Raw genomic sequence first — 72,089 nt, 5'->3', positions numbered from 1 at the left:
ACGAGACAGATCCCAGAGATACCTTTCATGCTCTGTTGAAATAGGCTGACAATGAATGAATGATATGGATACAAGCTGTCAAGAGAGGGGGCAAACAGACAGCGTTCTCATTAAATAAATTGTGATACTGATAGCAGCGTGCAGAGAGCCACCATGTAGATAAATGACCAGATATGGGGGGTGACAGATGGTGAATGATGCCCATATAATTGAAAAATACATTTGAAGCTTGCTGAGATTGTTCCAGCAGCACTCTAATGGTTTCCTTCAGTTTAGAGAAACAATGAATGACTGTTGTTTATTTTTCATAAATTTAATATTTGCTTTTGCATTTTTTCACATAAATATTATAGATGCCACTGTGTTAAATTCAGTTGCTCTTTCTTTCTAAAATAATTTTCTCATTATGTAAAAGGGAATTATATAAAATTTTTAGGAAATTTTATCAGTACATTTCATCAAACTATAAAACTTTACAGGGATCATAGTTCTAAATGTAACTAAAAGAAATTTAAACAAATTTAAATTAATGCTGCTATTCTCAAAAGACTGTCTGTTTCCCCAAAACATTCTGTCAACCATTTAAAAAATAAAGCCAGCAGAGCCAAAGCATTTACTAATCAACAAGAGAAATTATACTATCCATTTTGCTCAGGGCAGTTGAACAAATCAATATCACTTTATCAAAGATGCTTAGATTTAACTGCTTCCTAGATTAAATGTGTTATGAATATTAAAATGCTTGCTTAAATAAACTCTTAAAATTATACTTCAGTTTTTCCCTAACAAATTATTTATGCAGTTACAGTATGCAAGGAAAATGCATATTATAGAATCAGAAGAGATTTCATATGAACAAAGAAAATTACTCGAAATTTGAGTATTGGAGGACTGATGGAGGACTTTTTGTTTTGTTTTTGTTTTGTTTTGTTTTAAAGAAACAATGCATTTCAAATACATAAGTGGAGGACAGAAAGTGAACTCATCACTCGGCTTGTAATGGAGCCTCTGTACAAGAGTAACACCATCAGCAGTGCAGAACAACTTATTAAGAGTTTTGTTGTTTTGTTTTTTGTTTTTTGTTTTTTTACTTTGGTGATTTGGATTTTTTTGGAACAATTATGGCTCATTTATTCCTTAATCCCGAATCTATGTAGACCTGATCTATCTGTCAAGGGTCTTACCAGTCTGTACATAAATTTTAGAACTACTGTGTTTATCCTTCTTTCATTCAGTAGGAAAAGTTTCCCTGAAATGGCTGAGAACTGGCATTCTTTTCCCAGTCCATCCTGAAATCCTATGAGCAGCTTTTCTAAGACTGATTTATAAAACATCTGACTTTAACATGTAAGCTTGATAATTTTCATACATTGTTTTTAATGTTGCCTGTATCAATCCATCTTTGTTTAACAAGAAATGGATTTTACTGTCTCTGAGACTCACTTGCTGTTATAGTTTAACCTGGCAGCAGCTCAAAACTGTATAACCATTCCCGCCCTCCCCTTATAAGTGGGATATAGAACTGGAAACAAAATAGACTGTGGGTTGAGATAAAAAATACTTTCTAAGACAGAAGAAGAAAATGAAAACAAAACCGACACTCTGCTACCAATGGAAGATCACACTGCCCACTGACCAGCACCGCACCAGTCCCTGAGAGGTATTTAGGCCCCCTTGCCAACTCTCCACAGTTTGATGGCCTTCCACGGGTCACACAGTATGGACCACCCCCTGTCAAATTCCAACCAGCTGTCTTGGCTCTACCTCCCAAAGTGCTGCCCCATCACAATGGCAGGGCTCTAATCCAGCAGCTCATCCTGAACCCAACTGGGTTTCTATTGCTTAGCAACAACCAAAACATTGTTGTGTTATTAATGCTTTCTTAGCTGAAATCAGAACATTCACTCAACATAATGCTGTCTTGTGGATTTCAGGATAACACCACATAAATTTTAAAAGTCAAATTTCACAAAGGGTGGAATGACTTCAGTGTAAGAAACGCCACTCTAAATTGCATGTTTCCAAAACTACAAAGTTGATAGCATAGTCAACTGAAGGTCACACCTTTCTTCAGTATGAGAAAAAGAGAAAAAAGAATAATAAAGAAAAAACAAGCAAAAAACCCCACAACAATACCATACAACAAAAACACGGTTTAAGCAGAATAATACAGTAGGAAAGCAGTACAAAAATATGTTTAAAAATTGCTTGTGGATTTATAATGTTGTTTTGATCAGATGGTGGAGCACAGTGGTAAAAGAATTCTATGTCTTGTCAAGCGGTAAAATACAGTTTCATGGAATTACGTAGTAGGAAACCAAGTATAAAATGATTGATGACATAACGTGTGAGCAGGTATACTGTAAAATAAATAAATGTAAATGTGTAACCATTTGGAGATCATTCACGTGTTTCTGTCTATTCATATGAACAGCAGTGTATTTAAATAAAATGCATGGGGAAGCAGACTTAGTAAAGACAGAATCCCATTCCTCATCAGATAAGCAACTGCACTGAAGAAGATACCTAAAGTGGACTTACTGAGATTTTAGATGTTTGTTTATATGCCTCAGCCACATCATGCTGAGCACTTCTCTGTAACGGCACAATAACCATTATAACCTAACAGAAAAGAAGCAATTAAAGAATAACAAATGCAGAAGAAGACAATGCAATATCTACAGGTTTCTGGTGAGCAGTGATTTATGGTTGACAATTCATGAACATAAAGTAATTAATGATTTTTGATATGCCAGTATCTGTCCCAATTGTCAAAAACTCACAAACAGAATTGTTTCTTTTTTTGAAAGTAGGAAAAGACAGACAGTGATCTGGAGAGTCTGTGGATTTTTTTACTACTCTATGTGCTGTACTTAGGAAGAGCAGCAAACAGAAAAGCAGAGCAGTACAGTGATCTAATAAATGGACCTGGCTGATGGATAGATTAAAAAATGCAGATAAATGTAGACTAATGAGTTTGGATTAAAAAGAGAAGAGACTGTACAGCTGCTAAGTAGGAAAAAAAAAAAAAAAAAAAAAGAAAGAAGAAAGAAAGAAAGAAAGAAAAAAAAAGAGAAGAAAGAAGAAAGAAAGAAGAAAGAAAGAAAGAAAGAAAAGAAAAAGAAAGAAAAGAAAGAAAGAAAGAAAGAAAGAAAGAAAGAAAGAAAGAAAGAAAGAAAGAAAGAAAGAAAGAAAGAAAGAAAGAAAGAAAGATCATGGTATTGACCTAAAAAGAGATTTGGGAGTGATTATAGACAAATTCTTGAAATTTGTAGCCCATTATGTGGCTAAACTGAGAAATACAAATGAGATGCTTGGATAAAGCTAAAAGCACAAAATATAAATCAAAGTATAAACTCAATTTAGCTAATGAAACCTCATTCACATCACATATTAGTTAAACCTCAGAGACAGGATCCCAAATCAACCCCTAAGTGTGATGATCTTAAAAGACGGATGACAGCAATTTGATCTAAATACAGACTAAGAAACTCAAGGGGAAGAGATTTAATTTTAAGAAGGATACACACATGGCAGCTTTCATTCAAATAAGCTCAGATGCCTACTTCTCTAATTGGTAAAAACAAAGCACAGAAAAAAACTACATTTCTCAGTATTTTCAGATAGAGATACAGATTTCATGGTGAAGCAGTTCAGTGCAAATTTGGAGTAATCAACAAGCCAACACTTGAACTAGATAGCTAGAGATGTCTAGCAGATTTAGAGATTACTTGGGCCAAGAAAACAGAAAACTACCCTGGTATTACGGTCATTACCAGCCATGCTGCTTTGCTTTTTTTGCATATCAACTCAAACTGATCTTAAAAATAACTGGCCATTGGTGTTCTATACTGGTGGTTTTATTTATGTTTTATGTGTGTATATATGTGTGTGCATGTTTGTACACACTGTGCACATTATATGTTGTAAAAATTACATATGCATTCTGTACTGTATTAAAAACTGGTAAATTTAGGATAATGGTTTTGCTGAAAGCTGCTCCTTTTTCCATGCATATATTCACCATTGTCAGCAAAACATTTGCATAAGATAGTTGTTTGTGAGCTGTAGCCTAAGTACTTTTCACGTGTAACTGGCTTTTGTTTTATTTTTATTTTAAGGTTTTAGTGTTTTAACATTTCCTTAAAGTCAATAACAAGAGAGAAAAATACTAAAATATAGCTAGTGAATGTTATTTCTTTTATACATCAGTTAATAGAGTCTTAATGTTACAAACCTGTCTGAATTTTCTTAAAATATTAGTAGATAACAGTAACCATAAGTCTTACCAAACTAAATTTGTCCAAGATCAGTCTGAAGTGGAGATTTCCCAGTTAAACCAATCCCTGCTCTCTGAGTTGCTCTTTTCCAAAGCAACTCACTCCAAAATGCCCAACTCCCAACAGATATTTTATCTTCTCTCCTCTGCAGGATTCTCTTCAAAGACAATGGATTACCTTTGTTGAGCTGCCTGAGGCTCTCACTTCTGATATCTACTTTCTGCTACCACCAATCATCACATTTGCTCTGTTTGGATCTCTTATGAAAAGATAAAATCACTTTGCCATTAGGCCAGGTATGTGGAATCATTTGGTTGGGGATGATCTACAGCTTTCTCAAACAAATACTTCTGAGCTTACTGAAATTCTTGGTTGATTAAAATAATTATTTGATGAAAATTATGCTCTATTCTCCAAGATACTCCATTTTCATACAGTACTCAGATCCCACATCTATCACTTTATATAGCCATGATAGAAATGTTAATTTCTTAGACAAGAGAAAGTTATTCGCCTTCCAAGTTGCAAGTCCTTTCAGTGTTCAATGGCACCATTTAAGGATAAAACTAGAGGTGGGTAAGGAAAGTAGATGCCGTTCAGAAGGCTATTAGGAGTGAGTATGGACCAGTGTAATGTCTAGATCAAAATTACCATGTTAAAAGCAAAGATATATATATATATATTTAAATTGTATAGTCCTAAAGGTTTAACAAATTGATAAAATTCCTTTTATATCTGCATATAGTCACTGTGAAAGTTATATATTTATGCTTATCATAAATTACCGGGTAATATCCTCCAACATAAAATCTGCTTCAGTACCCATCCATCTATAAATGTCACAGCATATTAATCACTGAGACTGCAAACAGCTATCTTATCCCTGATGGGACATCTGGCACAACAGTCAGGCATACTTACATTCAGTCACTGAGGCCTCAGCAAATTACATCTGAAGCCCTGGATTTTGAAAGTACTTCTCTTTAAATGCAGCCCTCTTTGGTAATGATTATATGGCAAAGCATAATAAAGGAGTTTTTATAGTTCCAATATGGATGTGAAGTACACTATGTGGAAATATTAAAAGTATTCATCTCTAAATGTCACTCAACTACAAAGCTCGATGATTGCACAAACTCGCTCAAACAGCAACATAGGGAACAATACAAAATCCTCATTTTGGACTTACTTTGACAGGCAGTTGGGGAATACAAAAACACATTGCAGCCATTGTCTGACTCTCACTATGTAGTAACCGGAGAGTTCTGTGTACAGTAATACAATATAAAAGAGTGCAATTGTTCAAGTAGAGATGGGAACATAAAAGGGTAGATGGTAAACTGCTCCTCCAAAAACATACACATCCTTCCAAACCCACTGACATTAGAAGAAAAAATAAAGCTTTAGAAGGAGTTATTCAGAAACTGTAGATAACTATTCTGCGTGCTGCAACTGTGATCAAGCAAAACTCTTTAAACACATACTTTGCTTTCCACTTGAATAAACCACTGATTGACTTTATTGACTTCACTTACATAATTAAAGAAAAAAATCCATAGATGTGCTTTGCTGGATTGTTTATTAAATTCCTCTTCCTTGCCATAAACTTCTGTACGTAACTGCCAAATTTTTTAATTGGATTAAAAACAGATAACTAATATAGCTAAAAAACAGCCTCAGAAATACTGCCATTGTTGTCAATGGAGAAATGAATTCTCCTTTCTTTTCATACAAACATCTCCTTGAGTGGCATTATTGCATGATCAAGCACTGTTGAGATTTAATGTGAGTTCTGATATTGATTTCAAGAGGGGAATACCCATGGTGAGAAAAGAAAAGAAAACAATACGGAGTAGAGTGCTCCGTAGATTCTGGACCAAATTTTACGCTGAAATCAATGAGGCTTTATGTGGTATAAAGCCAAAACAGAATTCAGACTGTATAATTTTGAGTAATTAGAAGTACCCAGACTTGTGTGGTACCAGTCTCCTATTGATTTTTTCATTACCTTGCAATGCGTGTTTTAATGGCAATTATATTTTCTGGCAAGCTTTTTTTTCTCTCTCTCAGCATCTGAATTGTTGCTTCTTGATTAGTCAACACAAAAAATCAATACTCCATACATTGCACTTCCAAACCTTAATTCAATTACCATCTGTGAACTAATCAAACATTGATCTACCTATGTCAGTAAGTAGAAAGCAAGTTTTTTATACTGTGATCTTTCCTTGTCATTAAAGGTTATATTTTAAATCATTCACTACAAGTCTAAAATATTTACTGTAGCTGAAAGGAACCTCTGCTTTTCAACTTCAATTTCATTTAATTAGAAATGTATAAGACCTTTCATGTCCTTTTGTCTATTTTCTGCCATTCATGCCCTGTGAATGCATAACTATTTCCTACCCAATACCTCAAATTGCTTTAAACAGTGTGATTTTAATAGACTGAAACAACAAGGAACAACTCATTTTTCCTCCTTGTCAGAAGTTACTTTCTATTACCTTCCTTCCAATCTTACTGGCACAGGCTTCCTCTTTATTTAATGGCTATTCTGTCCACTCAACTAAGGTAAAGTCTAAGGAACATGAGAAGTTGCCTTGAAAGAGGCAAATATAATTGAACAGAAACTGTCCTGAATCTAACTGCACTGTCCCTTCCTTTTCACTGAACGTTAGCTCATGCCTCTGCTCTGAGCATGTAATCACTGCAGAATTTGATATTTTACTAGGAATAATTTCTTTATTACGTTGCAACCTCAATAATTTGTACCAGCTTTATCTACATGTTTTAAAAGTAGTTTTATGGAATGACTTAAACTTTTTTCTAAAATTTCTTCAGTTACCCCTTAAAAAAAAAAAGCTCTGTTTTTTTTTTTTTTTTTTTTTTTTTTCATTTACTCATTATTAATTTTGGACAATATTTACATTCTATTTGACTTGAATAATAAGTAAGTGCTTATTTTTGTTATTTTTCAAGAAATCTAAAAGTTTTGATCCTTCTACAAAGCCTTTAAACATACCATAAATGTTAGAAGCCTCTGGAAAAAAATGCTCTGTACTTACTGGTTTGGAAGGAGTTTCTTTAAGCACTGCCAGGTAATTACTTACTCCACTTGACTGTAACATGGTGGGATTGCTCCCATTACTAAAGTGATGCAATGGATGGTTATAAGATCTTCAGAAGGCATAGGAAAGAAAGGAGGGGTTTTGTCATGGTTCTCTATGTTAGAGAGTGTTTTGATGACTGGGAATTATAGGGTTAAACCTATAGTGAGGGATCAGGCAGGGTAAAAAAGGCTGACATCCTGGTGGGGTTCTGTTATAGACTGCCTAACCAGGATGAAGAGATGGACAAGGTGTTCTATGAGCAGCTGGCAGAAGTTGTGCAATTGCCAGCCCTTGTTCTCATGGGGGACTTCAGCTTCCTTCATATATACTAGAAATACAATACAGCAGAGAAGAAACAGTCTAGGTTTCTAGGGTATGTGGAGGATAACTTCCTGATGCACCTGGTCAATGAGTCTACCACGGGAGGTGCCTTGCTGGACCTGCTGTTCACAAGCAGAGAAGGACTGGTAGGATATGTGGAAACTGGGAGCTGTCTTGGGCAGAGTGACCATGAAATAGTAGAGTTCTTGATTCATAGAGAAGTCAGGAGGCGGAACAGAAAAACTGCTACCTTGGAATTCTGAAGGATGGACTGTGAACTTTTCAGGACACTGGTATGGAGAGTCCCTTAAAAGACTGTCCTGAAGTCTAGGATGTGGGGTGAAAACAAAGAATTTGCTAGGATATGCAGTGAGAAAATTAGAAAGGCAAAAGTCAAGCTTGAACTCAATCTGGCCACTGCAGAAAGACATTAAAAAGCCTTTTTTTATAAACAACAGCAAGAGAATCCTTTTCTGGATGCAGTGGGGAAAAGAATATGTCCACTGAGAATAAGGAAGGGGCTGAGGTTCTCAGTGGCTTCTGTACACCTGTCTTTAAAAAACAGACCAATTATCCTTCAGGTACACTATCTCCTGATCTAGAAGTCTGGGATGGGGAGCAGGATAAAATCCTCAGTGATTCAGGCAGAGACAGTTAGAGACCTACTATTCCACGTGGACTGTCACAAGTCCATGAAGCCAGATGGGATCTACCTGAGGGTGCTAAAGGAGCTCATGGAGGTGATTATCAAGCTGCTTTCCACCATCTATCAGCGTTCCTGGTAAACTGGAGAGGTTCCAGAGGATTTCTTCTCCGAGAGAGTAGTTAGGCACTGGAACAGGCTGCCCAGGGAGATAGTGAAATCACCATCCCTGGAGGTGTTCCAAGATATATTTAGATGTTGTACTACGAGATATGGTTTAGCGAGGAAATACTGGTGGTAGATGAACCGCTGGACTAGGTGATCTTGGAGGTATTTCCCAACCTTAATGATTCTATGATAACATTTTTACACTAAAAGTATGTTGTATTATCAAATGATCTCTATATATTTTTCATAAATCTTGAAATTATTCATCTAGAATTATATTAAGAAATTATTACATGAAGGTTATATGAAGATATACAACTTTTACAACACATCTTAAAAGCCTCTTGTCATCTTAGCCATAAAGAAACACCAAGACTTATTGTACTGAGAGGAAAAATGAGTCAAATAAAAGTGGTTTTACTGTGCTCTTTTAAGGAAAATATTATTCTACAAATCAGAAGTCTTTACTTGTGAAAGGAAGAGAAACAAGTTCTTTTTGTAGCAGCATTCACAATTCTAATCAGAATTTCAATACTATTATGTTTGTCCTTGTTTCTCAGCTGGGTATCCATAGGTAATTCTGCACTAAGAATATTTTAAAATGAAATATCAGCAACTTTTCTTCAACTATAAGTAATTCCAGTATTCCAGTTCTCCCAAACAGTCTGGTTTCTGAGGAAACATTCTATTAGAATGGCGTTTTGTGTACTTAAAACTTATATTTTGAAGGAAAAAAAAGCAATCAGTAATACTTATTCCTCAATAGTACATAAAATAAATTGAGAATTAAAGTGGCATGTAAATTAAAGAAATCTGCATTTCAAAAGAAAATGAATAAGGTGGATCAGATTTAGCCTTTCCCCACTTCCATTGCTGACTTGTTTTCAACATGTTAATTCTACATTTTACAGCTTTATTCCCAAAAACAGTTGGCTGAACACAGCTTTGAGCAACCTGGTCAAAAGTATCTCTGCCCATGGCAGAACTGTTGGAACTAGTTGGTCTTTAAGGCTCCTTCCAACACAAACCATTCAACGATTCTATGAAATAGTTTTTTGGACAAAGGGACCAGAAATGGGCACTTACACAGGTGGAGTCACTAAATTTAAATTTAAAATATAATAAATATAGATTTAGTGCACACTTAAAGGCTGTTCTGAATGGAGCTAGACTTAAATACTCTTCTACATCTCTTCCTGATCACAGGACTCCAAGCATTGGCAAGGCAAGTTCAATTAAATAACTGATATCTGGTTCAAAGGAATGGGTCATATTTACAGACATTATACTAACATATACATATATTTTAGGTAGGTGATATAATTCAACACTAGGTTCCTGCTTTTGTGGTTGTTGGATTAGCTGTGACAAATGAAGTTGAGGGGTGCTGCCATTAATCAGAAATGAATCCAACTTCCGGAGCTTTGGAAAATACCATTAAAGTCAGTGGTACAGAATGAAGCCCAGCAAGACCATTTCAACTACAGAATTTTTTATATGTATACTGGTCTTCTCATTCATTTTACATTTCTGTGGAATCCACATAAGTTTTCCAAATCCATATTATGTATTTTTTATCTTATTTTTTAGCTAGCATGATCTTGCCCCTGTAAACTCACTTTGTAGCAATGTCCTCAGGTCTTAGGATTTAAAATGCAGTATCTAACAATGACCTCTGTGCTTAGTCCATTCTTTCACAAAACACATCTTGTAGGATAAAATCAATCTTCTTTTCATCCCAAGTACAAATAATGAGACTGTTTCATTTGAAATTTCTGTAATAATGCAGCATACCCACTAGACAGCTTAAACAAATTACTACAAACATAATGGTAAATGTTTTTTTAACACGTGTTTTGGACTCCAGCATAGAACTACATTACATATTTTATTAGACCATTTACCACCTACTATGTTCTATTATTAGCTAATTCATTGAACATATGTGATAAGTAGGTTTGGCTACCACTTTAAAGTAACTCTTATCTCAATCTGCTTTGCATTTTTGTGAATAATTGTGAATTTGTCAGTTTTACTGTGGATTTATAAATAAAAATAAGCCTCAGAAATGTAAGAAAGCATAAAATTAAAAGACAGGCTCTACTTGTCCTTGTCAAAATACTGTATTATACTAGTGATTGATTTCCTTATTGTCATTGTTCAATAGCTTTGATTCACATCCCATTATGGTTAATGAAAGCAAAGGACCCATGAGTGAAACCTGAACTTCACTTAAAGGCATTGTTAGCACTAACACTGACTCTGGGAACTGGGATTTCAGTACACGTCAGTAAAAGTGACAGAATCTAAATCAGAGAAATCCCTTTAGACTTGAAATTTGGTGGGACTCATCACATAAAATTCCCAAGTTCTGCTGAATATTCTCATTATAAAAGAAATTTAACCTAGATTCTAATAGTCTAGTACTGCCAAGCATTAATTGTAAAGCACATGGGTGTCCATTTGTCCATGGCCACATTTAGTAAACAGAAATTATCTTGGACCACATATATGTAGGTTGCTCCAAAAGTAATGAATCATATTTATTTCCAAGGAAATAAATAGATACAAAGAATACAATAACACTATTTGATAGAGCAAATTCTCAGCTACAAAACACTATTTCTCAGCATAGTCGCCACCATTAGCTATGCATTTTTGCCAGCGATGAACAAGAGCCTGTACACTACACTTGTAACAATCCGCACCAGTGGATACATGTTTCATTTTGAAAATTTGCAGGTCACAAATTTATATCAACTGGAAATGGTCTTGCAAAGGTAAACCGATATTTTTTTGGCAGTCTTGAAACCCCAAGCTGTGTGGTGCAGATGACACTCCCGATGGATGGGTTGCCATCTAGAGAAACCTAGACTGACTGAGCAGCAGGCCCAGGAGAACCTCACAAGGTTGAACAAAACCAAATGTGCAGCCTGGAGAAGACTTTGAGATAACCTGAATGAGGCCTTTCAGTATCTGAAAAGCAGCTGTAAGAAGAAAGGGGATTCTTTAGCAGAGTCTGTGTTGACAGGACAAGGGAAAATGGTCTCAAACTTCAAGAGAGGAAATTTAGGTTGGCTATAAGGAAAAAAATCTTTTACAGTGAGGATGGTGAGGCATTCGCACAGGTTGCCCAGAGAGGTGGTGGATGCCATGTCCCTGGAGACATTCATGGTCAGAATGGAGGGGGACTCTGCCATCCGATCGAGTTGCAGATGTCCTTGTTCATTGCAGGAGGGTTGGACTAGATGACCTTTAACAGTCATTCCAACTGACGTGATTCTGTGTTTCTATTTTCAAATTCTTTTATCAAAATGGAAAGCACAGCTGTGTATTCTTTGCTGTTCAGAGCCCTGTGTTTAGTCAGTGTATCAAAATGCATGCAGTTATGAGCCATTACTTGAGTCAGCACTGCATGCACTGCCCTCCTCATGCCCTACTTTCTGTCAACACAGCATTAATAGCACACTGTTGGTGGGCTGCACTGCCAGCTGTGCTGGGCTGCAAGTGGGCTATAGGCTGTGGGTTGGACATGCTAGTTAAAGCCTTATGTTCAGTTCAGGTTAAGAGCAATAACCAAATCTTGCACACCACTGTTTGATATATGGATATTTTAGGGACTGTCATCCCCAATAGATGGTTCTGCCTTAATAAAGCCTGAACTTGCACTATTAAAGAGCATAACTTGAAGGGAATTTGTAGTTTATTCTTGCTGCTATTATCTTAGAGAAAGTAAGTTTTTAATAATACATTGCTTTTTAATAAAACATGGCTTTTCTCACAGTAGCTGGCAAACATGTTTATAATAAAAGCTCTGGACTCTGAAGGGCAGCACTGTGATCCATAAATACATTTGACACTTCCATGGTACTAAAGAGACTTAAGAAATTCACTGGGGAGCTTAATGTTATTAAGAATGAGCAGCAAGGGAATGTGCTACAGCCACAGTAGAACTGGTCTGAGAATGGAAAATGAGGACTATTATTTACAGTAGGAACCAAAAATGAATGATGAAGAGGAAAGATGTAATAGCAACCATCAAGCAGAAAAGATCTTCAGGTTTAGGTTAAGAAATGATGATGCAGTGTTGTGGTTTTATGCTTCATTGTTCCATTTCCGTTTTCAGAGGGAAAGATAAAACTGACTGGGAGTCATCACTACTTTTTTCTTTTTTTCCCCCAACCATCTCTGCGGTGTGTGCTCCCTAGCCATCTCACCTACAGCATTAGAGTAAGGCGTTCAGTTTGAACACACTCTCATTTATTTGATTGGTTAGGTTCAATTCCAATTATATTGTATTATATTGTGTTATCTCACATTCTGCTATCATATTTAGTAAATTAGTTTTCTCCCTTAGCTCATTGCTGCTGCTTCCCTCCTCTGGGTCCAACTCTGTCTTTTCTGCCTTTTCCAGGGCATGAGACCCTCCACCCCATTAGTCACAGAATAAGGCTGAACTGAGCTGTAATCATTTACATATAGCCATGAACTAAGAGAGTGTCGGCTTAAGGAATGACATGAGATCAAAGAATGAACATATATGAAGTCTAAACTGAAGCAGTGGCAATGTAACAATAAAAAAGAGACTGTGCCTTTGAATGCATTAAGAGCTTTTTACTTTAGAATTAACAAGATTGGGAATCACATTTTGATCAGGTTTGGAAGTGAAGAATTGTCTGAAAAGACAATCAAATCTAGTAGGAAACATTAGAATAGAATGAAAAGAAAAGGAAATAGGGACCATCGGTACTCCCCCTGTGATTTAGAGAAAAAGTCCCTTTATGGCCTGTGTGATTATGGTGCCAGTGGGGTGATATCCTGACTCACATCTTAAAATAAATGTAGCCTCTATAATTGCCCACCATCACAGCATGTTGCACATTAGGATATTTCAAACTGAGAATTACAGTGTGAGACACATAAGATTCTTATCTGCTGGCCAGAATCTTAACTCATATTTTTCACCGAGGTGAACTTATCTGTAACTACTGGAGTACCAGATCATTATGAAAGCATATTCACAACACATCAGCTGAAATGCTGTTATATAGAAAAAGATGCATAAGTGGAAGAAAAAGCCATATTGGTAAATCTGTGAAAATATAATACCTGGCTTGCTTTCCCAGACTTTTATGTTTCTGCTTGCAGAAGGACCTCTGAACTTTGAAGCAGATTTTTCTCTTGGTAAGAAGTAATGGTTCATGACTTTTTATTTTATTTTATTTATTTATTTTGCTTTTGTTATTGTTGTTTTTGTTTGTTTGCTTTCTTTCAGAGACACAACACAATATATATTATTACATATGCATATATATACACACATATAAAACTAAATCTCCTTTTACCCCCTCCTTCTTGCAAATGAGGCCTGTGAGGTATCAGACTATTCAACGCCAAAGCCTATTCTGATCTCTGACAATCACCTGTCTAATTAAGAAATCCCAAAGGACATCTGTACCATGCTTCTAGCAGTCTCCCAGCCTCATCAGCTCCTGGCTATGACTTTCTCTCCTGCTCCAGCTGCAGAACTTCCTTTACAAGTGTCCCCAGCAGCTGACCTAATCATCCCTCTTTTGAAATAACGAGGCACAGAAACCAAAACTGAGAAGACTAAGTAAATCCTGTCTATAATTCTGTCTCTCACTAGCACATCTGTGCAGATCCCATCTGGAGGACTGAAACCAAGTCTAGAAACTTCAGATAAATTCCTGTGTGACAACAGAATCCTTTTCTCTTTATTAGTATTTTCACTCCTCTCATGAGTTTAACAAAGGGTTGGTAGAAAGTGGAGATCTCATCGAGGTGAATTTTCTCTTTCTAGTAACAATCTGATGCAACATTAAAGTAAACAGGCAAGCAGCATTCAAGTAGATGACAGCCCTAGAACATACCCACTTATATTCAAAGAGTGGACAATTAAGTCAATGGAATTATATCTGCTTCCTGAGTTGTACTGCAATATGACTAGAAGCCTTCAGCTTCCCAGGGCACTGCTGCTAGCACAATTTTTCTGTACATCAGGATTTTGCTAATACTCATAATACGGATAGAATCACACAAGACTTATCTGCAAGCCTGACTTTTAACACTTTTATTTCCAGTTTTGTCCCATTAATCTGAAAGCTTCCCAGCTCCATCGCTCCAAAATTCTCAGTGGTGAGCTTCTGCAGCATCCAGCAAAGGCTGTGGCTTTCTGTGGAGAAAAACTAAATTATCCAAGGTGGATATTCACTAGAAGAACTTCAGACTATGAAAAAGAGTTTAATTTCTTTTAGTTAGCATAGTTAAAGTTATGTTAATTTGGTGGTTACTCTGGTGGTTTTTGTTCAACTAACACTGTTCTTCACTTCACTCTCATTTTTTTTCCTCACCAAAACGGCTCAAGGGTAGAGATCAATGCTGTTTAACCACGTACTTTCAAGATTACAAACAAACAAAAAGAACAAAAAGACCTTCTGTTTTACCACTGTATTCCTGTTTGCTTTGTGGGGTGTCATAGAGCATGTTAGCATGACCAATTATTCTATTATTCTATCAGTGCCAAGAAAGCTTTACTTTTTTTATTTGGCCTATCTTAGGCATGAAATCAGTGCCAGTTGCCTTTTTGCCTCTTAGCCTTTTCTACAAAGAGGGATGAAAGTGAAGCCTTACTGACACGCACAGGATGGCAGTGTGGTCACCAAAATAGCCTGAATCTATTGGTACGGACATGATTAAGCTTTTCTCCAGTCATTTCCCTTAATGCGTGCCAATTTGGCCTTGTCAGTCATTCTATCAAGTCTGACAGGAGCTTTCATCCAAATAACATCTCCAGAAACAATCTAAAAGCACTATTCCAAACAGGGTTTGAAATATTTCTCATGTACTGATTTCTTTTGTTTAATTTAAAAAAAATAACAACAAACTAAGCATTCTCTACTACTGTATTGTGAAATTTTAGAATTTGAATATGCACAGTACAGTTTAAAAAAATAAAAAAGCAGTATCGGGATTAGTTGTCTTTAAAAGGAACAACTATTTCTCTTGATTCACAACATTAGATAGAAAAGCATTTGGTCTTTTGTCCAAGAAACTGACCTGAAATATCTACTGTTCCTCCTACAGCAGCTTCTTTAGTTACTCCCTGACCATTTTATTTTCAGTCAGCACAACACATCTCCCAAGGATTTTTGCCATCTGGTTAACAGTGCATTCCGCTAGCTGTTTCCTTATTAAAAATATAATTTATTTGCTGTACTGTCAGGGAAAGCATCTTCAAGTTTGTACCTTCAGTCTTCTTCATCAAAGCTTTTTATTTGCAAAAGAAATGAAAAGTAAAGAAGGCTAATACTTAAGACTGAACAAGATGATTTTTTCTTTCAGCTTTCCTAATCCTTATAAATTTCATAGGCAATTCTGCAGTATTGCAGTGTGGGGCTGCTTGTGACTTGCAGAAGCCAAGTCCAATTGTCTGGTCCGCTTCACTGCTTCATGATACTAAGAATCCATTCTGGGTCTAAGAATTTAGAGAAAAAAGAACAACCCCAGATGACTCCTTCAGAGAATAAACCACAGTAGATGGTAGATGTTTTCTGCTCCTGCTTTAATTTTCCAAGATGAACCCTAACTCTAGTCTTTCCAACGAAAGTCTGAAACTTTGAATGAAATACAGAGGACAATGAATGGGTAGCTGAATTAATCATAGCTGAGTCCACTATGGAAAGGGCAAGAAGGAGTTAAAGAAAAGTGAGTGTTTCCTTACAGGCTGCGAAACATTTACACATTACATTTACAAGCATACATTTACTTGATTCTCTAATCCCTGTGACATCCTTGTGAATAAATAAGGCTGAAAATGCTGACAGCATGCCCTCCCTTTTGTGTTTGCAGATAAGCAGACATATTACGCCTACCATACTTGAAAAGGAAATGAAAGGCAGAAAAGCACAGGAGCAAGTCCAGTAATTTTTAACTTAGACAGGAAAAAAAATATATAACAAGCTTAATTTGGAAAGGAGCCTGAAGTTTTGACTCTTTTGTTCAATGTAATATACATGGTTCTTGGTAAGAAGATAACTTTGAATGTCTGAACCTTTCCAGTTACAACTACAACAAAATATACTGCACGAGCCTGTTGATGTTGTTGTTTCTGTAAACAGACAACTAAGTTCACCAGCCCTGAGCAAATACTGATGTGCCTTCCAAAACAGAGTGGAAGACATTATATTTAACCTTGTCTGCAGTTCTTCAGTTTACTTTGCCAGCTGAATGTTCTAGTAGCAGAACCTGAACAATACATTTTTGTCTGGTCCCATCTGTCAGCAATGTATCTAATTGTGCTACTGGGCCCTTCCTGGGCTAAGTGTTCTAGCAGATTTTGCAGTTCTCCCATTCCCTTATCAAGCCTGAACTAGACAAAAATATATTTGACCAGATTTAAGGTTTTGTGACCCTTCTTTCCAAAAGCATGTAGCCAGCCACAAGGTAAAACAAAGTATTATGTATGCTTAGATAAAAACAAAACGCTTACGGGAAAGACTGTAAAACAAGCAACAGAAATACCTGTCTTGCCATTCCCAGTGGTTAGCTAACCAAGACTAGATAAGGATTTTCTCTGTCCATGTTGAAAGGCCTGTCTTCAGAGTAGATGATTTAAGCACAATGCTACTGCTGGGAAGTAAGATAAGAAAGCATCTGTGCTGGCTTGACAGTGATCCAGCTGAGACCCACAGGATTACAGTTGTACACAAACAGCAAAACGGATACATTGGTAAAGTCCACCCAGCCACATCAATACACTGGAGGCTACTGCATACAGCCAAAATTAAGCCACTCTCTCCCCCAAAGCTGCCACATCCATGAGGCATGGTGCAGCAGCACAGACGCACCTTGCAAGTACCTGCACAGCACTTTGGAGAGTGCCCTCCCTTCTAATGTCACTGTAGTTCCTTGATGCCTACAGGGAATTTGTTCACATTTTTGACATTGCCACTTAATCTTAAGCAGCTGTGAGAGATTTTTCATGAGAATATCTAAACCATGCCAAAATCCAAAATGCACATACAGCAAACAACAATCTTACCAGTAGCTAGCCTTACACTGCTGCACAGCAACTCCAGGTCTCACCATCTACTACATCAGCTTTCCTATATTGGTGAAAGATAATCTCAAATGACTCCCAATCTTTTTAGTATCTCAGAACATGAGCTGTCTGCCTATAGGGTCACATGCCATAAAGAGCATCCTTTGAGATTTTCTGGTCTCTGGGACCTCACACATGCTCAAGTTCAATAGAGCAAATTTTTTTTTTCCCCATCAAGACCATATTACTAATGGAGGAAACTGTAAGTCTTCTTACAGTTTCTGTATCTAAAGGAATATCAACAGTCAGTTGAACGGATTAGAAGCTACTTCACTGAAGCAATTTCACATGTTCTAAAATATACTATGACTGAAAGAAATATGCATATCTATTTGTTCTGGATATACACACCGCACCTGTGTGGTGTATTGAAGTAGTGAATTGAGCAAACTATGGGCATTATAAGTAAATAGAAATTACACTGAAATTCCAGGAAGAGAAGGTTTTTGGAGAGGATGAGAGGAAAAAAAAAAAAAAAAAAAAAAGTTCTTTGGATTTGGTCAGATTTGCTAAGTTTTGGTTCTGCAATGGATACACATTAAAGCAGAAACTGTGCAGCATGAATTCAAGAAAGATTAATGACCACATTAACCTTTTGAAATCTCTAAACCAGATTTATCCCTTTGCAATTGGGTGATAATGTTATATACATTAATTTCTTTTTTCAAAGTGAAATAAAACAGAATCCAAGTCAATTTTCTTCGTTCAATGGCTGGACCATCAAATAAACTCAAACAAAAAAGATTTACACCAGTATGTGTGTGAAGAACTGCATATAAATAAACCTTACTTGACATTTCATCCTAGAAATGAAGTAGCACAATTAAAGACATGATAATAAGACATTTTTATGTGTTTGAAAATTGTTCCAGAACAAACTTCAGAATCATAAAGAACTGTTACTATTTCCTTTAAGAAAATTCAAATGCACAGACATAACCAAATCAATCTCTTAGAAGGTACTAAATTGAGGAACATTTCCCACATCTTTGGTACTACTCACATAAAACACAAATATGTTGTAACGTGAAATGAAGAAATAGAAAAAACATGGAATTTTTTCTTACAAGAACTGTCCTACAAGTTAATGCTTAGATGTGGTGGTGATTTCGTAGTCTTTATTTATTTACTTATTTTAAGCAAGTGTCATGATTTCTGCTCATTTTGCCTGCTTGAAAATATCGATTTTCCCTAAAAGCCTTGATGAAAAATGAAATCTGTTAAATATTGTACATAAGACAAAACTCCTTGAAAAATTCATCCACCACAATATTTGTAACAATTATATCAACTAGGTGATTTTATCTATGTCAAAAATAAATACTCAGAAGAGAACAAATTCTTGGTAAAGGCAAAATCAAGGGAAAAAATAATCAAAATCTGCATTTCAATAAAGTTGCCTGTGCATTGCTACCTATCATAAATAATATCTCTCTGAGACAGGTTCTTAAATAAGTAATCCAAGAGACTGGCTGTGTGGGTTATGCACCTATACGTGCTTTATCTACACTCCTTGCTCCAGTTCATCTACACTGGACTGAATGCTTGCAAGAAGAGGGAACCCAGACTTTTAAACATATCTCTCACTAGCCCAAGTTCTTTAGCACCACAAAGACCAGCTTTGGAATCAGTAGTCTGAATAGTCGCAAGATCACAAGTATCTGAGGAGCCTGACCTTTAACTGACCTTTAGATGACTTCAGAGTCAAATGTTCAGCTCAGGCTGGACTGTTCTTCTACGGCAGATGAAGGACATAAGCAACTAGAAAAGGTGATTTTCCACTTTATAAGTATTTCTTCACACTTTAACATCAAGATCTATCCTACCAGGAATGAACATGAAAGAAGAATCGCTAATTACCTTTGAAGGTAAATCAACAAGAATTGTAAAAGTAATATGTAGTCTTACTGCCAATATTTGTATTATATTTGCCCACAGGTGATAACTAAATTAAATAATATGGAGTTCAATAAAGCAACAATGGTGTTTCATATGCAATACTTACTTTAATCAATATATTAACAATTTTGCTAGTTACATTATTAATACCATACATTATATGGCAACCAATTGGCTCTCTTAAGTCAGGACAGCAAAGTAGAAAACAAATGCCATTTCATCTAAATAATGATTTTGCTTGAAAAGATACTTGAGATAGGTTTAGACTAAAGCCTCCATTTTAACAAATGTTAGCTAATAAATATTAATTTTCAATTTAAATGAAATGTATAACAGCTTTACTGATACAAACACCAACATGACTGTGCAGTAAATACAGTTTCCAGTTCTGCTTTTAAACCATTTGGGCAGTTAGACATTATTTTAATTAGTTCTCTTTGTAATAAACTGAGGAAGAGAGATGCAAGTATCAATGAGGCACAAGTTTTTTTAGACTGCAAATACAACATTTGAGGTTACTTAGATTCACAGTTATCTTTGCACCTTAGTACCTTACCTCAGCAGAAGTGTTAAGTGTGTGATCACACACCAGTCTATGAGAATCTTCTCCTGTCAGGATGTAAGATGAATGTTGTCCAGGTCTATAGAGATGCATCAGTCCATAACACCACTGTAGCAATAACGGCCAGCTGACACCTTTCAAATGTGAGGACGGCTGGATGCTGAGCTGTAAAAGTGGATTCTCTACTGGTTTCTTCTATATGGCAATCCAGTAATTTCAAAGTGTGTTCTTGACAGGCAGCCAGGATTTGTGGAGATCTTACTTGATCTTTGAAGGTCTGAGCTGTTAAAACACAGGGTTCACAGTTGCAGCCAAAACCACCGGGAGATGTAGTTTCCTTCTCCCTTTGCAAGGTACAAATCAAGATCCTCGCACAGAGAATTTTAACAACAAATTGCCCAAACCGTGCTTGTGCTATACTACTGAGAAACCTGAAAAGGTTATGAAGAAGTTAATATTCTGTTTTTAGAGCATGATATAGATGATTTGTAAGTCAAAACCCAAAACCACACAGTTCATGAAAAAAATTAAAGGCTTTCTCCTTTTCATTTAGAGTCCTGTTCAATCGATACTCTGAGGAAAGCAGATTCTGGAAGAAAAATGAAAATATGAAGTTATTTATATAACTTTAAAGGATATATTACACAACACAATTAAGATGTGGTAATTATGACACAGGCAAATTTCACTGATAATAAGAAGTCATGATATTTAGACAATCTTAAAACAATCATGCTGCCAACTTATTTTTAAGTTAAAATCCATCAGTTTTTGCTTAATTGTCTTGGAGGAAAACAGGATAACTGTTGTCACTAGGGATATTATAGCCTTGTATGCAAGATATATTTTTAAGAACTTTTACAAATGTATGAGGTAGGGCAAAAAGTTACCTGCAATTCAAAAAACACCTAATCTTTAGAGCTCTGACTTTTTAGGTGAACGCTTTTTACCCACTATGACATTAACAAAGAACAACGAAATATATAGATAAAATGTTCAACATTAGCAATTAAGCAGAAAAAGAAATTTCTCACTAGCTTAATGAGGAGGTGGTAGTGGCAGCTCAATTTTTGTCGCTTTACCAAAGATTTATTTTGTGCAGTATTTATTTTATTTACATATATTTATATATATGTATTTTATGCAGTAGAATAAGTATTAGAATACATGACAGAATAATCTGCCCTTTACTGGGTGCATTTTACAACAGCAGTGGGGAGGAGGAAGAGATATCAAAAACAAGTGTTGACCACTGCATTTTACAGGAAACTTACTTCTGACTAGGTCTGATGAGCACATAGGTGTATTTATTTCCTGATTGTCAAGAAACTTCAGTAGACAAAATTTTCTTAAGACCAGTTGGGCCTGAACATGAGTTGGACATAAGGCCATAGATCACTGTCAAAGTTTTTCCTAGAGTTTGAAATTAGAGTCCTTTCACAGTTTAGATTCCTTAGGGACCAGGCAATAGCTCAGCAGGGTTTCCAATGTTCTGGAAGATTCTTCCAAGAACATTGGAAACCCTGTTTTGGATTTAACTGCCTGAGTGCTGATGAGTAATTCTGGTGCCTGCAATCCTTTCTGCAGCCCAGCACAAGAAATCTCTGCCATTCAAATGCTGCACAGATCCAATAAAATTATAAAAGCCACCAAAATTTACATGTGAGACATAGTAAGGCAGGTAGTAATACAGAAAGAACAGGACAGAGCTCTGGGTAACATAAAAGTCAAAATTTTAGACAGTCTTCAAAATCATTTCACTTTATGTAAAATCTCTATCAATAGTAATAAAATTAGTAGTATGAATAAGAGGAATACTGGTGCTAAGATTCTTCTCTGCTTCTTTCACATGAATGTGGATTTGAAGGCTGGACTATTTAGTGGTTAAATAATAGGTTGCAGCCAGAGGGTTGTGGTTATCCAGTATGCGTTTAGATGAAGGCCACTCATGAGTAGTGTTCCTCACTCTTTTGGAACCAGTGTTTTTCAACATCTTTATCAGTTACACAGATGATAAGATTGAGTGCACACTCAATAAGTTTCTGCTGACACCAAGCTGTGTGGTGCAGTTGACAGAATGGAAGGTATGCCATCCAAAGAGACTTGGACAGGTTTGAGCAGTGGTCTTAAAAAAAAAAACTAATCAAGTTCAACAAGGCCAAGATCAAGGTGCTGCATTTGCATCAGTGCTATCCCAGATGTGTATACAAACTGGGAGAAGAACTCATTGAGTGCAGACCTTCAGAGAAGAGCTTGGGGGACAAAAAGATGAACAAAAAGCCACAGGTTGCCCAGAGAAGTTGTAGATACCCCATTTCTGGAGGCATTCAGGGCCATGTTGGATGAAGTCCTGCACAGCCTGATCTAGATGGTAGGAATCCTGCTATGGCAATGGGATTAAAACTAGATAACCTTTAAGGTCTTCTCCAACCCAAACCATTCTGTGATATGATTCTATCGCATATTTGTGATGTGCTACAGCACATGTAGTGATTTTCAGCTTAGTGACTCACACATATGACTTCTGCCAAAGCTCATTAATCCTAATTCTTTAGGAACTGTGTCAAAAACACACTATGCAGCTATAGTATAGATTTGAGATGCATAAAAGCAGTTGTATTAAAACATTTAATCACTTAATGAATTCATAAATGTTTTTTAAGTGTCTCTTTATAACACCAGCTTATGAAGTGCACACCTGTAGTTTGTTGACAATGTAAATTTATAAAGGGACAGATAAAGAAAACACTCATAGGTGTACAAAAAAAGAGGCAATAACACATTTTTTACCGTCTGATTTTCAGAATCTGCATAAAAACTCAGAGATGCTCCTGTTAAACTTAACTTTCAGCAGTGAAATTCCCTGTAGGCCAGTGAACACAATGCAGATTTTTCAGTGAATTGGAGACAATTCATTCTAGGCATATTTTTTCCAATTACACTCGTTGTGAAAATACTAGTAATGGAAGCTCAGCAACTAGGATCCACATTTAGTATGCAATAGTTTTCCACTGCACACAGAAGTATGGCAGTGCTACTTATACACAGCAAAACTTCAATATTTGAATACTTTCAGATAACACGTATTAGCTTCTACTAAGATGCTCCTCAAATAAATGTTTTGAATATAAATCTAAAACCTAACAGCACTTAAACAATCAGCTGCAAACAGGTTACACCCCAGATCAAATACTGATAATGATTCTAAACGCCCTAAGTTCCCTCCAGCATTTTCAGCAATAACATTTATCAAGGAGGAAGCTCACATAAGACAGAGTTGTGTGACTGAAGCATTTCTCTGTGACAGGTATACAGTGCATCACTTCAATGGTAAAGTTTCTGGGGGTTGTCTTTTTTATCAAGAGAAAATGCCAAGAGGGCAAAGAGATCTATCAACCAGCAGGATACCTATATATATACCTAAAGGTTGTCTCAGTCCTTAGCTTTGTCAGCTTTGGCACCACGCATTTGTTGGAATGAAATAGATACAAAGTAAATTGGATGAGGTCACAGTCACAACTGCTGAAGTGTACCATCCACTGCTTCATTGCATTCCAATCCACTGTTTGGTCTCTGTAATTTTGCACTTCCATTCATATGCACTTCCATGTTAGACACCATTTTGTCAGACTGCCTCTCTGCTGCCTTCTGTGTGCAGTAACGGGATATTGGTGGAGAGGTTTGACCTCTACTGCTGTAACACCAACAATTGCTTCTGATGCCATGGGCCAACAGAATAAAATCAGAGGCATTACTTTCAGAGCAGCCTTTGCACTTCACTAAGCACCCTTTCTGCGGGGCACAAACCAAGGCAGAAGATAGAATGGACTTCAGTATATTAGATCAGTTACAATAGAATAACAGCTTTGTTATTTTCTTATTAAGGAATATCATTTGATTCTAGTTCACTCATATATTTATGCTTGTGATTCACTCAGCACTGATGGAACATTCTGTTGCTGAATTTCCTGAGGAAGCATCTGCCCACAGTTAAACTTAATAATAACTTCCTTGGCTGAAATTCAGAGAAAGTGCTTCACCAGAAGGATGTGATCTTTAACCTACCTGCCCTTCCCCAACACAGCTCTTTTTTCATATACTCAGTCCCATCTGCATTAAATGCTATACACTGATCTTCTCCATAGCCGACAAAAGTTCAGAGTTTTATGTTCCTGGATACTGGGGATCCAGCCAGAAAAAACTGAAGAATTTACACAATCTAGATTCCCTCTCAGAGAGATAATTACAGATTTTCAAATGCTAAGTCCATTCACATTTATCATCAATTTCACTTTGGACAAGAAAAGGAAAGGACAGTAAATTAGCAGCTTTGGAAATCAACACAGTCAACAGTAATAATATTATGAATCATCTCTGATAGAACTTCTGTGACAGTCACTCTCCTGCCACTTTCAGCAGCTGTCAGGGTGGTCAGACATCTTTCTAATGGTTATCATAACTAATGACAACCACTGTAATTGTTATCTAATGGCAATCATAGCTCAGCATGTGGGCTTGAAGGTGTCCACATGTTGGACATTTCAAGAGAGCTTTTCCAGCACTAATGATGATAGCTCTGTTGCCAGCTAAGTTTTCCCCTGCCAGCAAGTAAGAACTGCTTAAACTCAATAGCCTCAGCCAAACAACCTGTGATTCTCCATCATGATTTGGCCACTAACCTCTTACAGTAAGCCCTCAGAGGAAACAGTAGCAGGCAAGATCCCAAATCTGTAAGTTATTAAGGACTTTCTCCCCTTCCAGTGCCTCATATTGAGGCTCTGTGACATTATCTTTCTACAGGGAGGCACTACTAAGAATAAACATTACGATAAGGATGGCAGGTAACAACCTCAACACAATTGCTAGCAAATACTGGCTTAGCTCTACTTCAGATCTCTTCAAACCACATAAAAACATATTTGCAAATAAGAGTTTTTTGGGTTTTTTTTTCCTTCTGCTTTCCTATAAATACCATCAAGAGTTTCCCATAAAAAAAAAACTCCTTACTCCTTTGTAAATATGCTTATTTTATTCCTTTATTATCTCAGTAATGTGGATACATTTATGCCCAAGTGTCAAAAAGATAAAAGCACAAACTTTGCTAAACATAAATATATTAAAAAGTTGACTTCATTCTTTAAGACCTACTTTTAAACACAATACCTCTATTCTTTTTTTAAATCTATATTCCTTCATCTGTATTCATAAAAGATATTTTGTTTCCAGAGATAGTTATTCAGACTATTTATCAGTTAGACACACTTCAAAACAACAAAAACTTCTTCCTTTATGGAATCTCACAATAGAAAAAAAATCTATGAAAGCCTTTCTATCATCCCATTCAATCATTCTTATCCAATAAATTCCGTAATGGCTCAAATTAGGAAAATACAGAAATTAAAAGAAAAATAGTAAATAGGTCACCCTTTTCTCCTTTCATTTATATGAAATAAATAAACACTGAGAAATAAAACAACCAAACAAAAAACAATCAGTAGAATCAGAAGTCAGAAAACAATCTAAGTAGGACACAAATGTTTGCAATTTGCCAGAGTAATTTTTAAACTAGATACATATTCACTATTAGTTTAAACTGATATTAAAAAAACAACAACAAAAAAAAAGGTAGGAGTAAATAATAATTAGTATTGTAACATTTCAAACAGCAAATTTTTAGTGATTAGGAACAGGAAAAAGCTCAATACTTCTTGTGTTGAGCAAAGCTTACAGTCCTTGACAGGACCAAATGTCATTCAGTATTTGAATATTTGTTACAGCTATTTCTAGAACACAACTTTTGAAATAACCTTCTCTATACATTGGCAGGCACTCAGTACAGTAGTACTTTTCTTCATGATCTCTCACACTCGGTGAGTTTTACTGTACTTTTACAGAGTGGAGAAGACCCAATAGAAGAAAAGGGCAAAAAGTCTTGGCAGATTATATACCATAAATCACTTGCAAGGTGACAGTTTTGAGGTCTGAATTTAAAGAATTGTTCTGAATTGAGTAGACTGTATTGACAGAATACTGAATGGGATCTTTGGTATACCAAACCTCCAGAGCTTTTGGACAAAAGACTTCTGTCCATACAGGAAATTATTAGTTTTAAAAGGGAAGACTGGAGGTGGAACTGTCCATTGCAGACAAGTAGCAAGTTGAATCTGTAATGTAAGGCTGAATTTTACAAATAGATTTGTATGCTGAGCATTAGTTTGAAACTCCTGACTTGCTTGGATTAAAAACAGACATCAGAGAACTGGTGACACTCATTATTAAAGGGAAAAAAAAGCACAATAACACTGATATCAAAAAAGCCTGCACAGTATCCTGGACACATTTATGAGGATGTGATCCACTTCATAGCCTGTTCCATATTAAAGGACAAAAATTACGTGGAAATCAAACGAAATAATATCAAAATATTTCAATATAATCATAATATAAATTTAGAAACAAGAATGCCATGTGTCCAGAATTGTGTATTTTGAGGCAATGCACTCAAATTGTTTCCCTGTTTGTCAAAGTAGAGATTTATTGCTTCTCTTCCATCACTGCTGACTTTTTCCCATTCCCTTAAGAAAGCTTAATTCCAGCTTGAACAGTTTCTTTTTTTTTTTTCTTAGTATCTTTATCCTCAGTTGTAATTGAATCAACAGAAGTACTATCTAATCATATTGTTCTGCTATTTATGAAGCTTTCTAAATCTCTCAGCAAGTAAATTAGTGTCATATCAAACTGCTGAGTTTGAATTTTGCTGGCAGAGACAGATATAGGGCACTTTCCTTTAGTGCGTAACAACAGATCCTGTTATAAAAATAACTCCTCTCCACCCCTCAAACTTCATAATCCAGTCTATTCAGGAACAGGATTCTGTTATGTGGGTCAATGACAACTAAGATGATGCCAGTTAAGATGCAGTTTTCACAGTGTGTCACTTCTCCATCCAAAGTAATCATTACTACTAATGAGAAATCAACATTTTTACTTCTACTATTAAGGTTATATTAAATATTACTGAAAAAAAAAACCCAAACTAAAAAAGACTCCACATTCTTACTTGTGACAGAAAGCAGCTTCCATGAAAGAACATGTTGCCAGACTACTAACTTCAAAAGGATACATTCTCAGCTATTCAACACACATGCAGACACTCTAAGTTACTTTTACATGTATTGAGTTCAGGTGGCTACTGCAGGCAAAGCCCAAGCTCCAGTGAATTTGATTTATAAAGAACTGAGATTAAAGAATTAGGTTTGGGGAGTTTTTTTTATCATCTTTGTTTTGCTGTTTTGTTGGTTTCAAAGGCATGCTTCGATAAATATTGGCCTCCACCATTGCTACAGCCACTTCCAAAAAAAAACAGCCTTTAGGTGGTATGTATTCCTAGTGTCTTTTCATTGTTTGTGCTGTAGTTATCCGGACAGCACTGCTTTATTTTGCTTTATAAACAACTTTTTTGTCATGTTATCAGATAATTGAGAATTGTTCAGCTTACTCACTTCCCCCGACAGTAAACTTTCTGATGGAAACTGAGCATCTTTCAACATGTGAACAAGTCCTTAGAACAAGAATATTTAAGACTACTTCAAAAAAGGAGCTGGAGGAGAAATATGATTTTATGCGATTAGATGGGGAGCATTTAAGAAAGTATAGTAAATAGTGTTTTAACCCCTTCTGACGGGAGAGAAATATCCATTAAAAGTATATTGAATTAACCTTAAATTCTAATAGAAAAATTACCTTTTTCTTATAGAACACAATGTAAAACCAGATCTAAACTTTAGATCTAAATAAATTACAGATAAATCTGTTTGAAGCTTAGAGTACTGCTGACAAGACTTACTAATAAATAAAATGCTTCTTTTCCTTCAACAGCTATTTACACACACAAAAAAAAATCAAATGGTGTAACATGTTAATCAATCAAAATAATAGTCGAAAGATTTTCTTTCAAGTAGTTCCTGTTGACAATAAATTTCCTTATGGTATTTGTATTCTGATGTGTTGTATATTCAATTTATGTCTTCTGTGATTCTTAAAAAGTATTAAAATAATCCAGTTATTCCAAAGTTGGAGTTTCTCTTTTTCATACAGAGTTATTTACATTCACATGACTGTATATTTTTATAAGCTTTTCAATTTATAGGATTTTAATTATTTATTTATGCTACACTTTCATCTTCTTCCTCTTCTCATCTTCTAGTCCTGTACTTAAGTTCTCCAGCTGCCTTCCATGCAGTGATGCAGTGAGAGATTTGGAGCATAGATATAAGCAAGTAGCTTCTGCAAACTAATCTCAAATTATTTTACACCTAATGTCAGTTTTCAGTACCAGACAAGTGTTCTACTAATTGATAAAAAAAAAAAGAAAATGTTTGAATCTTACTACAATAAACTTCAGCACTTCAATTACTTCCTTTCTATCCAAAATTTTATTCATGTGGAAAACTCATAATAGGTGTGTTTGTTATTGCTCTTTTTGATATTATGTTACTTTCCCAGAGTTTCAGGCAACAAGCTTCATCCCCCTCCATCTGCTAACCACTTTGGTTAGTGGGAGGTAATTTTATATGCTACATTTATATCAATCATAATGAATTCTTAATGAAAAGAAAACCTATTTCATTTAGGGAATATGGTGATAACCAATCTGCTAAACATTTACAAATCTATAAAGCAAAATTATTCCTTCAGAGGACATGTTCTAAAACATACTGCTTATTAAATCACATATTGTCTGTTTGTTCGCCATATAGACAGAAAGGACCATTCTCAAATACCCTCAATTCATCCCACAGGTGAAGACATGGTTTCTAAAATATCCCTGAGGAAAAACTAATGCCACAAGTTTTCCCTTGAAAACTATCACATCTGGGATGATCTGCATATATTTGAGGCACTACAACCAAGGTTCACTGCTTACTATAAGGCGAGCAAATCAAAAAGAGAAAAAGATGACACAGTACAATAAACCATGTTATGTTTTCTTGACCTCTAGACTTTAAATGCTGATGACTTAAAGCTTCCAGAAGGGAGAAGACCAGCATTCTGGATGGTAAATGTAACAAAGAAAACAATAAAAGAGCCTTAAATTCTTAGAATATCCTAGCCTGGAAGTGACTCACAAGGATCACCAAGTCCAACTCCTGGATCCACAAAGGATCACCCAAAATTCAAAACCTGTCAGAGAGCATTGTCCAAACACTTGAACTCCAGAAGGCTTAGTGCCATGACCACTGTCCTGAACATCCTGTTCCAGCACCTGAGTCTTACTGCAGGAAGTCTCTAACATCAGTGGACCCTGTATACAATTCTGTGATTCAGCAACTCTATACTGCTTCTTTCCCCTCCTCCCCATAAAAAGCTGACACTTGATTTTTTTTTGCACAATGTTAGTCTGTTCAGCTGTTGTTGTGTATGTTAGATTGCCACAGAGTTCTCCAAAGAAGAAATTATCAGAACCTGCTAAGTAATTTATATGTGCCCTGATGATTCTAGAAGCAACCAACTCAAGATGCAACTTTGCTTCCATTTTAACCGGCCAAGATTTACAAGAGAACTTCAGTCAGGTAATTCCATCCTCTTCTGAACTCAGGGCATCAGTCAAATTTTGGCAGTTTCTTACTTTTATTTTGTAGAAGAGACCATGGCTACCCTCCTGCTTATAATGAAAGGTCCATTTAGAAGTATATCACTTGCCAGTTTGTCCCCCACACTTCATTTCTACAGGTATGCAAATGTTACTCTGTTTTATCTGGGAACTAGTTCTTTTAACCCAGATTTTTAATATGGTATAAAATTTCTGTCTTACCTTTTGAGAATCACTTCCTGTTTTTCAGTAAGAAATATTTCTTTCAATTACATTAAAAAGAAAAAAATACATGAAGACTTCTTTTTTTCTTTTTTTTTTACACATTAAGATACGTATAGCTGCACAATCTAGTTCTATATGGCTTATTATTGCAGAGTAAGCAGCACAGCAGGCTACATAGCAAACACATTGATTCTTCCACTCTTTCTTAGGGAAACCATAAGGCATTACAAAAAAAAAAAAAAAAAGAAGTAAAGAAAAGAAAAGAAACAGTCACATTATTGGGACATCAATGATATTTTACTTGAAAACAGTACATGTACCTGATTTCAAGGAAGAGAAATTGATCACGTTGAAATCCCCCTTCTACTTTACCTTGGCAAGTTTACTTTGGCAAGTTCTTAAGTAAAAGACCGTTATCCTAGGAATCTCCAATAGCTTGAAATATTTGTACACATTTGAAAATGGAGTATGATCTACAATGCTGAACTTTGTAACTCAATTTCCAGAACATCCTAAGAACCCCATTGTTGTATTTTTTGGCTCACAGTGCACAAGCGTCCTTGAAATTTACTGTTGATGTTTTCACCCATATTCAGAATACAGTGAAAAGTTACAAGTTATGGGTAGACTTCTCTTAATGCTAATGTTGAAATAGTCCAGTGCTTCCCAATTCTGTCAAAGAGTTTCAGAAAGAAACCACTGCTAAGTGTGACAAATCCACTGATGCTGTCATATGCACTAGAAATGAAATCTGTAAAAGCTTTGCTGTCCTTCAGCAGTTGGTAGGTGAAGATTGCTAATCTTGAAATTTTAAAGTACTATATTTGATGGAGTGAACTGAATAGATACCCAACTGTCTCCTGACAGCTTCCTACCTTCACAAACTTTAAAGCGCAGTAATAATCTGTAGTATATACACTTGCAGAGCACTCTATATAGGCTAGAATCATCTCTTATCTTAAAGTGTTTTAAAGTTTAACTGAATAAGAGTAATCCTATGGAGCTCAGAATTTACTAGGAGCATAAGGCAGTGAGCACATTCATCATTCCTTTCAGTGTGGAAATGCCAAGCCAAAACTGTCAGTGCAATTTCACCGACTTCTAGGTGTGTATTTGACACACTGTAAAATGCCTGTGTACATTTATCTCTAAGTTATCTTACAATTTTTAAAGATTTAGATGTAACATACTTACAAAGCATTTTTTTTAACCTTTTTCACAATAAATGTAATATGCTGATGATCTCAAAGGACTTAACTGCACAATATACGAAGTTAGCATTCTGTGAATGTTTTCAAGTAAAAATTAGCTGTAAGCTCAAGATGTATCATGCTGAGATTTTAGGGAGAAGATGCTCATAATTGTTGCCTTTTTGCGTGACAAGCATGAACGATAAGTCAGTAGAGAGAAACTATCTGTGCCTTGCCATGAAAAGGACCATATGCTGAGGCAGAGAGAGAGAGAGAGAGAAAAAAAAAGAACGTTGCATCCATTATTTAACCTTGCAGAAATAAGTAAAGGCAAGGCTAGATACTCACATGGTCTCAATCAGCATGATCATTCTGACTGTGTAACTATTTAAAAGAGTAAAAAGGTAGTGCAAATCAAAGAACAAAACAGGTGATAAAGAAATCAGAGTGGCAGTATTTTCTCACTTCACATTTGCAGTTACCAGTGTAAGCATCTGTTTTAACCTGGCCATCTTATGAAGTACTTCTAGAGGCAAATTACTGGACAGGAGAAGCTTATAAAGTTCTTTCATACCATTGTATTATTTATATTATGAAATACCATAAAAATCATACATCATTGTACATTTTTAGGCTTTTTTTTTTTTTTAAATAATACTCTAATACTTCCCATGACTGCTGTTTCTTGGTTTTGTGCTCAACATATATTCACATTTAGACAAAGCAGTAGAAAATAGCAGAAAACACCTGAACGGCAAATACAGCCCAGGAAGGACAGGCTTCTGAGAGCTATCATAGAACTGCAGGGGTTGGCAGGGACCTCAAGAGATCAGCAAGTCCAGCTCTTTGCTAATGGTGGTTCCCTACAACAAGTGACACAGGTAAGCATTCAGATGGGTCTTGAATACCGACACAGAAGGAGAATCCACTGCCTCTCTGGGTAATCTGTTCCAGTGCTCTGTCACTGACAGTGGGTAAGTTTTTCCTCATGTTGTGAAACTTCCTGTATTCCAGTTTCTGCCCATTGCCCCATGTTCTATTGTTGCTTGCCACCAAAAAGAGTCTACCCCATCCACTTAGCTCCCACACTTGAAATATTTATAAACAGCGATGAGATGCCCTCTCAGCCTTCTCTTTATCAGACCAAAGAATCCTGGCATTCAGCTTTTCCTCATATGGGAGGTAGGAAATGCTGAGTTAACAAGGATAGTGAGAACAAATAAATAAATAAATAAATAAAATAAAAGGAAAAAATACCTACAGAGAGGACAGAACACTTATCATACAGTGCTGAAAATACACAGAATTCCTTACATGCTTTTTTTCAACATGATACTGGTGATAGATCTGTATGTTACGAAGAAAAAATGGTGAAGCAAATTCAAGTTCTATGTGATGCCATTAACACCAGTATCCACCTGCTAAATTAAATTCACGCATATCTGATCCCATCTATTCTCAGCAGAAAATGTGAAAAAAAAAACTGACCACATTCAGAAAGAAATAAGCTCATAAATCATAGTACTATTTCTTGTTCAGTTCATAGATAAATTACTTGGATGTTGTAACGAATGTTCAATACTTAAAATTATTTTTCATTTATAAAGCATGGATATTTCAAATCAGGGCATTTATTTCCTTCTCCATGACTGGAGAGATATGGTTTCTGAAAACATGAGAAGAATGTCCTCGGGTCAGTACTCTTCGTGTTGTTGTCATATCTGTCATATGACCACAAAGAAACAGTGCAGAAGCTTGACAGAATAAATAATGAGACTCGGCAAATATTTTCCAAGAACAAGACACTACCCCTAGTGCATTGGGATGCTGCCTTAGTCCACGGCTCCAATTTCACTTGCTCCCAGGCAGTGAACAGCTATCTGGTTGTCCCTACTCTGACACACCTGACTTTAAAGTACACAGTTATTTCCCCTGACTATACTGTAGCCATAACTACTTCAGTGCGAAAAAAGAACTTAAAGGACATCGCACAGAAATCTTAAAGAAAGGCCCAAAATTCTGTCCATATAAATAAATAGGATGCTGAAAAACATACACAATGTACTGAAGAGAACGATATGTAGTGATGAATACAATGGAAAATTAAAGTGAAGTATTATGTTTAACATAGCAGCCATGGAGCTTGAATTTTTACAAAGAGTAGTGCAGCCTGTGAAGATGTCTCCCCTGCTTCTTATAAAAATTGCTTTGCTACAGTGATATCACTGAAAAAACAAACAATCAAAAAACACGAACAACTACCTTAAGAAAATTATAATTATGATTTTGAAAGCTGCAAGAGCTCTACATGATGTTAAATGTCAGAACTCCAATATGATTTTTGTCTCCGATTATACTGTTGCTCTCTTAGAGGATGAGCAAAGCTTGCTCCCTTATATAGCAGCAATTATAGACTACCTTGCACTGCATCACACCCTGCTGGGCAGAATGGAGAATGTACTAGTTAATCATATGTCACTTTACCCCTACAGGAAACTTCTGTCTTCATGATTCAAAGGGTTGGTAAAGCTAGTAAGGACACCGAGAAATTGACAGGCACAAGGGGCAAAATACAATTCTCAGTGGGGCATAATCCACTCCTGACTCAGAATCCCAGCTTTCAGTCTCTTCAATAAATAACATACATTTGATATATATACTAGATTGTCAGCTTTTGTACTGCACACCTCCCATGGATGTGGAAGACTCATGAAAACAAGAAAAACAAAGATTAAATAAGATGAATGGGATAAGATAGGATGAACAAGCTTGTAGGTACTAAAAGAGCCTTTGATTAATTTGACTAATACTTGTATCATTCTAGCACTGTGTAAGAAATTTGAAGGCATGTACAAGTGTGTTTCTCAAGAGTCTGAGATTCTAAAATACAAAACATGAAAAAAAACATTTTTGAATTTTTATTATCATAACATTTCAGTTGGCTCTTAAGCTTTGAGTTGTCTTTAAACGATTGTCGTTTCTTTTTATTTAAATAAACTGGAATGATGATAAAAGTTAATATAAATATGCATCATTTTTCATCATCTTCCATCCTTCATCAATTTTCTTGTTCTATTTCAGATATAAATTTGTAATCCTATTGAAATCAAAAGCTATCACATGCTTCTTGCTGCTCCTGCTCATAACCAGACTCTCAACTACAGACTGAAAATTACTGTGTGAATTTAAAGTAGCTAATACCGCACTGTCATAGAAATCTCACTGGCTAGAAACACAAGCAAAGCTCCAGGCTCAAGCCAACAATGTGACTTTGCAACCCCTTCCCAGCAAAAATGGACAGTCACCTTGATACCAATCACATCCAAAAGTCACACCATTTTCAGTTAGGATTTAATTAATTCTGAATCTCTGCAAACCTGACATATGATTTTTTTCCTAAATACATGAGAAATATAACTTTTTTTTTTTTCCCCCCCACTAAAAATTAACCAAGTCTCTTATTTCACATTATTTCTCTTTGAGAACATCTTGTTCAAATTTCTGATTTTATTACAAATCATCTTTCCTGTTGCCATCTGTCATGGTTTTGTAATTTTGTAATTTTGTTATCAGTATTCCACATCATAACATCATGTAAAGCATGGATAATTTTATCAAATGTGCAGTTCACAGAAGAAGACTACATATCCCAGAGAACATCACGGTCAGGGAGAAGTCACGGGACCAGGACACTATATAATCTCGCTCCCAGGCTAGAGTTTTCTCTCTCTGAGACTTCTCGGAGAGTGGGAAGTGTTCCAGCCGTGTCACCTAGAGTTCACAGCAGGCCTCTCAGTTTTTGGGGACTCTCTCTCTCTGTTTCATTTTATTTATTAGCCTCAATTATATTATATTATATTGTGTTATCTTGTATTCCGATATCATATTTAGTAAAATAAGTTTTCCTCCTTAGATTGCAGCTGTTTTTATCCCATTCCCCTTTTGCCTCTCCTTTCCAGGCCTGGGGGGGCCCTACAGGGTGGCTCCCCCCTGTCACTGGCATAGGTAAATTTAGTTAACCTGTGATACCATCTTTCTACCATCTAGCTTTCAGTTTTTTATCTCGCATATTTACAAACAATTATGTATACTTTACCATATGAAATAAGAGGTTGTATGTTATTCCCATTTTAAGGTTTCTCTCTTTCAAATGCACACAAAGATACATATAAAAACACAGATATTACACAAAGTTAAAGATGGGAGTTGCATCTCATCCATTTTTACGGACAAGTCCAATGAAATTAGGAAATATTTGCCAGTCTTTCTCTGAAATCTATTTAAAATAATATCATACTTCTTACAGAATTCTAGAACTTGTATCAAATCACACAAACTACAAACGAAAAACAGAGGATGAATCATGAAGTCTACACACAATCAAATATTGCCCCCCAAAAGCCACAGACTTTTTCATCCCACAATTATTATTATACCAAATCAAACAAACAAAAAACCAATCAACACTATATTCCCAAACTCATTGTTTGCTTCACTATTGTTGTCATTTTCTTTTAGGAAAAGATGAAACCTTTCTGGTCAGTCATACTGCTTCACCATTTTTCTCCACATGAGACATAAATACAAGCACTAGTACTCCTTGCTGTCTTCACAGAACACATCTTAAAGATGATTTCTGCATTTTCTTGCATATTTAAAACACACGCATGGTAAAAATTGCAAATTCAGCCATGCAGGCATGCTCCTGCAATGCTTTAGAATGAGACATAAGGAAAAGATATCTGATTAACAACGAGGTACCTCCTGGAAGAGATGCCAAGGCACATGCATGATGAGGAAATGATCTTAGAAAAGCCAGCACAGCTTCACCAAAAACAGATCATACCTCACCTATCATCATGTGGACTTCTAAGATAAAGTGATGTCATCAGAAGACAATGGAAGAGCAGCAGATATTATCTACCTGGACTTGTGCAAGGTGTGTGATGTGGTCCCACATCATATCTTTATCTCTAAATTGGAAATACAAGAATTTGAATGGTGGAATATTCAGTGGATAAAGAACTGGATGGCTGTAGCAAGAAGGTTGTTTGTGGTCAGTGGCTCTATACCCAGGTGGAGGCCAGTCACAAGCGGTACCCTTAAGGGACCATCTTGGGATGGATGCTTTTGAACGTCTTAATCAATGATCTAGACAGCAGGACTGAGCATATCCACAGCAAGTTTGCTGATAACTAAGTTATGCAGTTGTATTACATTGTATCCTAGTTGCATTATATTGTATCCTAGTTGCATTGACGTTCCATAAAAACATGTCATCTAGAAGGACCTGGACAGGCCTGAAAAGTGAGCCAATGAGAACCTAAATAGGTTCAACAAGGCCAAGTGCAAAGTGTTGCTCTTGGGTTAGGACAACCCTAGATGTGCACACAGAACAGGAGAACAACTCCTAGAGAAAGCCCTTCCAAGAAGGACTTGAGTGTCCTGTTGGACAAAAAGCTAGACATGAGCCAACTGCATGCTCCTGTAGCCCAGAATGGGTGCCAATGGCACCCTGGGCTACATCAAAAGAGGAGTGGCAGAAGGGAGAGGGAGGCAATAGTCCTCTCTCTAAATCCATCATCCTCCATTTTAAAACCATTTCTCCTCATCCTGTTGTTACATGCCCTGAAAACAAGCCCCACCCCAGCTTTCCTGTAAGTTCCCTTTCAGGTACTAGAAGGCCACCATGAGGCCACTCCATATGCCCTATCCATATACAATAATCATATTTTCATTGAATTCTAACTTTGTTTTCTAACACCAGCTGATATGAATAAGTAAAACAATACTCTGAGCCTTGGTGAGATAGAGTGCTAACTTCTAATTTTAGCTACCACAGATATTGCTCATGTTAACATTATTTGCTTGTTACAACACTTACCTGTATTCCTGTATATGTTATACTGCACATCAAGTCTCACCCGTATATAAAAATGAAATGCATAAAACCTACTGTTTAGAATATTCAGGTTGGACAGACTTCAAGGCTCATCTCTGATAAAAGGCTTTTCAAGGAGACCTGAGCTATTGCTAAGGGGATTTCATGGGATTCCTTCCAAAATGCTGCTTCCCACTAAACCTCAAAGTTACTGGTAGGAAAAAAAAAAAAAAAAAAAAAAAAAAAAAAAAAAGCCAGCTGAAAGATGACAGCAGAGTGAAAAGGCATAATTTCCTTCACTAAACTTCTTCCTTAAGGGATCATTCTGAAGAGAAGCTTAAATATATGATAGAAATACAGGTTTTCATAAAAAATAATAAAAACTGGTTGAATTAACCAACCATATTGTTTCAGAGCTCTTTATTTGATATCACTTTGGTCATGTCACCTCTATTCTGTTCTGTAATCTTACATATCATTCCATAAGTAGTAATAGAAGCAAAGGAGCAAGATGAACAGTAAAAGTGCTCACAAGCTTTTGTACAGAGCCACAGAATCATAGAAGATGGAAGGGAGAGGAGATCATCTATTCTAACTCCTGTGAAAAAAAGGTTCCCTAGAAGACATTACACAGAAAACCATCCAGGTGGGTTTCAAATATCCCCAGAGAAGGAGACTGCACCACCTCTCTGGGCAGCTTGTTCCAGTGCTCTGTCACTATCACAGTAAATTTTTTTCCTCATGATCAGATGGAACCTCCCATTTTCCAGTTTGCACCCAATTATAGCCCAAATAACTTAAACTGGCTGAGGTGAATAGATTCAAAAGCAAATGAGAAGAGGACAGATGGGATTCACACTCATATCAAAAGCCTCTAGAAAACCGTTGTGTCCCCCTAAACTCTTCAAATAAGATGAATTAGTTGAACTACATGCTAAACTGATCTGTCAGAAACACCACTCACTCGCCCTTATCTAAAAGCACTTGTTTGGAAGAGTTTGAACCTCTGGTGAACAGCCTGATGTAGCATTAATCAAAAGGCATGTTGTAAGATCAAGCTTGCACTGAAACTGATATTCATTTCAGCTTCAAACTATCAGTAATAGATTGCCACTAGCCAGTAAAAAGTTCACTATAAAGAATTATGTTCTTTCTGCCCTTGATCACAGTTACTGCGTTATCTACAGTAAGCAATTTTCTCACATGCTCTTCAGAAGGTCATTCAAAACACTGCTAGTGAAAATTTGTGATTGTAGAATGCAAACTCCTGTTCAACACTGACAAAAATGTATTGCTAATGCTGATGACTATGTCAAAAAAAATATTTTGTAGCTGAGAATTAGCTCTATCAAAAAGTGTTATTGTGCTTTGTTTCCATGGAAACTGAAATAGATACAAATAGGAGGCATTTCTTTCAGGGCAGCCTACAAACTTCTGAAGGATACATAATAAGCTTGAAAAACTACGCACCAAAAAACCCTTCTGGGATTTTTTTTTTAATTGTAAATGTAAATTGTAAATTAATTGTAAATAAAAGAAATCAAGCTGTTTAATTTTTAGCAGAGGAGAGGACAGTTGTTTTTTTTTTACTCTTGGTAGAATGATAGTAACAACAACAGAAAGCAACAGCATCAACAAAAAAGAAATTTTTGATGTTGTTGTTTTTTGTTACTACCATTCTTTTCAAGCCAAAATTTCAGTTTATGATATACATTTCACAGTTAGCTCTTACTTTATATTCAGTCCTTACTTTTTAACTCACTGGAATGACCCCTTGATAAATCAGTATGTATTCTCCCACACAAACATAAGTGACTAGTACTGAGCTTCCTTTTGAATGCACATGATTTGAGGGCCAGCAGCTGTGTTCGCAAGTTCCAAGCTTACAGATTTACTACTTATGACACTAATAACATTAGAAAAGACCATAGAAGAGATTCTTATGGAAATGCCCTTCAGTTAAAAAGGACTGAATGGAAATAAGAGTGCTTCTTCCTGCCCTCCCCTCCCCTCCAAGACATCTGCTTTTTGTTTATTTGAATGTATCTATGATTGCTTTTCTGAAAGAATGGCCTTCAAAAAAAATAAAAATGAGTGATGTATGTAGGTGGCTTGGACCTTTTGCATGAAGCATTTGAGAACTGCATGTTGCCCAAGTATTCAGATACCTAGCAGTGAGAGTCTGCCCATAAAAGAGAAAACTTGCTTCAGATTTACAGTAGTCTTTCGTACACAGAATGTTTTGACATTCTTATAAAAAAAAAGAGATCATCCGAGCAGTTCTAGAATACACAGATAGACCTACCTGTTCAGGGCTGGACAGAGCATTGTGGTTATAATCACTGCCACAGTATGAAAGGGAAAAGTGAGAGAGGAAAGAGTAGACATTAGGGGGGGACAAAAATGTCAGGTCTATTATACATAACTGGCACTCAGCTATCAACAGCTATTACAGACCTTTCCCCTAATGCAAGCTCATGGGTTGCCATTAGTCTTTAATCTTCACTTAATAAATATCTCACATGTGTCTGACTGAAGCTGGTAGAATACTGCTGGTCTGTAATTGCACTGGTTAGTTTCAGGCCAAGGTTTATTATCTATTTAATAGGCCCTCATAAAAAAGAAAACCTAGTACTTTCCTAAAGCTCATCACATGAAAGTAATACAGTGTGAAGCACTATCTTTCATGAAGCTCCCGAAGGCTTCACACACATGTTTTAACTTCAGTTCTGTCACAGGCATTCTCTACTTTCTATGAAGGAAATTAGACTTCAGGAAGGAGCAGAGGACTGCCCAGCCTATCCATTCATAGAGAGCCAAATGAGGCTATCCAAAGTTGTGGTCCAAATTTGTAACTGGCAAGGAAAAAAGGAGATGACTGTAAATTTATAATATATATAATAACATATATAATACATAAAATATATATAATATATATGTAAATAATATATAATATATAAAATAATCCTTCCAGAAATGTTAGATGACAATACAGTCCTATTAAATATCAATATCATGTGTTTGAATGCTGTCATCTTTCTGCCAGAAAAGTCAGTTTTTATGTAAAAACAGATGGCATTGAAAAATGTTGAAGGTTTACAGCTGAATTTGTAAATTGTACATAGTATAGATGAAATCTAAAAAGAAATATTGAGAACTTCATAGCATCAAGAATATTTCCATCTACAGGTTGAGCCCTAAAAGCAGCTCCATAACTCTACAAAAATGCAGTTAGCAGAATGGCATGGTTAGGATAGTATTTTACAGGTTGTATAATTAGAAAGGTTATCACAGTGGAAATAGATAATCAAAGGAAAGTGAAATGCTCACCCATGTCCTAGCCTTGCAGCAGAAAACTCCAAAGGGAGAGATCTCCAGAAAGAGATCAATCCCCAATGGTAGTCAGCCCTTAAATGAGGTCTAAGAGAGGTGCCACCAGGCTTCACCCCTTCCAGTCACACAGCTGAACTGCCTTCACCTGTGCTCCCACAGCTGACTCAGCACTTGCCTCAAGTGATCAATTAGTGGTTGAGGCCATGACTCAATAGTTCCTGTACAACAATTTTGCTGGATTTTCCTGTATTTTCTGAATAACTGATGTGTGGAAAATTGTTTGGAAAACTGGCAAGGATATAATGATTACGCAGCAATACAAGGTGCAAGAAGAACCATTTATCCAGCACATACTTTCATAACTGCTTTTTAAGCCCTTCTTTTGAAGCAAATAGCCATTGTTTATGAGCTTATATATTCAGCATTAAACCTTCAACACATGTCAATATTCAATTACATTGTTACTAACTTCTGTTAAAGGCAGAAGATGCACCCTGAGAGCTTCCTACTGTGGGGTACTATAACAGCTGAAGCCCCCATTCATTTTCAGCTTCATTCTCCAAGGCAGAGCAGCAGGCTATAGTTTTTCTTGTTTTGTTTTGGCCTTTTTGTTTGTTTTAAGTGTTCTTGTTTAATGCTATTACTATTCAAGGCTGGGCATGATCACTACCTGAATCTCTATTACATTCTTCCTACCCAACCCTTAAGGTTTTGTTTCAGGGTATGTCAAGCTTTTATCAGTTGTAATTTACACCACTGCCCTGAAACATGAAGAATTATGAAACATATGAAGTGAAGGGCACTTATAACCAGGAGGGAGACAGATTTCTTATACAGTCTGATAATAACAGGTCAAGGGGAAATAGCTTCAAACTAGAAGAAGAGAAATGCAAGTTAGATATTAAGAAGGAAATCTTTACACAGAGGGCAGCAAGGCACTGGCACAAGCTGCCCTGACAAGCTGTGGGTGCTCAGGGTCAGCTGGATGGGTCCCTGGGCACCTTTATCTGGTGGTAGACACCAGCAGCAGGGTTAGAGCTATGTGACCTTCAAACTCAAGCCGTTCTATGATTCTATTATAACAGAATCAATATGATCAAAACACAAGTATAATTACTTAAGCATCTAACACAAGAATCTGTTCCAAAATATGACAGTGAATTGGAACACAAACAATACATACTGGCAAGTAAACAGGATAAATTGGAAAACTAGAATCGTTACTCAGGTAGGTTAAGAGCATATCTAATAATTCTATTTTCAACTCTAAGTAGTTAGCTAGCAAAACCTTCAAAACTTTGATTAAGTTGTTCAAGCTTGCACTCCTAATGTAAAAATAACACCATATTTCAGGTTAATGTGCATTACCACATTAATTGAAATTAGTAAGGAATATGAACACCTTCGGAAAAAAAGCCAGTCTATTTTTATTATTAATTATCTGAAAATGTATGCATCTCTAAGAACATGGGTTCTCAATCCTGTCTTCATTCTTTTGATGTCTTGTTATTATGCATTTCATGATGGTACCTCTATACCTTACCAACTCAATATTGAAGTGCCCTCAAAAACCTCATTTAAGTTTCAATTAGTCTGTAAATTGTTCATTTCCTAGCATATACAAATAAATGAGCTATACTCACAAGAGCTCATCAGTTTAGGATTTTTGTGTTTCCTACTCTTACTGTTCCAAAACTGTTAGTTAACTTCTATTTTATACTTTAATTTCTGTATCAAAAAACAAATGCAGACATCTAGAAAGGAACCAAAAACATTTAATCTAATCTTTCTACTTGGTGTTTTTAAAATAAATGGAAATACTGGCATGACTAAAGATACGTACTTTTTTTAAGAACAAAAATTCTTTGAGTTCACCTTTTATTTGACAGGAGATACTCAAAATATTGCCTTTGTAGAAGTACTACAATGACAACACAGAGCGCTGAGCAAAATGCTCTCATTGAGATGACCAACAGAAAGATACAAAGTAGTTCTGCTGCTGTAGAAAAAAAACTCAGGGAGCATCTTCTCAAAACCCACTCATTAATAGCTTGTCTATGCAAACCGTAACAAAAAGAAGCCAACTGAATTTCATTCCATACCTACTATTTCTGGAAAACTAAAATTCTTTTGACTTATATAAAAAAAAGCAGAGCTTCTTACTTGCATCTAATAAGAAAGGCATTTGTGCAGTCACTACTTGCTTATGAAAACAAATAATGTTTTAAGATGCCTACAAAATATGTACAAAACCAGCAACACTTAAAGAAAAAGTTATAAGAAGATGTCATCAGAAATCATGAAGTGCCACACGTTTTAGTGTTATGTCTAGAACAACACAACCGTGGAAAAAAACCAACCAAACAAACAAGCTGCAAAAAAGCAAGATGTGAAATAGTATGGCTTATTTTAGTATGTTATTTCAGACTATAGAAATCGTTCTCTTGCATTTTATAGTAACAAATTTATTGAAATCACTTATGGATTTCTTTTTGAAGAATACATCTCCTATCCTTGTGTGAGCAAGTTGCAAATTTGTTACAAATCATTTGAACATTAATCTCTCTAGCTCATTCTACTTGTAATTTCACTTATTTTAAAATTGCTAAAGAAACCATTTAAAGTAATGATTGCTTACTAAACCTGTAATCAGTCTGTGTTAATTGGATGTCACCCTTTGTAAATCATTTGTGTTTGCTGACAATAAAAACCATATGATTTAAAAGTGTCTGATTATAAAATCATGGTATACTGTCTTTAGTGATGTTCTGAGAATGAAGCTGACAACTGTTAAGGGTCAACTTTTGACACAAAGCAAACAGATAAAACAAACAATACTTATAGATTGAATAGAGAAAAAAAATGTCTGCTCAAAAATACATTAATACTTCTTTTACTTTAAAAGCCATAATTCAGTGTAAAAAAAAAAAACAAACAACTAAAAACAAAGCAGAAGCTAGTGTGTGCTTTTGGCAAGCTGAACATGTCTACCTAAAGCAGCACAGTAACTCCATTGCTCATGAAGGAAGTAAAAGACAGATACTTTGGTAAGCATACTAAAAGGAATGGTTAAGAAGTGAAAAAATAAAGATTACAAGTACAACTCTATATTTACTATCACTTGTTATAAAAGCAGATGCATATGCATACACACCCCACAAAAAAGTTTACTACAAAGTTTCAGTGTATAATGTGAACTATTACTACCGTCGAAGACAACAATAAGGTTAGAGTAATAATGCATTACAAGATTTTTTTTGAAAGAGCACATTAGATACGGAAGTGATTACTTAAAACAAGATAAAAACTTAAAGATGGATAATGGAGGGAAAGGTCTGTCATTCTGTCAAAGAGATTCTACTCTCATTTTCTTAATAGGGTCTTAAAACTCAGAATCTCTCTCCAAAACAAAGCTATCAAAAACTTGCACATTAGTAGCAGTAACACCACAAAAATGACTCATGATTTAAAGCTATATTAACTTCTTAGTAAATTGATAGTGCAGTAGATAAGACCCACACCATCCACATGCCCTTGAAAGGGAATGCACTGGCACTGCCTCAAAATCTGGTTGCACAGACATGACAAGACATCACAGAAGCACAGAATGACCTGGGTTGGAAGGAACCTCAAGGATCATGTGGTTCCAACCCCCCTGCCTGGCAGGGCCACCAAACATACGCCTTTACTAGATCAGGTTGCCCAGGGCCCTGTCCAACCTGGTCTTGAACACCTCCAAGGATGGGGCATCCACAACTTCCCTGGGCAGCCCATTCCAGGGCCTAACCACTCTCCTAGTAAAGAAATTCCCCCTAACATCCAACCTATATTTTCCCTCTTTCAACTTAAAACCATTTCCCCTAGTCCTGCTATTGTCAGCCCTTTCAAAGAGTTTACTCCCCTCCTGGGAGTAAGCTCCCTTCAGGTATTGAAAGGCTGCAATGAGGTCACCCCGCAACCTTCTCTTCTCCAGGCTGAACAAACCCAACTCCCTCAGCCTGTCCTCATAGGGGAGGTGCTCCAGCCCCCTTATCATCTTCGTGGACCTCCTCTGGACCCTTTCCAAAATCTCCATGTCTTTTTTGTACTGAGGGCTCCACACCTGGACACAGTACTCCAGATGGGGCCTCACAAGAGCAGAGTAGAGAAGGACGATCACCTCCCTATCCCTGCTGACCACCCCTCTCCTGATGGAGCCCAGGATCCCATTTGCTTTCCGGGCTGCCAGAGCGCACTGCTGACTCATGATGAGTCTTTCATCCATCAGGACCCCCAGGTCCTTCTCTGCCGAGCTTCTCTCAAGGATCACTCCTCCCAGCCTGTACAGGTGCCTGGGGTTCTTCCGGCCCAAGTGCAAAACCTTGCACTTTGCCGTGTTGAACCTCATTAGGTTCACCCGAGCCCAGCTTTCCAGCCTGTCGAGGTCCCTCTGAATGGCATCTGTTCCCTCCACCATACCAACTGCACCACTCATCTTGGTGTCATCAGCAAACTTGCTGAGGGTGCACTCCATTCCCTCATCAATGTCATTAATAAAGATGTTAAAGAGCACCGGTCCCGAGACAGACCCTTGAGGGACACCGCTCGTTACCGGCCTCCACCTAGACATAGAGCCATTGACCACCACCCTCCATCTGCGGCCTTTCATCCAATTTCTTATCCATCGAGTTGTCCACCCATCAAAGCCACTTCCCTCCAATTTGGAGATGAGGATGTGATAGGGGACCATGTCAAAGGCCTTGCTCAGGTACTACTTGAAGCTGTTCTACTCATGAGCCAAGAAACCATTAGCACTCAGCCCAATATTTTATTAGACTGGGCAACCTGCTTTAGCAAGAGTTGACATCTCAAGCCCCTTCTGACCTCAGACAGTTGTTTATCAAATCAACAATTAAATTGAGCACTCAAGTCACTGTTTTCTTTTGTGCTCATAGATTTCACTTTAGATCTGCAGTGTTTACTATTTTTTTTCCATGTTTACAACTAACAGTAGAGTAGGCATTCATTATTTGATCACTTAAATTTCTATTAAAAAAAATATACATGAGCTTTCTCCTTCCTTCTTTCCCCACCCTCACCCTCCCAGATAACATCATATCTGTTTCTTTATGGATTAGATAGTATAACAATAGATTTATGGATTGCAATATTTCCCCATCTGATCACTCAGACAAAAAAGGTTGGCATCAAAACTGCTGTTAAATTTGGACAGATTCAGTTCTGGGTTACATAGGCAAAAGTGACCAGCTTCTACTATTCTCTGATAGTAGGTTTATAGTAGGGTTCCCTTCACCATTCCTGCATCTTCCCTAAGTGATTTGTTCTTCATACTTTGAAAAATACTAAGCCTATTCACATTTTATGATTAAAATAGACCATGAAATGACACAAGTCAAAGTGAATATATTTAGAAGAAAATAATACATTCCTAGGGAAAAAGTCTTTCAAAAAAAGCATTCTTAATTATCACTTATTAAGATAAGCAGCAATTACATTATCAGTATGTAATTATAACAATGACATAGAATGCTCATTAAAGGTAAGTTCTTGATCAGAGGTATTAGAAGTTCCACAATATAAATCAAACCATTATTAATTCAGTGTTAGAGAAAAAGAGTAGAAATTTAGTACTTATTTTAGACATCTGCATTATTGAGATCATGACAAGCTCATCTTTGAGCAAGAAATGCTGAGAACCCAGTCAGAACATGAAAATTCATTCAGTTGGTGGGACAGGACAAGGGGTGAACAGGTTTCAGCAGGAGATGGCTATTCAGAAATAATTCCATATGCACTGCAGTACAAAACAATAGTCTATTGCAAGCAGATGGGATATGATGTGAATGCATTGTAATTGTGAATGAGTGAGTGGCAGCTGGCTGAATCAAGCAGAAAGACAGAAATAGTACAAACTATTTGGGGGGGAAAGGGAATACAATAAGAAGTGTAATTTTTTGCAGCTGCAAAGCTTTTTTTTGACAGCTATTCACTTCCAATCACTTTCAAGTAATGCATGAATAAAATAGTCAATGTCATTAAAATAATTTACTATTCACCAGGAATAATAAACGAATAGAATAACATACTATTCACACACATCAATTGCTAATATAGACACCTAAAACATGTGGTTGGAGACAGTACTCTGCATGCTAATGTGTCAGGCATGATATTGAAATCTGGTCCTCAGACAAATAGTTGTACTGAAAAAAACCATGATGGTGATAACTTCAGTGATATCCTAAAATCAATCAATGGATTTCTTCACAGACTGCTGAAAGAAACTTTACTATTATTAAACAAAACTGTGCTAACCTGATGTACCCTAAGGACATGAGGGAAACAGACTTTCATCCACAGAAACATGAAATTTAAATGCTTGTAGAAAAAGAATTGTTTAAAGCTAATTTTTATATTTAAAAAAAAAAAATCAGAAACTGCTGAAACCCACTTAGTGCCTTCCCACACTGGATTTAAAACTTCAGACTAGATAACAGATAACCTTCATGGGATCAGCTTGTCAACAAGCCAATGAAGAAAATAAAATTGTACAATAAAATCCCCATGTTTAAAAAATACAGGCTGGCCAAATGTAATGTCAATCACCTATGTTAAGAATGATAAGCATGTGTTACTACAGTCTTAAATCTCGGAGTTCCAAGTCTACATTCACACTTAACAGACCACTGCAGAAGAGTCATCTTATGAATTTAATGACTAATTCTCTTAAAAAAAAAAAGTTTCAAAACAACTTTCTAGCTTGTGAAAAACATTCTTTCATGAAAGGGGAAGAAATTATTGGCTGTTTCACTTTCTCATACTGTCTTCTGCTTAATCTATTTTATTTAGTCAATTGCCACCACATAATAAGTACATAAGAACCCCCCAAAAATAGACTATCTGCCTTTAAAAAGTCTCCCTGTTTCAAAACATGTTTTGAGTATCAATCTCCAATGGAATCTCACCTATCTAGACTCTGAATATAAAGTGGAACTTTGATTCTGTATTTAAGTTATAATGATCAGAAATACAATTTAATATAATCACACTGGTATCATGAAGCCTTACTAAAGGCTTACCAGCCTTATATAGTCCTACTCCCACAGTGGGAAAGAGTTTGCTCTGTTCTTACGTCATAAATACTGATCTTGATTCTATAATTTCAGACAGTTTATTCCACACACAGAATGAACAGTCCATGCCTTCAATGTATACTAGAATAGTACTAGAATTCCTCTTTAATATTACAGTACAGAAAAAAAAATCTTATGAATTGACAAAAAAAAAATCTAATTTAGAAGCGTAACAGGTTTTAAAATAGTCTTTTAAAGATATTTATTAGATATAAAAGGTAGCTACTTCTTTCATAAATTTAGCAAAGAAGTGATCACAGAGTTTCTTTGGTTTCGTATGTCATTTCCAACACAGCACGGGGAAGGTAAACTATATTTTTAAGATACTACCTAAAACTTTAAAGCTTTGTCTTTGAGTAGAGGCAAGAGTAACGTACTCAGATACATAAGCTCCAAGAGAACTGCACAGTTATTAAACCACTTTAAGCCCACTTTTCTCCAAATAATTTGAATAGCACAATGATCTTACACCAGATTTGGGTGAATTTTCATGTCAGCAGTAAGTACAGGTTAATTGTGCTCCTGTTACAACAGGATATACCACCTCTTCTTATTCTGCCTTTGATACCTGACAGATGAGAAGATTAATGTTTCTGAGGTATATTAACATTCACCAGCAGGCCAAGGGAATAAATGATAATTTCTGCTAATGCTGAAATGCCCCCAGACACGTGAGAAAATCTGGACGGCAGCAGGTCCCCTCGAAGATTTCTGACGGTGACTTGATAGTCACACATAAGGGGAAGCTTTTGAAAGATCATAATTAAAACAAGAGTGCAAAACCTGCATTTAATCATTATACATGTAGAATATACATGACTCCTTTAAGACTTCATGCTACTTTTTCATTCACAGCATCACTTTACATCACTTTAAATTTGATAGTTCTCAATTAGTGGTCATCTCTAGGGAGATGGTAGAATCACCATCCCTGGAGGCATTTAACGAGAAGAAAGAAACATTGTAGTACTCAGGATATGGTTTAGTGGGAAAATACTGGTGGTAGGTGGACAGTTGGACTGGATGATTTTATAGGTCTTTTCCAACCTTAATGATTCTATGATAAGCCCGTTCTTTCTACATAAATTATCTAGTTATAGTCTCAGTACTGAGACAGAAAGAAAACTCAGTACTGGGAAATGATAGTTATTGAAACTTTATATAGTTCCAATATAGTTATTGGAACACTTTATATCATTCACAAAAATAGAATTTATAATCTCAAATACAAATATCAAAAACCAGTCTTGCTTTTCCTCCTACAAGTTGGCCCATGGAAGTAAGAATGAGAGAATTAAAAACACAGTTAAAAAATATCACCCAGTGATGGCCTCTTCTATTTAGGAACTACAGAACAGGTATGAAACAAAGTCATAACATTATTTTATTTAATATTACTAGCAAGCAACTGAAATGAAAAAAAGGCTTTGCTAACTATTTTATTGAAGCGTTCCTCCTGTATGTATAAAAGATTATGAAGCACAGTTATTTTTAACAGTGCTAAATTGGTTTGAAGTAGCTAAAAATTTGGAGAATAATGCTAGACTTTTGGTGACAGCTCAAGGGATTTCTGATGCTTTTAATGCAAACCTTAAATCAGGTCTCTCTCAGCATATTCTTTGGAATCAAAGCCAATATCACAATAAAATAAGCTTTTGTCCTGCAAGTAAATTAAGTGACACACTTTCAAAGTCACATGCTGTACTGTCAGTTGGAGTTCCTCACTGCTTTTATTAGCTATCACATAGTGGGGTTATAAATGAAACTCAAAAAATAAAAATTCTATATTAAGAAGCTAAGAATTAAAGAATCAGTATAAATTAGTCTTTGAAAAGCTGTGGTTGTTTTTTTAATCCCAAACAGAAAATTAAGGAGTGAAAATATATTCATTTTATTATTTTGATGAAGTCACTCTAAGTTCGTTTCTCACAAAACCTAGAAACCACCGAAGTGCTCCCTCAGGAAGAACTGGCATTGTGCTAACCCAAATACAGCTTCCAATTGAACCTGAAATGGCTCTCATCAGTTCTACCTTACAGTAAGTAAACATTTCACCTGGATGGTAGATTCAGCTGCCTTCAAAAAAAACAGTACAGATCAAGACTGCCAATAAGATGACAGTGCCTGCACCCGACAGTAACTCCCAAATAAGGTAGAAAGAAGGTCAAAGAAGGAAGGAAACTATCTAGATTACTGAGAGCCGAAATGGAGCCCAAATGGTCTGACTTTACACATTATAGGTAATGTCACTTAAGTAAGTGAACAGATAAACCAAGTTTAGTTGTTTCACCATTTTGAATAAGTAATTTAAGGAACCAGAACATAAAATATATTTTCCATAAGTCAAAGTGTCACTAAGGAGTGCTCTGCTCTTTACACAACATATTCTTTGCCTTAAGACCCCAATATTTTCTTACCTAATAATTTAGGTTTCAAAACGGTGTTCCTATTCTATCATACATAAGTATCCTGTTTTGATGTATTTCTCATTTTAGAATTAGACAATATAAACATTATTCTATAAATGGGACATTTTCTCAGGATTGTCCCCTAAATCTTCTCATCTTTATCACCATGTTTATATCTTCCACAGTATGATTTGATATTAAAATAAAAGTGACCATTATCTCTGCATCAATAAATCACTAGGAGCCATACTTCTTCAGCACATAGAAATGACAGACATCAAACAATATTTTGCTCCCTAATACATACCCTTTATTCACTGCTTTTTTTAAAATAAATACTGCAGGCATTCATAGTGATTGCAAAGATTTATTCATTTCTCCTCCATAGGCTGCTTTTAGTATGATTACTTTTTGTGTGGATGAGCATTAAACAGCTATCACATTTATCCAAATATTTTTTAGAGAGCCAACCATCTCCCTGAAAGTATGGGCCAGTTTGCATTATTTATACATTAATGGTCCAGGTCACGCTGTCAAGTCATTTCTAAATTCCTGCTCTCTAAACGGAAAGGAAAAACAACCTTAAATAATTCAGATATCATTGAAGAGAAATTGGAAGACTTGTTGGGCAAATATCAAAGCAATCTAGAGGTGGCAAGAGTAGATGACACACTGTGAAGTGACATGAGTTCATATTTTGGGAATACTTCTACTTGCACTGAAAAGTTTAATAGACCACTGACTGTGAGAGATACCTTATACCTTTCTTCCTTTCATTTCTACTTACAGCATTCATAATTTTAATATTTCTTGTAATGAATAATGTTTATTATTTATTGCTTGACTTCACTAGCCCCTGCCAGTGTAATCAAAGAACTGAGTACAAATTCAGAGTCACATGCTTAAAAAATAAAAATAAAAGAGAAAATGTGTTGTTTAAAAGCTATACATACTGGCAGGAAGTTCATGCTTACTTCTAAGACAATATGGTACAGTACAAAAAAAAAAACCAAAAAAAACCCAGAAGTTAAAGTTACTTAAGATCGTGAGTTAGCACAGAAATACGTAGGTCACTCTGAATGTAAGGCCTCCTATTTACTTTTCATGGAAAGTATAGAAGTACAGTAACACTATTTAATGCAGCTGAGAGTTTACTCTAAAAGACTATTTGTCAACATAGTTGTGACCATTCATTTTTACCAATAACAAACACAGCAGTGAACAAGAGCCTGCATGCTGTGCTTGTAAATATTTGCATGACCATCCAGAACATCTCTTGACATACTGTGCTCACATTTACTGGTTGTTATCTATAAACATGCAGCTAGCATCAAGTAATGGGTGCAATTTTTTCTGAATGAAGGAATTAAATGACATCTTTGCATTATACATACTTCCACGTTAGACATCATTTTGTCAGACTGCCCCTCTGCTGCTACCTGTCACAAAGCAACAAAATATAGTATTGATAGGAAGGCACAACTTTTACTGCCATACTACTAGAATCTTCCTCTGATGTGTGCCAACATGTTATAACAAGAGGCATTACCTTCAGAGCATCCCTCATAAATGTATTCTTGAATTATTTTTGTGACTCTGAGAGACAACTGAGAGTCAAAGTTAAACCTTGTTTTGGACCAAGTCTTGGAACTGATAATTGAATCATCCAGAGAAGCATATAAAATTTTTAGTACATGGTATACAGTTCACCAAAATAAGCACAGTGAGTGCTCTTCTGCCTAAGTGATCATCAACACTGATGAAATTCATCCTCCTCAAATAAATAAAATCCCTTGCAGTATATTTCTTCCAGATGGCTCTCCCAGGACTCACACCCAGGAATTCTATTCTGTGTGTCTGTCAAGGGTGTTCCTGTAACAAGGTGTAAGTACTGGAATATTATCTTGTTCCCATGACAGTCTCTTGTATACCTGTGTTAAGATTTTTATCACAAAATATGAATCTTCTACTTTTCTGTAATTAAACCAAAAATAAGTTCAGGAAATTGCTCAAAATCTTCAGTTATAAAAGGCATGTGAGTGCAGGTTCCTTTTTTATCTTTTGAAGGTTTCACCTATGCAAATATACCATCTGGTTTTTTTTAATCACTCTGCACAGCAGGTCAAAGAGACAAATATGCATTCATCCCCTTCCAAGTCAACTCACTACCAGGTAACAGTGATACAGGACACTCTTTTTATATAGGCAATATAGCTGGGCCAAACACTGATGGAAACATCCTCTAGTGACAGATAGTAGTGTATATAACATTACATACAGAGTAGTATAACATTCAATAACATAAATGGGATGAACTACAAAACACACTTTATATAGGACTGTCTGTCATAAGATGATGCCAGGAAAGCCATACATCTGAGGTTACAGAAGTGACCTATATTCCCAGCCCTGTCAGAAGTTACTGACAGTGCATGTCAAAGAAGCTAAGCAGAAACAACAGCCCTTTTCTAAGCTGTGTTTGAACAGATACTTTGCTAAACACTGAGTGTAACTGCTTTAGTAAGGTGCAGCTCAGAGCTGCAGGCTAAAACCATAAACCAGAAATACCCAAGACCTTCCCTGCCCTGACTTACCAAGTAGTAACAGTCCTCTACAGACAGCATAATATAGAACATACATAAATAAATGTACCACCTCTCTAAAACAGATGACTTAATCCTCTATTTTCTTTTTAGTATACTCACTTCTGGATTTATATATTGTAGACTGGAGATCTCCATTAAAGTCATTACAAACAACACCTCAGTCCTGGTCCCATTAAGGAGCTCTGCAATCATGTAAGTAATTGCTAAGCAGTAGTGTTTTCTCAGGAACCCATAAATAAATAAAGTAGTTCTGTGTCTGTGTGCATGCATTTGTATGCAGTAATAGTAAATGCTCTCAGGCACTGAAATATAAAGTATGCCTAAATTAATCTTATAGAGGGTTTGCATACATGCCAGAAAAAGTATAAGCAAGCAAGTTAACTAGTATGTTGTATTTGATTAGTATTGGCATAAAACCCGTCACATTACAATTTGTTTCCTTTATGAAACTCAGGATTTAAATGAAAGTCTTGTAACAATATATGTACATATAACAAAATTAAATATTCGATTTAGCAGAAAAACAATAATATTATAATAAAACTGATAAGAAAATTGCTACTACCTCAAAATGTAATTTGGAGCAAGAATACTTATGAGGGAAAAACACTTCAAAAAATGAAAACATGCTGCCTGATGAAAAGCACAGTTTTAATCTCAACAGTTTGTGCAGGATGCTTTAAAAAGCTGTACTTGAAAGAAATACACTGAAGTTATTATATTCAGGTCATTTTTCTCCTTAATTCATGCATCATTATGAAATCATCTACTATGTACCCAAATGTTAAGCACAATTTGTTTAAGAATTTCAATGAAGTCAATATAGAATATTAAAAGCAATACAGAATAAACATTCAACAATCAGTGCCCCATTTCACTTTGGTTCAGTTTTCATTTCGTTTGGTTTTTACCTCATTTATGGGAGGAAATTGCTTCCTTGTGCCATAAAGCATATCCTTCAACGAGCTAAACCCTTCAAGGATCGCAACGTGTCTTATTAAAGTGGGAATACAACCAAGTTCAAAAGTCCAATAAAATACATGCTCAAATGAGTTTACACATTTTTAGGAAGTTGACAAGCAGATTTGAAGTCTTTTTCCCCCCCTCCAGCTTCCCTCTTCTGAAAAGTAACCTTAAATGCTTCATTAATGTTAATAGCTATGATATTCAGTATCCAATAGTTTCTATCCCTACTTCCTCTTCAAGAGCAAGACACAGGTCCGTGTTTCCTGTATAAAACCTTGAAGCCATCACAACCCCACTTCTCTCCCATATCATCATTTCATGTGACCACTGCTTACCGATATCTCTCATATGCGACGGGCAGCCTCTCAACCTGCACTCTCACCGTTACAAAAGCCGCAGAAACTCTCATTAAGAAAGAATTGACTGTTACTGTGCTTTCTCAACTTGCAGTCTGGAAGTGCTTCTTCCTTTCTGCATGAGATAATTCAGTTGGTTTTGCATTTTCTTTTCTCATGCAAGCTCAACCATGAAGGTCAAAAAAAAAAAAAAACAAACAACAAAAAAACCAACAAAACACACCACCTATGGAAAGTTCCTTCCTCTATTTGACATGTAACAAACTAACTATAAATGCTAAATACTTAGAGTAGTCTATACACTACAAATATATTGTTACGAGAATTATAGTAGGGAAAGAAAGTGATTTTTTTAGCCAACGAGCACCTGACAAAGCTGTAGTAATTCAGTTTGAAGACCCAAAGTGTAGCAAAGACAGCACTGTTGACATAAGCATCCCTGAAACAGGCCCCAAAGCCAAGTTAATTTTTAAGTATTATTGAATCAGATGCTACTGCAAGACAGAGCATGCCAGATTTCGTAATTCATTCAAACACCTGAACTACTGCTAGACAAAAAGCCTGACAGTAAGCTAGTTTTCTAAGTTTCAATAAAAAAATATAGATATACTTTGAGTCTTTAAAATTATTTTTATTTCTGATGGTTGATATACATAGTAAATATGTTATTCAAGTTGTAAAATGAATTGAATGTCTTCTCTTTTGAAAAAAAAAAAAAAAAAACTGAGAAATTACCAGGAACACTTGCAGCATTGATATTAATGATGTAAATAGTTCAGCTATAAGAAGGGTAACAAGTTAAATGTTGTTATTCTAATTATTCTAGAAATAGCACCCTCATAAAACCATGGGGGTGCAGAAGGAAAGAACACCAGAACCAGAAAGTGCTAGTGTAATTATAAATCTATGAAATACCTATGCAGAAATAAGTCTAAAAAAAACTATTCACAAAGTTTTCAACTTCGATGTGAGATCAGTATAAGATATAAGGAATAATACCAGATAATTATGATGAGTGATGCAGGCCTCAAATAAAATAAAATATATTAAAAAAATGAAGTAAAACATGATTAGTATCTAAAATTAATTTTCATTACTCAATATATCAGGCTTATGCACAATACTGTACATTTTATATTTTAATTATACTTTCGCCTGCTAGTAAGAAAACAAGATGAAGCTTTTTTCTCTGTGATGAGAATTTTCACTCAGAACCCCCTGCTTTCAGTTTTCTAATTACACAAACAGCCTGATTGAGTCCCTTCAGGTTAAATCCCTCCAACAGTTTTCTCTCTGAGCAGCATTCAGATGCCTCAGTGATACTTTCTGGGTAACCTCTCAATGCTTTTTATTCATCTATATAGATCAATGCCAAGACAAGGTAAAAGTCTACATAAACAATTAACAAAGGTCCAGGGAACAAAAGTGAAAGAGTTATATGCTACCTCAGCTCAGTTTCCAACTTTAAGTTGCCCTCTTCCTTTTAGATCTAATCTAGAAACTACTTTCAGGTGGAATACTTTTCCTGCAAAACAGACAGCTTAAATTCCAGCCATCAATGCTAGAAGTATTTGTATGCCACAATATCCTTTCTGAAATGCATTTCTTCCAGTTCTCTCTTTGGTGTCTAAACACAGGGAAACAACTTTAATCAACTGATATTCCTAACAATGTTTAGCTGAAATACATAACCTACCTGCAGCATGGCATGGTTTTAAACCTGCAGTTAAGAGCCAGTGTTCAAACTTAACTCCTTAATTAGAAACCCAGCTATTAGAATACACAAGATGAGGCAGTTGGTGTCACAAATCCAGATTTATAACAGGCTCAGTTTATTATGATGTAAATAATACCACAGAAGAAATAGTCAGTGGTTTACTTGAATGGAGCTGCACTTCTCAGTGAGATAATACATCATGGGGGGAAAAAAAAGAAAAAAAAAAATAATAAAATCTTGTTCCCACTTCATGCAGCTTTCCTCCTTAAAGGGGCTGCCATTCCCAGGAAGAAGTCAGCAGTATTTCTTTAAGGACTTATTCTCAAGGCATAACCATGAGCCTTGGCAAATAATTTTAACATCTCAACTATGTACGTTATGATTTTTAAAAAGCACAGACATAACATTATGCTCTTTGGGGCTGCCAATACTCTACCCCACATCTTGACTTAAGGTAATAGTTCTCTTTCATGGACTTCATACTATACTGTACTTGGGAAAAAATCATCCGCTTAACATTTTCAGAGCTTAAAAAAAAAAAACCAGATTAAACTCTCAGAAAAATAGATTTACCTTTCCTTTTACAGTTTCCTTTCCTGTGAAACTTACTACCCAAAAGCAAAGACATACATTGTGGTTCAGCCTGCCAGCAGCTCAGCACCACACAGTTGTGCAGTCACTTCCCTCTCTCCTAGTGGGATGAGGGAGAGAAACAGGAAAACAAAAGTAGAACTTGGAGCTTGAGATAAAAACCATTTTTTAGACAAATAAAGAAAAGAGAATAATAGCAATAATGGAATTGCTCACCATCTACTGACCAGTAACATGCAAACATGTTCTGTTTTTCAACATTTTCATCAACCATTTCTAACTAAGATCTTTAAGACAGGAAACTTCTACTGTTGAAATGCAAGTTTGCCTGCTCCTCCCTCCTTCAAAGTTAGTAGTATATCTAAAAGTAATATTTGCAAAAAAAAGCACCAAAACTATTTAGGTGTTAAGTTCCCACTGCAACTCTGCACAAAACATGAAGCTATAAGATCCTTGATGCCTGTGAATCTGTGAAGCAGTGCATTCTGCTGAGGGGTGGTCAGTGGGCAGCAACCAGTTTGCTAGTCAGCACACTTAAAGAAAGCAGCAAAGAGCAACATCCTATTTACTGCCTGCCAGCAATAATAATTGAAGAGCTGGGACACAAGATCCTGGACTGACACCTAGGTTAGGAGGGAGACTTCACTTCCTCAGCTACTAGTTAGGATGATAAGTGTTCAAACATATGCAAGCTGATTGGCTGTGGTATAGCCACTTTGTATAAACATAAGTCATTATCTAGAAAGCTGTCTCCTAAACTCTGGGAAGAAAATCTATGAAAAAAAATCCATTCATGAAAGGAATGTCTGCTGCCTACACAAAAGATCATATGCAGTCATATCATTTGTTAAGTTACATAGCTTGAATCTTCACATTCCCTAGACATCTCAAACTGTGCTTATATTATACAGTAGCTCTGAAAATCTATTTCCCTTAACAGTGTTATCAAAAGATTTAAGTCTATGTGGATTTCAGTTACACCATATCTACTTCTGCAAATTTTATTACTAGGTTGTGTAAGATTACACAATCAAGCCCATTATAATTACATTGGAGAATAATAGTACTCCGCAATTTCTATGCCACTAGCATTTCAAAAGTATCCATAATAAATTTATAGCCATAATCCAACAGATTTCCTGTCTTTGAAATCGGATTTTCTTCTTTCCTGAAGGTGAAAAACCTATTTGCATTTCCAAAGTTCAAAACTGAGTTAGAATTCAATTTTAATGCAATTTGTTTTCTTAGTATAATTAAATCAATAACTATCTTTCAATAAATGCATTAACACAACAAAATGAAAGACTCATTAACATTTTAATCCTCAATTATGTTCTTCCAGCCAGTAAATTTCTTCCCTTCCTAAGGCATCTATGAGGAAAACATATTCAATTGCATTTTAAAATGGCCCAGAGGGCAGGCACAAGCACAAGGGATCCTATTGACAAAAGCAGACCCTTTCTGCATAACCATTTATTTCAGATCCTGTTTATTAAGTGACCCAGTGGGACTACTGTATTAATTACTTGTTAACTGTGGTTTCCTTTTTGCTTCCTCTCCACCCTCTTTAGATTCTAGCTGTCATCTAATCAACTATTTGTCTCCACAAGAAGAATCAGGAAAGAAAAGTCACCAATCACTTGAAGTATACACAGTTTTGTTGCAGCAAGAACTTCATAAGACACAAAGGCAAAAATAAACATCTTTCATTTTCTGAAGTCCATGAATTATTAATTACCTGGAAATGGACAGAATGGCTGAATATACCATATACCTGATAATTTCAATATTTTAAGGCTACCTGAAGCATACATAAAGTTTTCACTTAGTTAACATGGCATAGCAGGCAAGGAAAGGTATGAAATTGCCTTCAACCAGTTTCAGGATGACCTGTGAAAGGTATTAGTCACAAGCCAGTAATAAGAAAAGAATAGCTTGCCCTGTTCTGAAGGCAAGGGCTCACTGAAAACTCCCTACAGTAAGCAGTCTCTAAGAGATGCTCCCCCCTTTTGGCTACTTTACTTAAATAAAGTTTTTTTGGTCAAAAATATTTCAAAGACAGCACAGCTTATGTGTGAACGTGTACTCTGGAGTGAGAAATTGTTTTAGTGAAAGAAGGGGGGATGACTCCTTGTATAAATTGCAATGATACTGAGTACAGGCAGCAATATATTATTGCTTCAAATTACTCTTTGTCTGAGAAGATTAACATACTCAGCATTTTATAATATAATGTTTTCTACAATGTTAATAATTCTACACATGTCCTTGCTAAATTTTTCCACAGGAAAGGTTACTGTTTCTCTTCAGTTGTAACACACTTGAGCAATGTATTAAAACCATGTCCAGTTCAAGTCTATTTACAGCCTACCACTAGTCACCACTCTAATTTTTAACAACTACTATAATGGATTATATGTTATACCATATCCCTAACTTCTACTATTTTCAGCTGTGGAGTCAGACATTGTCATCAATATTTTACTTTTTAATTTGACTGCATTACTTGAGTGAATTTCTTAGTCTGTACCCTTACTTTACCCTAAAAACTAAGAGTGAGTGAGATTTTAGGAAGGAATTAAAGTGTTTAATCCTCCACAGAGCACTAAAATGTTATTTATCATCTGAACTCATGAAAATCAAACATCAATAAATCTCTCACCATGTCCCACAGCCATAACAGTGACAGCAAGCAAAATTAAAACCCACCCAAACTACCACAGAACATTGTATTCATCATCTTTTTTCCCCACATTGGCAATAAACTAAAATAGCACCCAAATCCAAACACCTTTCAGCACAGACCTTGATATACCAGGCAGTCTTAGGTCTGCTAAACCCATTTCTTCAAAATCTGACACAGAGCATATTATTACTAATAAAAGGAATATCTTTTTGGTGCAGAGTAAGAACTCCTTACTATATGAACGGGAGAGGTTAATGGGGAAAATTCAAGTTACGTCTTTATCAGTTTGGCATTGTTTTTACTGCATGCTTGTTAACCTCTTCAGATTTCCTATTTTACCTGAAATTCATCCTTAGGAGCTGGAGTTACAGGATTTATATCAGGAACCGCTCATCCTGTTCTATAGACATCCAGTTTAGAAAAAGTATATGACTGGACAAAAGGAAATTTTTAGAACTGAGTGAATGGAAAAGAAATTTGAAACATCAGATAACTATATATATTATTATATAAATAATAAACACTAATTAAAATGAGAAGCCATTTTGGTAGCAGAACTACTACAGTTCCCAGTAACTCTGTATGAGATGCCTTCTCTACAATCCAAAGGTGGAAAACTCTCAATTCAGAATTTTACTTTAAACTGATGCATGAGCGCCTGTGTTAAGACTGATGGGGAAACAAGTACGTTGAGTTATCTTGAACATGTTCAGACATCAGTGAGGTAAGTTCCAATTTAGAGACCTGATCAAATACATGGTTTTTATTTACAAAATGGTTCTAGAAAAAAAAAAAAAAAAAACATGGAAAAAAAATATATCAAAAAATAGCTGGTGAAAAACAAATCAAAGTACTCCACCAACATCAGATTTGCAACAAAAGTTGTATTACTAACTTCAACCTGAATTAAATCCTACAAACACAAGGAAGTTCTCCTGTCAAGAGACTCTCCTTCTTTACTTTTCATTGTTTTTTAAACAGTGGATATAAGTAGCTTAGTGCTTCAGTATTTAAGAAGCCAAAATAATCATTATCAAGATACATACAGCTGGAAAACTATTCAGACCCAGCTGAAACAGAACTTGCAAGACAATCATCTCCACGACTTGACCTCACCTCCAGACCTGTGTTGTTGTGATTACATATGGCCATACACTACATGCATAGCTTCCACTAAACCATTATGTAATCCTACCATTATAGCTTCCGTTCTGGCTGGAGTAGATGAAAGGCTTCAATGTAGCATTAAATTCCCTATTATGTGCAGGGTAGGCTTACTCCATTTAATGAATGGGATAATTAACTCCAGAGTTTGCTTTCTATTTCCCCATCTGAGTGACGTGGGGAGAGCAAAGCAGGGTCCCACAGCCAGGCTTCATCCCACATGAGGCATCCCCAGCCCTTGCCTTGGAGATAGGGTCAGACTAACGATGAGCCAGGACCAGGAACCATGGGGCTGTAAGGAGCTGCTCCTGCCACAGGCTCTAGGCTTTCTATTGTACGTTCTACCCCACCATCTCAGATTAAGAGTTGCACTGAGAAAGACACTAACTGCACACAAGGTGTTATTTCGGTCTCACATGTTATTAAAAATCAGCACACCATACAGGCAGCTACTAATCCTGACATCCTACTTCCCTCTTCCTTGCAAAGCAGAAAAGTAAAAAGTAGAAGAAATCCTGAGGGATTATCTATACTTACATCCCAAAATGGAATCAGCAGTATTCAAAACACTTTTTGCTTTTGTGGAAGAGATCATATGTCAAAAACATTGTTCTGCCCTTCCCCATCATCAATTATATACTTATTATTATAATCAGAATTTCTAGATCACAAATGGGACAAGGAAATTTACATTGACATTTCAGGACTTTTCAGTCCAGAGATCATAATTGCATCTCAATGCTTCAGAGAAAGAGATACCTACTCACATAAGACCACTCTATTCTCACGTAAAACACATGTATGATGCACTGTACATAGGCAGACTGTACTGTGTATTTATAAACATGAAGAAAGCTAAAAGCCTAAAGTAAGATGTCATAATGCAATGGAAAGTGCAACAACGATAGCAGAGTAGCAAGATTCCAGGCCACAACAAGCAAGGATCCACTCAAATGCAACAACATTAGAGAAAGACTTAAAGAACCATCTTACCTTCAGAAGACCACAGGTACACAGGGAATCTAAGAGAAATTTACCCTCACTACCACTGCCAACCCTTAAATGAAGTCTAAGGGGGAATGGCTCCTGGCTCCACTTCTAGTCACTCATGCATGCACCTGAGCTCCCCAGGGTTGGCCCTGCCGTCCCACCAGGTGCTCAATCACTGGTTCAAACTGTGACTCAGCATTTCCACTACAGATGTGAAACTATACAAGTTCCTAATAATAAATTTTTTTGCCATGAATTTTGACTCATCAAAACAACATCCAAACCTTAAACCTGTTGCCAATGTCTTTGTAAATTTAAGTAACCCTGTTACCTGTTCAATGTACTAGAAGAGGTGCTTAAGACAGCAAAAGATATTCCATCAGCTGATTCTGTTACTCTAGCAGGTGAAGCACAAAAATGCTGTTACAAAACAAAAGAGTCTTTCAAAGGAATTCCTAAGACATCTGAATAGCAATAATCTAACAGGGATTTTTGCTACATCTAAAGTTTCAGTCTTAAGAAGGAAGAACAAAATGGGGGATGGAATAGATATTTGTAAGGCTATTTAAAAACATTCCCGAAGAACAAACAGTGGTAGATTCAAAGTCTGTAAGGAACTCACTGTGGTTCTTCAGAGTGGAAAGCTACCTTGTTTATGACTCACTTTACTATAACTACTAGCATTAATCAAGGTACTCACCTGTCTAAACACTTGAAGCATCACAGCTTTAAATGATAAAAATATAATTAAATGTCAACAAAATTAAATTGTGAATAATTTGATATTTCATCCAGCATGGATAGAAGTATGCCAGATGTGTCGCAAAGGCAACAGTTTCAAACACTTAGGTTTTAGCATTAAACAGAATACAGGCTTCCCAAGATTTCTCTTTACAATTCATAAAGCCTATGAAAATATGCATGCAAGAATCTGACAGTAAATTCATAGGCATTCATTCTTCCTCACATCTTTGGTTCAATGTCTAAGAACATACAGATTAGACACTACACATTGTGGGACACTGCCTATGTTATATAAAGAAGATCCAGCACAACTAATGCATCACATTAAGTCCTAAAGTTTTATTACCTATCATACTTGATTTTACGCTTAGGTAGTAAATCCTTTGATAAGAGATCATTTTTGTTTTTGCCTGCATGGTTTGTAGAAAGATGGAAAGGATAAACTTATTTAACAGGAAATGGCAAATAATTAAAGGAACAAGATCTGATTTATTCTGTTGGTCTCTCTCAAGTAGTTTTCTCCATATAATTTACACTCAGTGCTCTTTGGCTCCTGAATTGTAGAAGATGTGTTACATTCTATTTTCAACAAACTATTCAGAGATTAGTTATTTAATGTTTCTAAGCATCCTTCAACAGCAAATCACAATGGAAATCCTAAGTCTTATTCATAGTCTTTCATTATGACTTTTATTGTTTTAAATTCTGTGAAGACTTGCATAATTCAAAAACATTAAATTTATTCTTGACTTTTTCTATTTACTATCTGAACATAGTGGAATGTAGCTAAATCCTTGAGTACAAATATCAATATTTTCTCAAAAACTTCAGATAGAAAACAACTCCAAAAAGAAAACTATCTGGAGAAACCATTCACATGCAACCCTCAGACAAGGGCTACTGCCATCTGTGATACAAAGCCTCATTCAGAGCAAAATAGCTGCATGACCTCTGGTCAGTCTGCTCGGAAAACTGCTGAAATGATAGAACGTAAATAAACAAAAAGCAATGTGAGGTAAAAAAAAAACAATAATAAAAAATAAAAACACAGAATGAAACCTAAATGTGGATATACAGAGACAGCAGCATTAGGACTCAGGAGGAAAAATACTGCTGTTAAAAGGTCTAAAAGCCTCAAACAACAGGGAATCAGATGATAGTATCTCAGCAGCATTAAGGATTAGCTCAACCTGAGGAAAGCTGGTTGACCTGTCCTCACCTGATTTACAACTACCTGGACAGCATGGACTCATCAGATGTCTTATCAAAGCGGTGATCATATAATGCTCAGTCCAGTAATATTAACCCTTGGACCACTGGCTCAGTAGTCCTCACTACCAATCAATAACTGCTTAACAGTTGTAACTGCTTAAAAGTTAATTCTACTGTTCTCTTCAGTTGTGCGAAGTGCTTCTTGCTCACAGTAAAATGAATTACAAGGAATAAATGTTGCCAGTATCTTCAAGCTTATCTGACTTTTAAATTTTGGTCTGACCAGTTGAGAATCTATACCACGTGTTTTCTGCAGCCATGACTTGCCTCTAACCAAAACTGACTTTTAAGCAAACCATGAACAGTGTTGTTCACACTTAACAGGCCAATTGTGCTGTGATTAATTTCACACTATCTCCTGGACATCAGAATTTTGACAAGAGAATATCACAATTTTGCTCTCGGGTCGTATATTGCTCTGAGATGCTGAGAAGCTCTTCTATCACAGCTAGGGTATCTAGTCCTTCCCTGTCTTTCAGATGAAAGATGTAGAAGCACAACCTGAGATTCCTGTTGCTCAGCTGCATCAGAAATTGTAGTCTGTACTGCAGAGTAGTAGTTTGAGATGGTCTCCTCACATTAATACCAGCTTGAAACTTTATTTTATTCTAGTTATAATGGATAAAAAAGCTCTAAACAGTTTGTCTTCCTTCTTGGTGTTTTGCCTAATACAAGTCATTTGCCTAAGCCCTACACACACAAACTACACACAATTGTAGTAACAGATAACGTTCTGAAGTTAATTTGCTGAATAAAAGGGGCATAAGACAGTCTCATTCAAACTTGCACAAGTTCTCTAAATAATACATAAAATATGGATTCATAAACAACAGATTTTTTCTCTTCAGACAGAAAGGCACAATGGCTATGTCCCTGCGCTCAGCATTAAAAGCATATTCTGCCCGATAGAACTGCTCTCACAACTAAGCAATAATCACTGTGAGCAAGGGATGTAAAACTAAACACAAATAACTATCTTGTATTTACCAGCAATCAAAATGTGGCAAAGCTTGCACTTCCAAGAAATTATTTTGTGGTGAAATTACTGGGTTAATACAGTAAAGAACATCTGGGCTTAAAATTCACATTGGCCAGTTCTCAGCATCCTTATGAATGCTTACATGCAAATAAATAAATATTAAAGCACTGAAAAACTCTTTCTCTGCATTTGCTTAGGAGGCTGAAGATTCAGGAAAGTGTCCAGTATATTTAAAAAAAAGAAAAAAATGCTGGGAAATGTGAACTAACCTTACTCACAGGTAAAATCTAATTATGTCTGTGAAAAAAAAAGTTCTTCAAAGAACAGAGATCATTCATAATTAATGTATTTTAAATGATAACATCACATTTGGCAGCATTAATTATGAACACTTATATATAATTATAGAAATCATTGGCACTAATAAACCTGTAAGAAGGAGCAGACATTTCGGAAATAATATCTTCGACAAATCTACTTCCAAGACTGAGTTTCCAATTCACACTCATACTGTATAGGTCTTGGTTTAGAAAGATGTGAAATGCATTACACATCCACAGTGTGAGTCTAACCTATATATTAATTATTGAAATCCAATCAGAAATAGGGTCAAAGACGGGAATACCTTACACAGGAATACCTTGTTTGCCTTTGAAAAGGAAAGAATTTGTAGTCACTTTAAAAATGGAAGACTCTGTAGAATAACTGAATCTTGTTTGTAATAAATTCTCAAGATGGTATGCAACAACCAAAATAGTGCAGATCATCAAAGAACATTTGTTTTCCACAGATCTCCTCAACATCTGAGTACCCTCTGCCAATAAAAATGGAAAAATAAGATTAAGATAATGTTTTCTGGGGGGTTTTATGTGATTGTAGTGACTTGAAGCCTGTAAGTTATAAAAAGACTCCCCCAGTTCAGTTATGTCCACATAATCAGTTCGTTTTTTTGCTGCCGTCACTGGATGGGGCAGTGTGGGCAGCATCACTCCTCGTGGAAGCAAGAAATTTCCCATATCCACCTCACCTCCAGGAAGGAAATGGCAGTAGAAATGGCAGTATTCTTTTCCCGTGGAAAGATTATCCAAAAGACTGGCCCCATCATTAGCCTTGGGGATGATATTCAAGTTGCTCCTACAAAGACTTAATCACAATATTTACTCCAACTACTTCCCCCTCTATCGTTGCACAGGAGAGAAACACACAAACACTAATAATATGGCACAATTTTAATACATAATTTGACTCCAGTTATTTATACTTTTTTTCTAACATTTTAAAAGAATTTAAAGCCTGTATCACTTATACTACAATGCATCTTCTTCATATAAATAGTGTTAAACAGCAGACTCCCATATGAACCCTTGCAAAACAATTGCTGGTGACTCAAAAATAATACATCAAGTAGAAAATTACATTACAGTGGTAAAGAAGAAGTCAGCACTAGTTGCTGTCTAGGCTTTCACAGCCTACAGCTTCAGTAAATCATGTAGCAAACAAAAATCTCCTTGTTTCCAGGAAATTACTTGTCCTCTTCTTAGATTTTATTTATTTATTTATTTTAATTAGAAGTGCAAATAGCATAAGCAATTCACACAGATTCATACATTTACACAAATCATTTTCTATTGATCACATGGATCAATAAAGATTATGAAAGCACAAAATTTATTTACTACCAAGTCATCATTCATAGCATAAATATCTGCCATGGACTAGAATCACATTGATATTTGACATTGATAAGTTAAACATAATGCTTGCATAACAATAAATGCTGTGAAAATTTATTTATAGTTGGTGTGAAACAAAGTGGAAAATGTACAATGGCTTCTTTTTTCTGTCCAAAGTTTTACATTCTCTTATCAAGTTAGCAAATTGTGTGCCCAACAGCTACCTGACTTTGCAAGTTCCCCAACTATGAGGTCTAAAAATTTTCCAGAGTACTCATAGCAAAACGAGATAAAGATCACAACTGCAAAAAGATCACACTCACCAAAAAAAGTTCAACTGTTCCAGACCCAAGTAGTGTAATGGGCTTCAGCCAGTTATTCTCACACAGAAGACTGAACCAGATTCTCACTATTGTCTTATTTATTTAAGAAAAGCTATTCTGTGCCGCTAATCATGTTTATAAAATCACTTTCACCTCCCCGCCCTGAGCATACACATACCTCCCATCTTTCCCAAAATCACTATAACAAGGCAACAGAACAGATAATTTTCAGTTTATAATAGCCACATTCTCCCTTTATTTTTCTGGACTGCAAGCATTATCACTGCTATCTGATTCATTCACTCTTAGCTCTGATATCATGTAACCTTAATTCATCAGGAAAATATCTGGCAACTAAGTGTACTGAAGTGTTTTTCTGAAATAGAATCATAGAATCACGAAGGAAGAAAAAAAGACCTCTAAGACCAAAAAGACCTCGATCAAGTCCAAATGTCCAAATATCACCAGTATTTCTCACTAAATCATGTCCCTAAACACAACATATAAACATTTCTTGAACACCTCCATGGTTGGTGATTCCAGCACCTATTTGGTCAGCCCATTCCAGTGCCTGACCACTCTCTTGGAGAAATACTTCTTGATGTCCAATCTGAATCTCCCCTGGCTCAAATAATACAGAATCAAACCAATATTGAACATCCATCTGTGTAATTAAAAAAGAAAGGAAGGGAAGGAGGGAGAAAGTGAGGAAGGAAAAGTGGGAGGGAGGGGGGGAAGGAGGGAGGGAGAAAGGCAAGAAGGCAGGAAGACAGGGAAGGAGGGAGAAAGGAAAGGAGGGAGGAAGTGAAGGAGGGAGGCAAGGAGGCAGGAAGGAAGCCAGGAAAGAAGGAAGGCAGGAAGGCAGGCAGGCAGGAAGAAAAAAGAACTTCAGATTTAAAAAAAAACAGTAAGTCTAAATGAGAAAAGGAGAAAATTCAACTCTAGTTAAAAGCAGAATTAGAAAAAAACAGTCACAAACTTCTACTTCCTTTTACGTAGTTTTAGTGTGTTTACTCATTTTTTCAGAGCACTCTGCTCTGAAATGTATTGAACATAATTTAAACCTGTCCCTGCAATTATTGCTTCTACACAGAAATAAGTATGAACTTCTTTCCTTGAAATTTTAATGGGCTTCTTAACATATTTAGTTTTGTTTCACTGTTGTTTCTTGTTTTCCTTTAATGCAAAATGAACAGTCAGTTGCAGAAAACATAATGAATATTGTTTCCAAGCGAGAAGTTTTACTACATGAAAAAAACATGGTAAAGTTTTCAGTAAGATTTGTCTGCACCAGAAAGGCAACAAAACTGCACAGGAAAGAAGCCAAACAAAAACAAACTCTTCGTGGTAATTTGACATGATTATGTTATCATTTTCAATGCACAAAGAAATAACATCCACTTCTTCATTTAAATGCATTCAATTTTGATAGTCTTAATGATATTTAATACATTTTTCCACTACTATTTATAGGACTCATGGGTAACTACAAAAAAAAAAAAAAAAAAAAAAGCCAGCCTTGCTTTAAAGAAAATATTAACTTTCCCATGGTTACTTTTTGAGTTTTCTTTAAAAACATTTCCCATGTCTGCTCTCTACTTTTGCACATCAGCATATATGTAATGGAAAGACTGGAGTGACTGACAGGAGTTAATAGAAATTTCTCACTAATTTTAATACCTGTGGGTTTAACTTCATGCAAATTGCTGAAAACTCCATTCTGCTTTCTGAAAGAAAAGCATTTGTTTCTGTGAACTATACTGTAAATGAAATATTTGATGTAAATCAAATGATAATCTAATACCTAATTCATCTTTTCTGCAAAGATAAATCATGTTACACTGGGTTTGCTTAGGTATTGTACATTGATTCTTTACATTCAATTTTAAGGATTGGATCCATTCTACTAAAATCAACACAAGTTTTGACTGAAATTGCTCTTTCAGTTACATTGGTTAAAGCTTAGATACTCAATATATATGTTCCAAAAGCCTCTTAAAATATAAGGACCTGAGTTCTCAAGAATAATAAAATAACGATGAAAACGAGAAATGCTTGGTTTGTAGCATTAATTGACCATTAAAGAAGGTAATTACCATAGTTTTCCAAGAGTGGGAATCCTTGTATGCAAATACGTGTACTCTCAGCTTAAAAAGTGTTAAACAGAATTTAGTATAGACAATGTAGTATAGCCTCACGAGCATTTCATTTCTTTGTACTTCTACTTTGTATATTCCTCTTCTACTGGTATTTACACTTTAAATAATAATTTCAGTTGATACATTCTGTGTTTTGCTCACATTCTAGTGAAACATTAGTAAAGATCATCTTTTCTTATTACTGCTTCAACCTTCCCTCCTTTTCTAAAGATTTTTTATTCAAGTTTTTCACATCCCCAAAATGCTTAGTTTTATTGCTCCAGCAACTTCACAGGCAAACTGGGCAAATCAGAGAGTTCTGCTGTTTATTTGATGTTTTTTTGTTTTGTTTTTTGTTTTTTTGTTTTTGTATGTTTCGGTTTGTTTTGTTTTGTTTTTTTTTCCATCTATGTGGAGTCCATTAGAAGTCAAAGCTAAATCCTGAGCACTTGACTTGAGAGGAATTTGGCTGTTACATTCTCACAGTATGAATATTAGTTGTGGAGAAAAAATGTTGTCCCTTTATTTGACTGCATTGTTTGATAGCTTTACTCATCTTCCATTCTGAAATTTTCCATTGGTATGTCATAGTATTTGATTGCCTTAAAGTAACCTGAAGTATTTTAGTAGCAGGTAGATAACAGGAAGGAGAAAAAGTCATTACAGCACAGTGCTTTATTTTGATCAAGCGATCTCCTTTTCCCCTTTATCAAAAGATACTGTTCTTCAGAAAAGACTGCAGTATCACAGTGGAAAATTCAAGTTCAAGGGCCCGAGCAACTGCCTTTGCCTCTTCAAGGCCAGAAACAGAGTATGTACATACTGCACACAAGACACAGATGTTCATACAGGCCAGCACGTCACCTGGAAGATGCCCAGGGTGACCAGTACAGTGTAGTACTCCATGTGCCACTAACCTGAACAAGCACACAGGTACCCACTAATTATGATGCCAGTCCTCTTGATCAAGATCTCACCCTCCATTTAGCTCACATTGCTTAGAGTATAGATTTCGTGGAGTATTACAAAGTTATAAAGTCAGTCTATCTTGTAGAGTAAACTGAAGGAAGAGCTAAATCAGCTTACCTTATAAAGTTCTCACAATTTGCTGAGACAAGTGGGTCTCCTCAAGGAGAGATTCAAACTAACTTTGATTTTATTTGGGCAGAAAAAGGACTTGCATCTCTCTTCCACTGCCCAGGCAGGCATGTTTACTCTCAGTTTATTAGCTATTCCGTAACAACTTGCTATCTATGTTTTTATTCACAGAAATATACTCATCAAAACATGGTGACTCATATAAAGCAGCCTCACAACATCTGCATGGATAGGTAAAGCATGGTACAACATAAACACAAACAAAACTCCCCAGAAAGCCATCAGGAGTGGGAATATTCACAATTCTGACTGCTCAGCACACAAAACCAGCCCATTTCAGAGACTATTGGAAAATGGTCTGCTTGTCTGTTGCTAATCTTTTACACAACAGTTATGGAGTGAAGCCAGAGAAAGCAGCATAGAGTTTGCTGCACTGCAGTTATATTGTTTTAAATCAAACATAAATACTTATTGATATATTTTAAATATTAATAAATGGAATATATTTTCATAAATTTCAATATTAAGCCATTAGGCCATATATAAGCAAAATATTGTTTAAAAAAACAACAAGCAAAAACATTTGATAATAAAAGTGATTACATTTAAAAGTATGAATTTGAATCAAGCATTTTGCTAATGTTCATATTGCATATTTTAACTGTGTGAGTATATAGATACTGTATGTATCACATTTTTGATAAGTGAGCTGTCATTAACAACTGAGGCTGGATTTCTAACTCTCTGCTGATGCAACAAAATACTTGACCGTGATGTTTTAATTAACAGTAGGGAAGCCACTGCACTGGAGGTGGGTAGATTCAGAGACAAAGAAGACTTGCTCCAGAAATACATAGTAGCAGGCAGCTGCCTGTGGGGATTCTGAAAGCACCACTGGGAGTATGGACATTAATGAGCTTTCTATCAGAGCAGAAAAAGCAAGGCATAGCAAAACCAAAGAGAATATCAAACTGGCCATTTTATTCCCTCCTTTTCCCATCTACTCATTTTCAGAGGGGGGACAGATGATAATATCTCACTGTCAGAATCTAAAGACAGACTAAAATGCAGTTTTTTTTCCCAGTCTCTGGAATATACTTGAGACAGCTCACTGACCATCAGAGTTTATTAACAAATCTAATTAAGTACAAAACACATATTGGAAACCAGGAGAGCAATTCTTTTAAAAACTGCTTTGGTCATAATTTTCCCAGTTTATAATTTCAAATCTGAAACATTTTTTAAAATGATACAAATTTGTTATCTAGTTTGTTAGAATTGTATCTTAGTAATACATATTCTGACTTCTCAATTACATTTATTGTTTTTACATTTCATCCCAGCAGTTGTAGCATGGAGACTGATAGCTGTGGATGAGGGAAAGGACTGAGGTAGGAGTTAAGGTTTGGCTTGGTTACATTTTATTCAAACTTGTTTATCTCATAAAATGATGATGTGAGAACATATCACAGTTCCCCTGAGGTAAAAAGTTCCAAAAATGGGAAATCAGCATCTTTCAGAGGTTGATGGAAACCAGCCATTCTGCATATTTACACAAATTCTGGGCTCAGGCCTTTAGCAGTTGCAATAAAACACTTGGTGTTCTTGATAACAGCAGAGGTTAAATGTCTGACTTTAATGACCTTTTACACCACCATACAACTTAAAAGAAAGTTATATTCTGAAGATGTGATTCTACAGAAGAGGACTATACCGACATCCTCTTTATTATTATTATTATTCTGTATTTAAATGTGGAGTAATTCAGTAGGTATTCATTCTGTAAATCAGGTTTCATGCAGAGCATATAAAGAATTTGTCTCCTGAACTGTGAGTGTTTTAAAAGGCCTGCAAAATGCTTTTCATTCCTGATGAAGCCCAATAGCAGGTCCTTCCCAACACTTAAATGAGACTTCTGCTCAACTGCATTTGCTACAGCAAATCCCAGCGACCATTCTGGCTCTTCATGGAGTGTTCGCATTCCAGTGGCATTCTTGATTACTTAATTGTCCATTTTCACCACTACATAAGACTTTGACAAATAATTCCAAATTTGCAAACTGAACTTTTCTGTNCCAATTTTTTAGAAGCATTTATTTTCAGAGGAGTGGGTAACTTTGGTTAGTACATCCCTATTTTCCTTTTATGCTCTTTGAAAAACATTTTTCAGTCATTGTTTCAACTTGTATGCAGCTTCTACATTGCACTTGTTTTTTCTTCTTAACATTCCATGATATAATAAATCCCAGGAAGTCTTTTTTTAAGTTTTTGTTTTTGTTTTTTTTTACTACTTTTATTAACAGTGCAATGTCTTAGATTTAGGAAAATAGTGAAATTAATGATACAGGAAAAGTATTAGTTATTATTGAACCTGAATTCCATAGAAAATCTTAAAATAAAATTTTGGAGTGACATTTAAGTATTTTGCTTTGTCTATTCAAACTAAAATGCAAGAAAAATCACAATATAGAAAAGAACAAGGAGAATTATTAGGAGTTATCAGTGCTTAGGTTACTCTGATTTTGCTAGTCTTGTGATTTATTCTATTGACTTACTAGGTTTAATGTTAACATTTAACGTGATCCATTTATATGATGAACAACTAAAGATTGAAGTTTGTGTGTGACATATCAAATTTGCCAAAATTGTCATTGATAAGCAGCATAGCAGCCCATTTCTAATGCAGGGTAATATCTCAAATTTCTGAGGTCTTGAGAATTATGTGCTGAAATGGTTTTAGTCTTGCAGGGCCAATTTCTTAATCTAGAATCTCTCTGAACTAACATCAAACATAACAGGACTCCAGCTTAGAGTTTTAGTCCCACTGTATAGTAACACTGTTAAATTTAAGTTTCAAGCACCATAATACGTTTTCCATTGAAGAACCAGAGGCACTAGGCATTTATCACTCACTTTGCAG

At 35.9% G+C, this 72,089-nt stretch overlaps 1 long non-coding RNA gene across 2 annotated transcripts; it reads right to left on the bottom strand.

Annotated features, from left to right (window-relative positions):
• Positions 1-13,787: 13,787 nt before the first annotated feature.
• Positions 13,788-61,019, bottom strand: LOC107313320. 2 transcript variants are annotated; one of them, XR_001554921.1, is made up of 4 exons: positions 60,946-61,019; positions 20,099-20,693; positions 19,330-19,465; positions 13,788-14,715 (listed from the first exon to the last, which is right to left on the bottom strand). It is a non-coding gene; the product is annotated as an uncharacterized LOC107313320 (long non-coding RNA). The 2 variants fall into 2 exon arrangements; XR_001554922.1 differs by lacking the exon at positions 60,946-61,019 and adding an exon at positions 40,323-40,386.
• Between the last annotated feature and the right edge of the window lie 11,070 nt (positions 61,020-72,089).

This window comes from Coturnix japonica, chromosome 4 (assembly GCF_001577835.2).
Source record: "Coturnix japonica isolate 7356 chromosome 4, Coturnix japonica 2.1, whole genome shotgun sequence".
In the NCBI taxonomy this organism is placed as follows: Eukaryota; Metazoa; Chordata; class Aves; order Galliformes; family Phasianidae; genus Coturnix; species Coturnix japonica.
The sequence above is the reverse complement of the archived record's forward strand: the minus strand, read 5'-3'. Positions and strand labels throughout refer to the sequence as shown.